Below are 55,688 nucleotides of genomic sequence, written 5' to 3' on the forward strand. Positions count from 1 at the left end.
AGCCAACTGATTTCTATCCATGTCTCCACTAACCCAGAGCTTCCTTCCTAGACTCTGTTCAGACCTACTGGCTGCTTCCTTTTTTCTGAGAACACATGGGGAACCCTAAAGTCACTTCTCTTGGCATCTCTCATAGGGGAATACAGGATTACTACCAGGGAATCACCTAGGCAAAAGGCAAAGGTGACCCAGGAAGATCGGGGGGCAGGGGGCATGGCCTCACCGAACACAGCTCAGCCAACACATAATGCTGAAGGTTACATTGAAGCCCTTCATAGAAAGAGGGAGCTAACAGACTTTTCAAGAACACACAGATTGCCTCTACCCCAACACCAAGGACATGAAACTCTTCACACAATGGCTCCTGGGACATTTTCCTGGATCAGGAAATTGACTGGTGACATTAGTGATACAGGATTGATATTCATCCCTAGTCATCACTTAGCTAGTCCCTTTGCAGTCCTCAAAGACTGTCCTTTTTCCTTCATGGTGTAAATCTTACGTTTTCAGAGCACTGAGGACACAGGCAGACTGGATGCTCAGCTGGGTCTCTGTGTCACAAAGACACATAGGCAGGATAGAGGCTCCTTCTTACGTGCAGACAGACCTAAGGCCAGATGTGTAGACAGAGCAGATGTCAGGCATGAGATGAGTGATTGTTCTCTGAGGGCATGGGGATGCTTATCAGCCTTGTTGCTCAATGTGCTGCTTGAAGTTGAAACATAAAGAGAGAACAGTTGAGAGGCATGTGAGACAGCACTGGGAGTGGAAAGGACAGAGCAGTGTCTTGGACACAGATCCAACAACCAACAGCCCATTGGATTGTGGGAAGTGCTCCTACCTGGAAGGACACTCAGCTCAGAGGGAGAAAGGACAGCAGGGGCTGGAGCTGTGTTGGAACTGAAGCTCTTCTCCTCAGAGGGAGGATAGCACAGTGGGAAGAGAGATGGAGGTGTCCTCTATGATTCCCTGCAAGGGCTGTACCTCCTGGCAGGGGCTCCTGCTCACAGGTAAAAGTACCCATTTTCTTTCTGTTGGGGTGGACAGGGACTCAGAAGCAGGCTGGAGTCTCCTAAAGGGGACAGGTACCTGAGAGGAGACTTGAGGTTTCTGTTTGCAGTCACGGGGCAGAAGGTACAGTGATGGACAGAGGCTCAGCATCCTGAAGCTCTCAGTGGACAGGAGGTGATGAGAGGAGGAGAGAAGCCCCAACCACTCCCTATTCAAATTGAGCCCCATTGGCTGCCATGTTCTGAAGCCTGATGTCCCCAGTCATGGCAGGGTGACTCCAAATATAAATCAACAGGGATGGGCCAGGGAGATGGCTCAGTGTGTGGAGACTTGACAACCTATATTCAGTCCTCTGCTCCCACAGGGTAGATGGAGAGAACAGGCCCCTGCAGCCACTTCTCTGCTTTCCACTTAAGGGCTCTGGCGTGAACCTGCCCATATGTACACTGAGACATGTGCCTTCAGAAATACACACAGATCATATAAATAAATCCAAAAAAGTAAATCAAACCTGAATATAATTAATGCCATTCATTTCAAACCTTGACCTATGTAGATAATACCATGAAGACACATTTACTTCATTCATTCCTTTTTTCCATCTTTCTCTCCTTTCTGTAAAGATGTCTGAATCTTTTCCAGGAACTGAATCTTCTTAAAAGGCCACACTAATCCCTGTCCTCAAAAGTCCTGCTTCTATCAGAATATAAGTCTGTGTATCCAGAAGTTGATGTCAGGGGTTGATACACAAAGGTAAAAGAGAAAAAATTCAGATAGTAAGGACCCTGTTGTGGGATATCTTTCTGTATAGTGTGACTAAGTGTAGCTCTAATTGTTTGATAAATAAACCTGCATTGGCCTACAGCAATGCAGCTTAGAGGCAGCCAGGTAATCCAAGCAGATATACCGAGAGAAGAAAGGAAAAGAGCGAGGAGATGCCAGCCACTGAGGAAAGAGCAGCAAGATGCCAACAGACTGGTAATGCTAAAGACACATGGCAACATATAGATTAATAGAAATGAGTGAAGTTAAAAGAACTAGCTTGCAAGAAGCCTGCCATAAGCCATACAATTGGTAATTAATTTTAAGCCTCTGAGTGATTATTTAATAAATCCATGGGGCTGGGCAGTATTCTAAAGACCTTCTAGCTACAGGACCCTTTAAAGGAGGATGACAGAATGGCTTCCTCACAACAAATACTCTTTATGTGTGGAGGAATATGGAAACACTTGGGGGGAGGCAGAGAGATAAGTGAGAAAATTATTTCATAGAGAGGAAAAGGCACCATCAGAGACTCAGAGGAAATGGAGGTCATGTTGTACACCCCCATCAAGGAGTGTGCTCACAGCCCTACTCACACACCTAAACTGGCTCATGATCACATCCGCTCAATATTGATGTTTTTCTCTCTTTCCTTCTAGCCTCCGTTTTAATTTACTGCCATTCCCCAACCAATGCTGAAGTCACCATTGAATCAGTGCCACTTGATGTGTTCGAAGGAGACAATGTCCTTCTACATGTCCACAATCTGCCAGAGAGTCTTCTATCCTTTGTTTGGTTCAAAGGGCTGACAAATATGAAGCACAGAATTGCGCTCTATGTACTGAACACCAATTTAATTGTGCCGGGGCCTGTACACAGTGGTAGAGAGACAATGTACCGCAATGGATCCCTGTGGATTCACAATGTCACCCATAAGGACACAGGATTCTACACCCTGCAGACCATAAATAGACATGGACGAACTGTATCAATAACAACTATGCACCTCCATGTGCACCGTAAGTGATTCTTATTGAACTCTAGGTGCTGGGTGGGGCTATTCCAGTGGATACACATGGAAGTGTCAGACAAAGCCTGAGTCTCCCTCCCCTCTTCATGCATTCCCATATTGGGGTTTGAGCATTTAGTTCAGGACACACATGGTGTAGAATAACTGCAGTAGATCAGAATCCATGCACAGAGGTGGATGCATGGTGGATAAGTCAGCCTAAGATATCATCCTATGTCTACACTCTTGGGATTCTTACCAGGAATGTGTCCTTGAGACAGACCATGAGGCAATCACCATTGTGCCTGATTGAGGAAAACTTTAGATCCTCAGGGAGAGGTGAGCATGCCCTGGTTCTAGACCTCTGTCTTAGACTCAACTCTAGGTGTCCACGAGAAGCATTTTCAAAGGTTGTAGTTTGACTTCTTATGGTCAGGAACAGTGTTTTCTACTAGTCAAAGTCTTTTGCTCTCTGGAAACAGCTAGTGCACTGTCAAGAGGGTCACTGTTAGGCTAGATCCCCTGGACATCTCCAGAGACTCAGCATGGGCAACAAAGCTTGACAGGTGCCTAGGCCATTAACTGTCCTGATGGGCTTATGGGACTTCAAAGGAAGGTCAATGTCACAAAGAAGGGACTGAGAACACAGGTACTCTTGACAATTTCTTGACCTATGGGGTCTACCTCAGGGAATTCTCTCCTGTAGGCAAATGTCTCCAGGCTCTGCTGAGATGGACAGCTCCCCAGATGTGAGCTGCAGTTCCTCCCAGTCATCACCAGGGGGACACACTATCAATACTCAGGGAAAATATTTACCTAACCAGGAACTTGTTTCCTGACTTTTAATCCTGTCCCTACTGACCTGGAAGTTGGTGTCACAACCTTCTCAGTCCTACTGGCTTTTTTTTAAATCTGATACCATGCCAGGGGTTCATGTTAAGTTCCTTTTTACGTATTTCTTTTGGGAAAGATAGGCTATCCCATGGTATTCACCTAGACAGAGGCCAAAGGCATCCAAAAGGTCAGGGAGCACATGGGCAGATTCATCACACAGTTCAGTCAGCAAAAGAACTGGGACCATTGTCATAAAATCCTTCATGAGGTGGTGAAGCCCAGAGCTCTCTTTATAGGATTCATGTCACCTCCTCCCACACAACCAGAATGTGAGGCTCCTGACACATCAGCTCTCGGGCCTTTGTCCTGGGTCAGCACCCTAACTAAGGACTGCTGTGATAACAAATCTATCTTCTTCTCCATGCATCACTCGAATAGTTCTTTGAAGATTCACACACATCCCCATCACTTTCTTGCTAAGGCCAAGTTCCATCTTTCCAGAGCATTGAGAACATAGGGCAAACTGGGTGCCCAGCTGGGTTTCTTTGTCACACAGGGAGTATAGAGGCCCTCTCTTGATTCTGATAGACCCAGGGCCAGGATATAGCCGAAGACAGCACGAGGGTGAGCTGCTGTTCTCTCAGGGCACAGAGATGCTCATTAGCCCCTTTGATCACTGTGGTGTTCAGGACTGAAGCATCAAGAGAGATGTGGATAGAGACAGCACTGAGATTGAAGGGGCAGAGCATGGTTTTGAGCAGAAAATCCCCACATCCAATGGGACTCTGGTAGGTGCTCCTTCCTGAGAGAAGGCTCAGCCAGAAGGGGAAAGGACCAAGATCTTGGGAGCTGTGCTGGAGCAGAGGTGACTCAGGAGGAGGACAGATCAGCCCATAGAAACAATCGAGGTACCTCCTGTACCCCTCTGCTAAGTGTTAGACTCTCAGCGGCTCCTGCTCACAGGGGAGAACATGAATTGACAGTATGTGGAGGAGAGGACTCACCTACTCTCTGGAGTCTCCTAAGGGGGAAAAGTAGCTGAGATGAGTCTTGGGGTTTGTATGGGAGAAGACACAGGTCCAGACAGAGGCTCATTTGCAGGAAACTCTCAGTGAACAAAAAATGTTTCCCAAAGAACAAGAAATGAATACTCAAATTTATTCACTATGACCACAATATTCTGAAGACTGATGTTCTTAATTGTGACTTCTTATGTAAAAAATCAAGCTGGTGTTGATCTGTGACATGGCTCAGTGGATATAGGCATTTGCCTCATTGTCTCTCAACCTGAGAAACAATGAACACAATTGTCCTCTAAAGTCCACCTATGTACCTGTCCCACATTCACCCACACAAGCTCTTGCACACAATCTCACACACAAATGTAAGTGACTGTGAAAAGTAAAAGCAAATGAAAAAATTCAACTAGTACCCCCAAACCTATGAATTTCTTAAATAACTCCCTAGGCATACAGGGTCCTGGGACATCATTCATTCATTCATTTTCCACAGGTATTTGAGATTTTATGGGTGGCACTTCTTTCAAAAGGTAAGAAAATCTCAGTTCTCATAAAACTGCAGTGCTTATTGACTGACAGACAGGCCAGTAAAGAAGCTAGAAAGTGAAGTCAGTTATTGACTGGAACCACAAGAGGAATAGAAAGTGGCAGGAAGGGTCAGAGAGTGAAGACACAGGGTCTGTAAGGACGAGGTTGGTCAGGCAGACAGGCCAACAGCACTCCACTGTAAATGTGAGCAGGGATCTGATGGCAGTGAGCTGGAGAAATGTTGACACCTGAGGAAATAGTGCCATATGGTGGGAATGACAAGTCAGGGACTCTGGGAATACAGAGGTCACCTGCTGAACTCCAGCAAGTAGGACAGGGAGACAACCACCCATGCACCTAGGCTGAGCAATGGACACACCTTCTCAGGGCCCCTTTTTGGCAAAATACAAAGGTCCTAATATTGTTGGATTTCTCTTTTTCCTCCTAGCCAAACTTTTCACCTGTGGGTGCCCTCACATCTCTGCCCGGCCCACTATCGAATCAGTGCCACCCAGGGTTGCACAAGGGTCAAGCGTTCTTCTACTTGTTCACAATCTCCCAGACAATCTTCGAGCCCTTTACTGGTACAAAGGTGTGATTTTGTTCAACAAGTTGGAAGTTGCCCGACACATAATAGAAAGTAATTCAAGTGTGCCAGGCCCTCTACACAGTGGTAGAGAGACAGTGTACAGCAATGGATCCATGCTTTTTCACAATGTCACATGTGAAGACATGGGATTCTACACCCTACGGATTGTGAGTAGAATCCTGGAAGTAGAATCAGCACATGTGCAACTCCAAGTGGACCGTAAGTGATTCTCTGTGGTCATTCTCTGTGTCAGGTGGGGATTAGACACACAGGATTGTCATGCCTGGCCTGTGACAACCTCCCCTGTGCACTGCATCCCCATGTAGGGGTTTGAGAATGTAGCGCAGGAAGCACATGGTGGAGACTAAAGACCATAGATCAGACTCCATTGTCTGACTCCCCCTTGTGTCAAGGAAGAACTTGGTGGAAAGTAACAGCCCAGAATGTAACAGTCAGCTCAGTCTCCTGGGGCTCTAGTCATGCTTGTGAGGAAACCATAGCAACCTCACAGAGATGTAAGACCAGGAAGACCTGGTTCCTGTCATCTCCTACTCAACTACATGTGAACATGGGGAACATTTATCTGGTATGGTATGTTACTTCCTCTCAGAGTTGACAGAGAATGATGGTTTTGGGCAGTGCATATCAAACTGTGGCATTTAGTAGCTCTGAACAGGAAAGTTTCTTAAATAAAAGCCAGGAATGGAAGCAGAGAGAATGGAGGTGTGTTGCTTACTGCTGTGCTCCTCATGGATTTTTCAGCATGCTGTCTTATGACATCTAAGACCACTAGCTCAGAAATGAAAATGGTCTCATTGGGTTGGCCCTTCCAGCGTCAATCAACAATAAAAAAATTCTACTGATTTTCCAACAGGCCAGTCTGTTGTTAGCACTTTTATTTGAGGCTTCCCCTATCTAATTGACTCTAGCTTGTGTCAAGTTGACATAAAGCCAGCCCGTCTAATCCTGAGCCTTTTCCAATACCTGAGCCTGCCAAGAAGACCATAATGCTCCTGCCTTCATCCAGTCCTACTCCTGGAGGCTTCAGGGCAGCACAGCAAGGACATCTAGAAGGTGATGTCAGAGGTTGACTGAAGCCACAAAGGAAACTAGGAAAAAGTCAGAAAGTAAAGATCCATGGTATGAAGAGAAAAACCTCAGTGTGCATGAGTGTGCACAATGTCTGACTGAGGGCATTGGGGGGCAGCCCTGTAGACACCTGAGGGGAAAGTTCCATGGAGAGAAATTATATATTTAGGATACTGAGGGAATGGAAGTCATGTTGCTGACCTCCTCCATAGGTCATCTTATTTCCACCAAACATGACGATCCCATAGAATGGCTTTTTCTCTTTTTCCTTCCAGCTTCCTCTTGTACTTGCTGCAACCCTCTCGCTTCTGCCCCACTCACCATAGAACCAGTGCCACGGAGTGCTGCTGAAGGGGAAAGCATTCTTCTCCAAGTCCATAATCTGCCAGAAGATCTGCAAGCCTTTTCCTGGTACAAAGGAGTGTATATCAGTCCTGTCTTTAAAATCACAGAATACAGCAGAACCATGAATTCCATCACCCAGGGGCTTGAACACAGTGGAAGAGAGACAGTGTACACCAATGGATCCCTGCTGCTCCAAGATGTCACTGAGAATGACTCAGGCTTGTACACACTTCAAATTTTAAACAGAGTTTCAGAAAATGTAACAGCACTTGTGCAATTCCATGTGAACAGTAAGTGACTCTCTATGGCCTGCAGCTGCTGGCTGTGTCTTATCCTACTTCATACACCGAACTGTCAGACTGGGCTGTTCTTCCTCTCCCCAACAGCATTGTGTCCTCACACTGGGGTTTGGACCCTACTCCAGGACATACATAGGGTAGATAAACTGCAATAGATCAGAACTCCTCACCTGTCTTCACCTGCACAGAGGATGTCCTGTGCTTTGTAAACTCACCCTCACTATGTCAGCTGCAGCCCCGAAATGTGGCTCTCTCACCAATGCAGGCATTCCTGGGAATGATAATCTCTGTTCTAGCTAGACTCCAGGTGACACTGGGGAGCTTTTTGTCATTTCTCCATTTTGACTTCCTGTTAGATATGCCAGGGAACAAGGCTTTTTTTGGTATGTGGAAGCAGCCAGTGTACTTCCAGGTAAGTCACAGTTGGGCTAGGCTACCTGGACATCTCCAGAGACTCAGAAGTGAGAGAATAGCTGGTCAGGTGCCTATGCCATTAACTGACTGTCCTGATGGACTATGTTACCTCACAGGAAGCTCAGAGTTCCCAGAAGAGGAGCAGAGAACACATGTCCTCCTTGGACGTTCTTGTCTTCTGAGGTTCATACTGGAGACTTTCTCTCCTGTACGCAAATGGTGACAGAGTTGCTGAATTGGACAGCACCCAGACATGAGCTGCAGGTCCCTTAGTAACCACCAGACAACAGGAGAAGTCCACACAACACCCTGAAATGTGTTTCCGGGAGATAGGAGCTTAACTTGTAGCCTAGCTTCCACCTGTGTCCCTATACACCTGGAGCCACTGACCACATTCTCAGACCTACTGCCTGCTTCCTGTGTTGCTAAGCACACTACTCTACCAGAGGATCCTGTGTTACCACCCCATCCTTCTGGCACCCCACTTCCCATGGGACACCTACAAAGGATACCTACATAGGACAGATGCATCCCAGGAAGGACATAGAGAGACCATACACACAGCTTGACCATCACAGGAGGATAGAAGGTCCCTCTGAAACTCTCCCTTGGATGTAGGAGCCACAGACCTCTCTCCAGGACTCAGGTCACCTCCTGCTTCACACCCATATGAATCTCCTTACATAACCCCTCCTAGGCTTCATGACAGTGCACTGGTGACTTCAGTGAGAATGAGTCTGTCCCTTTTTCCAGGCCTCACTCAGCTGATCCCTTTCCATCCTTCACAGACATCCATGTCACATTCCTGTGGGGAGCCAATATCACCTTCTCAGAGCATTGAAAACACAGGGCAGACTAGGTGCTCATTTAGGATTCTGTATTATAGAGGACATGTTGGGCAAACACAGCAGAGGACAGCCCTGGGGTGAGTTGTTGTCCTAAGGCACAGATATGATCACCAGCCTTGTTGCTCACTGTGTAGTCTAGAGGACTGAAACTCACATACAGAGAAGACACAGGCAGTCTAAGTGTGTAAGGGACAGAGCAGGTCATTGGACACTATTCATGATAACATTCAGCATTACCCTGGGAAAGGCTCCTGCCTGATAGATAGCTGAGCTCAGAAAGACAAAGGCTGCAGAGCTTGGAGACAAGTACTGGAGCAAAAGGTGTTCTCCACAGAGGGAGGACAGAGCAGGCTGTAGCCAGCATAGTGGCTTACTGTGTGCTTCCCTGCAAATGGTGCAGCCTTGGTAATGGCTCCTGCTCACAGGTGAGGAGAACACTCCCTGATAGTGTGTGGGAGGAGGGAGCTCAGAGACTGGCTGGAATCTCCTAAGGTGAAAGATAGGAAAGGCTCCCTCAAGTTGTTTCTTGACTTCAGTGTAGGTGCTGTGACCTGCACCCACCCATACAATTAAGATGGCATACATCTGCACAAATACCCACACCCATAAGCATCCATTCCCACTCCCCACACATGCATAGCAATGTAAGCTAGAGACTGAAGTAGTGTCGGTAGCTCCAAATAGAAGAATTTCATAAACACCTGGATATTCAAGGTCCTGGGACATTCGTTATTTTATCCTCCCACATATATCTGAGCCTTTCCAGGCACTGGACTTTCAAGAATGATCAAACTAGTTTTTCCTAACTAAGCCCCATCTCTAGTGGATTGGAAGACAGACCAGGAGGCCCATCTCTAAGTGAAGTCAGGGATTGACTGCATCCAGAGAGGAAAGAGATCAAAGAGGTCAGAAGGTGAAGACTCAGGGTCTGTAGAGGAAGAAGTGAGAGAAAGCACTCCCATCACACACATATTCTGTGTGTGAGCAGGCATGTGAGGACAGTGAGCATGAAGACATTTGGGGAGAGAGTTCTACACAGAGGATGTGACTCATTCAGGTGCACTGAGGTCATGGAGGTCATTTTCTTATTTCATCTGAGTTGTGCAGACACTGGTACCCACATCACTGAGTGATGCACCTAAGCTTCTCAGTATGCAGGGCTCTACCTTTTTACCAAAGACAATTATATGTCTCCATATTTGTAAATTTGTCTCTTTTCCTTTCTACCCTTTTTTTTAGTCTGTAGATACCCACTCACCACTGCCCAGCTTACTATACAGCCAGTGAAGAAGCACTGGCTCCAGACTTCTGTCATAGACTCAAATTTAGTTGACCCTAGAGAGCATCTCTTCAAGGCTAGAATTTGACTTCCTGTCAGAGCTGAGAAGGAACAAGGCTTTACTGACTATCCAAGTCCTATAGAGCATGGAGCCAGCTGTGCACTGCTGTGACAGCTGCAGGTCATAGGTCAACAGGCATCTTTTCCTGAGTCTCAGTGGATAGAAACCAGGACATAAGCCAACTCTTCTGATGGTCTTAGGAGACTTCAGAGGAATGTCAGGTCCTCAGGAGAAGGCACAGAAGGGACATTTCTCCAGGCAGCTCCCTATCCTAAGAGGTTGAGTCTAAGGAATTCTCTTCCATAGGAAAAGAGTAACAGATGCTGCACATATGAGCAGCTCACTCAGATCCCAAGGTTAGGCCATTGCTCATATCTAACCTTAACTGATATACACAGCAATAATCATGTACTGTGTGTCATATTGTAGGGAAACTGAGGCACATGTAACAGTGCCTGAATCAGGGTCACACAAGCCATGGGTGGCAGGACCAAAGCACAAATATGACTGTAGTCACAGTTCTAACTTATCAACCATGGAGACTTTATTAAGTGTGAACTATAGGGGGGCTGGTTGAGATCTCTGAAAGACTAATGTCATTTTGTCCACTCCTCTGTTTCTTTGCAGAGCTTGTGAAAAAGCCCTTCCTTGAAGTATCTGACACCACAGTCACAGTACAGAGCTCTGTGCTCTTCAGTTGCCTCTCAGCTGATATTGGAATCTCCATCTGTTGGATCTTCAATAATCAGAGTCTGCAGCTCACAGAGAGGATGTCCCTGTCCCCCATGAATTGTGGACTCAGCATATTTCCTGTCAGGAGCGAGGATGCTGGAGAATATAAGTGTGAAGTCTTCAACTCTGTCAGTTCGAAGACCAGTCTCCCTGTCAGCCTGGTCGTGATGAATGAGTGACCTCTTCTCTCATCCTACAGCAGAGTGAGGGCATTTCTTTATCAATGGGGTACAAAAGGGAGAAAAAGTTATGTGGTAAAAAAAGGTATGTGGGGAGAAAAATTATGTGGTCAAAATTGTCAGTTATTACTCAGGTACAGCCAGCATGGTGACTCAAGCCTATAATCCTTGGGTAAATGTGTGCACAATGAAAAGCCAGCATTTAAAGTGAGACTTAGTCTCCAAAGGAAAGTAAAGATATCAATATGGTAATCAATATTGCAAAGGGATTAAGAGCTTAGGTGTGGATCAAATATGTAGCCCACCCTCAGAATGTGTGGGAATTAATTTCAGGAACTGCCCAAACTTCTGTATCTGTGAGTCCCCTGTTAAATGGTGCACTGTTTGCATAGAGATTACCATCCTCTCATATGTTCCAATAGTTTTACCTAACATCAATGCTCTCTAGACAACAGTCATCCATGTGAAGGAAGGAAGAGTGACAGAATGGTCTGTCCATGTTTCTCTGTGACATAACTGATTCCTAAGTAGTTTTGATCCAGAGTTTGATGCACAGATATAAAATCCTTCACTTAATGACACACTGAACTGTTTCATCCTGAGAGTGGCATATACAATGTGGTCTTGCACTGGGTCATTTTTCCTGGATACACACACACACACACACACACACACACACACACACACACACACACACACACACACACACACATTTTACATCAATTCATTGGCCACCTTTCTTTTCTATGTCTTGCCTACTTGTTCTGTCTAGGACTCCTAAGGGAATACAGAACAGAATTGGCCACAGCAGCATCTTGGTGTTTATCCTGGTCCTCAAGAGAAAGTTTTCAGTGTTCCCACCTAATACTGAGTGGACTGTGGGCTTCCACATGGCTCCTCGTGCATGGGCCTACCCTCTACACCTACTTTGGCTTGTTTCATCATTAAAAACTGTTTACTTTGTCACATGTGTCTTTATTGACTCAGGTATGTGTTATACATGGAATCAGTTTTGTGTCTCTTCAGGCTTCCATCTTATTAGGTCATGGGCTTCCAGGAATTTGTCTGCTTCATCTAGCTCACTCAACAGTTTGCACATAGCTATTGAATACTAATGGAATTCTTAATATTCTGAAGAATAGACAGTGAGGTCTCAAATTTCACTTCAAGTATTATTATTGTTAATCTTTCTGTTTTTTTTTTTGAGACAAGGTTTTCTGTGTAGGTCTAGCTTTCCTGGATCTGGCTCTGTATACTTGGCTGTCCTTGAACTCAGAGATTCACCTACTTATGCCTCCTAAGTGCTGGGGTTAAAGGTGTTTGTGACCACCACATAGCCAATAATGTTAATCTTTGAAAAGCAAAGTTAATCTAATTAAAAGTCATCAATGCCATTAAAAACTTGGAAGAATAATCCTTTGATTTATTAATTTTCTCTACTGTTATTCTTTATTTGTATCATTTTTTTACCAACTGGGAATTTAGGGAGAGACAACAGAGGAACAATGCTTCTTGGCTTGTTATCAATCATTTGCTCAGTTACTTTTTCCTTGTATATCCCAGTATGACCTGCTTAGGAATGGTATTACTCACAGTGAGAGGTGACCCCATACATCAATCAATAATTAAGTTAATGCTGTATAGATGTACCTACAAAGCATGCTGATGGAGGATCTTCCTTGAGGCTGCTCAGATGTCTCTAGCTTGTGTCAGGTGACACACACTAACCAGCACACCTGCCATACAACCTGGGCCATCAGGTCATTTTTAGGAAGTTCTTGCTTCTAGCTTGTATAGGTCAGGTAATCAGTTTCCACCTGAACCTCAAGATAGCTGTCTACATGGTCAATATCTCTAATGGAAGGGGTGTTAACATCCAAGGTCAAAGGTAGTTTTGTTGCAAACCCTGCCTTGTTCCTTCACAATCCTAAATCATTTCTATATTTAGTCTTCATCCTTAGGGAACCAATGGCTCATGTCAGTCATATGAAATATCTGAGCAGCATGGCTCATGTTGTGGTCCTGCTGGACCACTGAGCTGAAAGGAAGCCTGTTCCTGGTATCTTGTCTGAGGTGTCTATTTACATGTCAAGTCCTTAGGACAGACTGTGAGGCTTCCCAGCAAAGTGCAATGGAATTCATTACCAACTATCTGTAGCAAAGTGCAATGGAACTCTCATTACCAACTATCTGTAGGACAGCCTTAGACAGCAAAGCCTTGAAGAGCTTTGGTCCAAGCTGAGCAGTTGAGGACAGTGCATCTAGAGGGACACACCACTTCATCCTACAAGTCAGTCTTTGCTCTGTCTACCATCAAGCTCTGTAGCTCAGCTCACACATTAAAAGTCTGTGTTTGTCCCACACTGCAAGGAGTCCCCACTATCTCTGACCTCTCATGTCTCCTTGCATCTGACTGTGATTCATTTCTTATATATTTTCTTCTTATTTTGGTTGCCAGGGAGGTTAGTGACTAACACCCATGGAAACATGCCTTTGCAAGGATCAGAGGTCCCACACAGGGCTATCTCTTCTCTGTTGTCTGCACAGCACTGTTACACCTAACTACAAGCATCAGCTCCAGCCCAGTGGAGGGAAAGAACATGGTAGCTTTAACACCTGGATCTGAGATTCAGGATATATCCCACCCTGTGGTGGATAAACCCATAGACAAGTGTTTCTTTCATCCTCCAAGAAGCTTCTTTTTGCACTGATGGAGGCCACTATTGAAACCAAAACCTCATTTAAATGTGGAGAACAATGAAACACCACAGGGTCCTCAGCCCAAATTGATCTATGTATATAATGTAATTCCCTTGTTTTTGGCTCAGGGAGTATCTCAGAAGAGGAGGTAGAAAAATTCAAGAGCCAGAGAACCATGGCATCTCATGTGTGATTGTGTCTTCCATACTTGTCATGGAAGCTGCATCCTAGAAATGTTATTTATATGTCCATCTAAACAGATCTGAAAATGACAACACCAATTGACATGGCAGCATGGATGGAGATGGTCCCTCCCCTAAATGAAGAGCTGTAGGCAATTAATGAGTATTGAGAGAGGGAGATTAAGTATTTCCAGGGATGAGCCACTAGTGGGTCATCCAATCCCAATTGGTCTGATGTAAACACATATAGAGATGAACAATACTAAGTGCCCAGATGGTATTCTTTACATATATATATATATATATATATATATATATATATATATATATAATTGCTGTGGGATGTCTTTCTATGCTCTGTGAATATGTGTTTGTAATTGATATTAAGCCTCTGAGTGATTATTTTAAAAGTGGCTGTAGGACTCGGTGGGACAGAAATCTTATGTTTAAAAATGGCACCCCACGTGGGGCAGGAATTTCCACATAAGACCTGAGAAAGCTTAAAAACAGTGTTCTAGAACACATACATTGAGCCAAAAAAACAGCTTTCTAGTCTCTTATGCAGGCCATAGGACAGAGATGCTGCAGCATTTCAGCTTCAGCATAACATGGCGGATTCCCATTATTGTACACAGGTGTCTCTAAGCTGTGCAGCATGCTGCATGGTGGATTTAGTTTTTACTCATACAGACAAATAGGTTTTGTGGGCTAGCTGCATGCTACCTGATGGCAGCATGGACTCCAGATTGGGCAGGGTTAAGTGTGACTCTCCTGGATACCTCTGCCATGTTGGGAAGCCAAACAGGGTGGAACCAACAGCCAAAGCCACCACTTTGGTCCTTGCCAGGCCTGCTTAGCAGTTTAAAGTAGTGATGAGAAAAAAAGGTTACACATACAAAATAAAACAGATTCAGATGGAAAAAACCTCTACTGGGTCACATTATGTTTAAAAAATGTGCTCAGACTTGAGAGAAAAAAGAGAAAGTATAGAAAGTCATAAAAAAGCCGGGCGGTGGTGGCTCACGCCTTTAAACCCAGCACTCGGGAGGCAGAACCAGGCAGATCTCTGTGAGTTTGAGGCCAGCCTGGGCTACCAAGTGAGCTCCAGGAAAGGCACAAAGCTACGCAGAAAAACCCTGTCTCGAAAAACCAAAGGAAAAAAAAAAAGAAAGTCATAAAAAAGATATATAGTTTTAAAATAATAGAATGAATTCCTTAAAAGGAAATAAAGTAATATAAAAAAGCCACATAAAGGTGGAAAATACACAGAGAGTTTGGATACTATGTCATCTTTGGGATTTTAACTGGTATGAGGCATTTAGTTGTAGAAGCTGCTATGTTAAACCAACCTGTATATTTTGATAAAATTTTGTTTCCAAAGTTTAAGTCAGAAGTTGTGTTACTTTGAAAAAGAGGTTCTGCTTTTGTTTACACAGGAAATGAGAGACTATGAATTCATTCTAGATTAAGAAAAATCAGACTTTATTGGGGAAGATCTCCTGAAATCTTTAATACAGACATGAGAAAATAAGCCTAAAGTAACTACAAGACACATAATATATTTTTCCCTGCCCAAACATAAAACAGAAAATTATCTTTGATTGGCTTATATACAATACAGTTTATATTTATATTGATGCAGATATGTATGTTACCTTAGAAGTTTCTATATTTTCAGAAAAAAAAGGGACCAGACATCAATAAAAACAGATGGCCCAGATGATCCAACATTTCAATACACCTCTTTTACAATTTCCTCTGAGTTCTGCATCCAAAATAGTTTGTCTTATCTGGGGTTATCCTTGTGGATTCCTGGGTATTTCCCTAGCATCAGATTTCTCCCTAACCCCAAAATGGCTCCCTCTATCAAGATATCTCTTTCTGATTTACCCTGTCCTTTGCCTGACAGAAGCTTCTCAGTTTCAGGAGGTCTCATTTATTAATTGTTGCTCTCAGTGTCTGTGCTACTTGTGTTACATTTAGGAAGTGGTCTCCTGTGCCAATTTATTCAAGGCTACTTCTTACTTTCTCATTTATTAGCATCAGTGTAGCTGGATTTATGTTGAGGTCTTTGATCCACTTGGGCTTGAGTTTTGTGCACGGCAATAGATATGGGTATATCTGTAATCTCTACATGTTGATATGCAGTTATGCCAGTACCATTTGTTGAAGATGCTTTCTTTTTTCCACTGTATAATTTTGGCTTCTTTGTCAAAAAATCAGGTGTTCATAAGTGTATGTGTCAATGTCAGGGTCTTCAATTTGATTCCATTGGTTCACATGTTGGATTTTATGCTAATATCACCTCTGTTTTTATTACTATAGCTCCATAGTAGAGCTTTAGTTCAGGGATGGTGATACCTACAGAACTTGCTTTGTCATAAAGGATTGTTTTGGTGATACCTCCAGAACTTGCTTTTTTTTTTTTTTAGCTATTCTGGATTTTTCCCTATTGAGTATTGTTCTCTTGAGGTCTGTGAGAACTGCATTGGAATTTTAATGGGGATTGCCTTGAATTTGTAGATTGCTTTTGGTGAGATTGCCATTTTATTATGTTGGTTTTCCCTACCCAAGAGCATGGGAGATCTTTCCATTTTCTGATATCTTCTTCAATTTCTAAGAGACAAGGAGGACCCTAAGAGGGATACATGAATCTTTATGGGAAGGGGAAGTAGATGAAATCTCCATGAGTAAACTGAGGATGGGGACAATAGAGGGGAGAGGATGGGAGATAAGAAAATAAGGGAATGAGATGGTCAAGCTGGGAGAGGGATGAAGTTGGAGAGCTATGAAAGAGATACCTTGATTGAGGGAGACATTACAGAGTTAGGGAGAAACCTGGTGCTACGAAAATTCCCAGGAATCAACAAGGATGACCCTATATTAGACTCCTAGCAATAGTGGAGTCTATTCTAGTGAAGATACCTGATCTGGCCTACCCACTAATCAGATTGGTGAATACCTTGACTCTCATCCTAGAACCTTCATCCAGTAACTGTTTGAAGCAGATGTAGAGTTCCGCAGCCAAGAACCAGACTGAGCCCCAGGAGTTCCATCAAAGATAGGTAAGAGGGATTATATGTGCAGGGGTGGGGGCCAAGATCATGATAGGAAAATCTACAGAGACAACTGAACCAAGCTCATAGGAACTCCCAAATTTTAGACTGACTGTGATGAACATGCATGGGACCAGACTAATTCCTCTGCATATTGGAGACAGTTGTGTAGCTTGGTATGTTTGAGGGGCCTCTAGCAGTGTGATCAGGATCTATCCTTGGTGCATGGGCTGTCTTTCTGGAGCCCATTACCTATGGTGGGATGCCTTTCTCAGCCTTGATGCAGCAGAGGAGTTGTTTGGTCTTGCCTCTACTGAATGTACCAGGCTTTGCATATGTTCCCATGGGAGCCCCTACCTTTTTGGAGGAGGGGTTAAGGATAGGGCTGGAGGAAAGACTGGGGGGAGTGGAAGGAGGGATGAGAGGGGGATCTGTGGTTGGTATGTAACATGAACAAAAAGTTTTTTAACATTAATTAAATAAAATAAAGAAGAGTAGTAAAGCAAACAAAAATGGTATCTCTTTTGTTGCTCTCCCTCCCTGTCCCTCTCCCAATCTGGTCATCCTGATCCTTTATCTTCCCACCCCCAATTCCCCTGGCTCCGCTCTCCCGCCTCCTCCACTTGCCCAGGAGATCTTAACTATTTCTCCTTCCTGGGGCAATCCATGCATGTCTGTCTTAGGATTCTCCTTTTTTGTTGTTGTAGATTTGTTCTTTCATTTGCTTATTTATTACTTGGTTTTGAATTTGTTAAAGAGCCTGGGTCTTGCTCTGAACCTAAGGTTTTTTTGGAGCTCTAACTCCTAGGAATCCTCCTGCCTCAGCATCCTTCTTGCTTGGATTACTGTTAGGAATCACAGTAAGTTGCTGAACGTGATTCATGTGACAAAGGCAGTTGGAGTTTGAGTCCATATGTGATTTAATCTGTTGCTGGTAATAGGCATAAGAATAATAAATATTTTTTGTCAATGGACCCTGGGAAAAAAACCTAGTCAGCCCAGAATATGTTCTGAATCTCAAGGCCTGAACTAGACGCTCTGTCAGTAAACTGAAGTAGCAGCTACTCAAATGCGTGAGGCAGGAGGATGGCTTGCATCCATTAATATTTTGGAAAGCATTTTTGTACCTGAAAATCAGGTAGTAAAGTCCTTGCTTGGCATTTACAAAACCATAAGTCTGGTGATCTTAAAGACTTCTTTTATAATAAATGTCCTGTACACATGTGTACTGTGTCTTCTTAATTCATTTAAAGAGCTATTTTTAATTTTTGTGTTTCTTTTTGAGATAATGTCTTGCTGTGTAGCCCTGGCTGGCCCAGAACACTATGTGAAAGAGGCTGGCCTTAAATTTATGGAGACCTACCAGCCTCTGGCTCTTGAGGACTGGGATTAAAGGTGGGTACCACAAAAAAAAGAAGAGTTCCTGGTATTCTCCATTCCCTCTGGCTTTATACTCTTTCTGCTTCTTCTTCCACAGGATTCCCTGAGCCCTGACAGGAGAGAGTTGATGGAGACATTCCATTTAAGACTTAGTGTTCCAAGGTCTCTTACTCTCTAACCAGCCTCATTATCTATCATCTATCTATCTATCTATCTATCTATCTATCTATCTATCTATCTATCTATCTATCTATCTATCTATCATCTATCATCTATCTGTGGGTATATGTCTGTGTATGCACATGAGCATTTTGCCATGAAGTCCAAGAGAGGGCAGAGGATTTCCTAGCCATCACTATTCCTGCTGAGCATTGAACTTGTGTATTCTATAAGAGCAGGGCATACTCCTCTGAGCTTCCCTCCATCCCTGTAATCCTTCCTTTCTAAAAACCCCTTACAGATTCCTGAGAACCAACTGTGACATTGCCCTCCCTGACACATTTTTAAAATTGTTTTGAGAAATGGTTTAGTGAAGCCCACACTGGCCTCAAACTTTCTATATAGCCAAAGATGATCTTGAATTTCTGAGCCTTTCACTCAAACCCTCACAGTATGGGAAGGCAGGCATGTCCCAACATGTCTAGATCACAAAACCTATGGTTTTATAAATGCCAAGCAAGTGTTCTCCTTTTTACATAGCTTCTCTAAGTTTGTGGAATGTAGCCTGGTTATCCTTTGCTTTGTGTCTAATATCTACTTATGAGTGAGTACATACCATGTTTGTCTTTCTAGGACTGGGTTACCTCTCTCAGGATGATTATTTTCTAGTTCCATCCATTTGCCTACAGATTTTATGATGTCATTTTTTTAATCACTGAGTAATACTGCATTGTATAAATGTACCACATTTCTTTTTTATCATTATCCAATCACATTTATTTACTTTTATGATTGTTGAAGAGGGAGATAGAAGGAGATAATGTATTTTTCAATTAACAATAAACAAATTACACATTCCGATGTTGATGTGCTGAAAATAAATAGTAACAGCTCAGTTTTTTATAGCTTTTGGAAATGTCTCTAGCTTCTGTTCCTTCCTTCTTTCCTTCCTTCCTTCTTTCTTTTTCTTCTTTCTTTCTTTCTTTCTTTCTTTCTTTCTTTCTTTCTTTCTTTCTTTCTTTCTTTCTTTCTTTCTTTCTTTCCTTCCTTCTTTCTTTCTCTCTCTCTCTCTTTCTTTCTTTTAGCTACATGTAGAGTTTACTTTAGGAACTTTTCACTGAACAAATTAAACCCTTGAAGGATCTAAAATACATATCAAAGCATAGAAATGGAAATATTTATCCTGTAGCATGAACCATTGTTGGTGAATCTTAGGACTTTACTCTTGTGTCTGCATTCATGAATCATTTAATTTATGATTACTTTCTTATTTTGGAGTTTGGCAGTGTGCAAATTCATACTGACAGATAAATGACTTGCTTTCTGTCTAGATGTTTGGGTCACTTCTTCTCCTACCTTGGGGAAACTTTTTGAAATTGCAATCTTACATGGGGCTTTGTATAAGGATCCACTTCTAAAACAAACAGATTTCCTGGACCCAGAAAAAAGCTGTCAAATAATTGAACACGCTTGATGGAGGATAGGATTCAAGGTGAATCACTGAAAAACTGAGAAAAGAATATGATGTAATCTTCACCTGGGAGAAGATTGGGTTGTTATGAAGAGTGGTATGAGCACTGCCAGAATGTGTGAGATTTTCTGAGAAAATTTTGTCTGATTTGCTTTTATGCTTTTTCTGGTTAACTTTTAGTGCAGTTACCACAATTTCTGTATAAATTCTTCAGTTGAGGGGCATCTAGGTTGTTTCCAGTTTGGGCAATTATGAATAATGCTGTTATGAACATAGTTGAGCAAGTGTTCTTGTGGTATGACTCAACATCTTTTGTGTGTATGGGCCAGAATGGTATTGCTGTGTATTGAGTTATGTTGATTTCCAATTTTCTGAGAAACCACCATACTGATTTCTAAAGTGGCTGTATGAGTTTGCACTCCCATATGCAGTGGAGGAGTGTTCCCCTTACTCAACATCCTCTCCAACATAAGCTATCATCAGTGCTTTTGATCTTAGCTATTCTGACAGGTGTAAGATGGTATCTGAGTTCTTACAATTTGCATTTCCCTGATAGCTAAGGGTGCTGAGCAGTTCTTTAAATGTCTTTTGGTCATTTCAGATTCTTCCATTGAGAATTCTCTGTTTAGATATGTACCTCATTTTTTTACACATTTAGGACATTTTATTCAAGCTGGGTATTCATTGTCTTCTATACATCATTACCTTTTAGTATGTCTAGAATATTTCAGTGGGAACCACACTCAGTGAAAAACAAGAAACCTGATGTTGTATACAAAAGTGGAACAGAAGGAATCAAAGATCCCATTATTAAATCAAGGAATTATCTCACATGACAATTAGCTAAAAGGAAAGGCTGGGGGCCTTCAAGGCTCTTCACACTTGGACCATTTCCCCTCCTTGCTCACCACCCATTGCTACTTACATCTGCTCCAGCTAAAAGTGATACCTAAGGTTTCTAAACATACTTACCGTCTGTTCCTTCTCTTGGTTTATTTCCTCTTCTCTGTCTCAACCTGACAAACTCCACCAACATTTCAGAGTTTGATTCAGTCCTTCCAAAACAGACCCTTCCAAAATAGTGCCGTCAAGTGGCACCATCCATGTAAAAATTGGATTATTTTTTTTTTAATGTCTAGTTTCTTGAGTTATATTTTGGAGATCAGCCCTCTACCAGATGTGGGATCTTTTTCCATTCTGTAGGATGTCATTTTGTTTTTTTTACTGTGTCTTTTACCGTACAGAAGGCTCTCAGTTTCAGGAGGTCCCATTTATTAATTTTTGCTCTCAGTATCTGTGCTACTGGTATTATACTTAGGAATTGGTCTTCTGTGCCAATATGTTCAAAGCTACTTCTCACTTTCTCTTTTATCAGGTTTAGTGTAGCTGGACAGTTGAGATCTTTGATCCACTTGGACTTGAGTTTTGTTCATGGTGACAGATATGGGTCTATTTGTAATCTTCTGCATGTTGACATCCAGTTATGCCTGTACAATTTGTTAAAGATGCTTTCTTTTTTTCCATTGTACAGTTTTGGCTTCTTTGTCGAAAATCAGGTGTTCATAGGTGTGTAGATTAATGTCAGGGTCTTCAATTCAATTCCATTGATCCATGTGTGTGTTTTTATTCCAACACCAAGCTGTTTTTATTACTAAAGCTTTACAGTAGAGCATAAATTCAGTGATGGTGATGTCTTCAGAAGTTCCTTTATTATATAGGATTGTTTTGGCTATCCTGAGTTACTTGTCAAAATATTTTAAACCCCAAACCAAAACTTATCACTTTGCTAGCTTGGGCAAATATCAAGCCAGGTACATCCTGTCTTTACAAAACTAAAAGTTGATTGACATAGGCACACATTTTGAAGAACAACAATTGAAAGGTAAATCTAATTAACCTTATAAATAAAAAACAGGAGTCAGATATCGGGTAAAACCTGAAAGATCAGAGAATCAGGAGAGCAGTCACAGTAGCTTCCTTCCTCTTCTGTTCTTCCAGTCCAAAAGCGCTGAGGTCCTGTCTCTGCTCCACTTTATCGCTTCCTGTTCTTCTCTGTACAGAACTCCTGACTATTGGTAACTAGTGGCTAACTCTGCCCTCTGACTTCAAGCAAGGTTTATTTGTCAGAACACAAACAATATATCATACAACATTTCCACCTTTTTGTCTAAACAAAAAGCAAAGGTTTTTAACTAACATGGAAAAATTATATACAATAAAAACAGTAAGTATATACAAATATATACAGGCAATAATGACATTAACAATGTCTTGTCTGTAGCATTTGACAAATTCAGAGAAAATATCCCATTTTCTATCCTATTTTTGTGAATTCAAAGTGTTGCTTTATATCCTAACTTGTATTATTAACCTAAATCTATCTTTTTATGTCTCTCAATCTTTTACACTTCATTCCTCTTTTGTGAGTGTCTTTTCTGAATTTGTTAAAAAAAAAAAACTATAAATATAACTACTCCACCATAGACCTGAGAAGGATATAATATTACCTGAGTAAACAGGATGTACAGAGTAAACAACTTCCAAAATTAAGAAATGGCAGAAACATCTGGCTGCCTAAACAGTTACCCAAGGTTCCTCTGTAACTTTGGGGCATCCACATTCAACCTACAGGCCTACAATATCTGACAGACTTTCCGTGAAGCAGGATTTTTGAAGGACTGTCCCAACTTGTCTTGGCAAGGTTTGACAGTCACTTTCTTTTGTGTCCTACTTGTTCAAATTGGACAGCATACTGACATCAGTCAATGAAATGGCAGTGTCTTACCCAGTGGCTAACTTTTGTAAAAAAGAAGGTAAATTCCCCATGGAGTTTGTTCAATGCCCATCATCTTCTCTGAAGTATATTGGTGCTGCCAGGAGCAGACATGTCTCGTTTTTATAAAAAGAAAGAACTTTTTGTTATTAAAACATCTTAAATGCCATATTCTGTAGATCTCTGAAGTGTTTGAAGACCACCTGTCTATCTAAAATATATCTCTACTTGACCTTGAAAACTTAGCATACATGGATTGTAATAGGTGACTAACTACTGACCTATATTTCTTTATTATTTTAAATAGTTTATAAAAATAACTTTCATGGACTAGAAATTTACATTACATTGTTAAATGAGCTGTATAGGTACAATAGCTTGAATAAAAGTAGACACATATGTATAGTATGTTCTAACCAAAATAACCTTAAATTTGTATCAATATACAAAAACATCTTAAAAAAGAGTAAATATATATGTATATATACAAAATATAACAAAAATATCCTCAAATTTGTATCAGTATACAAAAATCTGTATCAATTTAAAACATTTAAGACTAACGGTTACTCCTTTAGCTTAAAAGTAGATTTAATAATCTATCCATGTATTCTATTATCAATCTACAAAAAATTCATATCAATGTAAAATATTTAAGACTAGTGGTTGCTTTTTTGGGTTAAAAGTAGATTCAACAATCTACTCTTTCATCCTATTTGCATGTCCATTTTTCTTTTTAGAACAAGATCCATGAATCTAGTCTTCTTTGTTTAGCTTTTTTTCTTACCATTATTGATACCAACTTGTAACCACCCCCCCCCCAACAATGACAAATATCCACAATCATCTGAATGACCAAAACCCACAAACTCACCTTTTGGGACTATGGACACCATGTTTTTAAAATTACTGATGTCTGGGGGTGATGGCATCTTTAGGGAACACTAAAAAATTAATTGCCAAGTCCTGGGAGAATTAGCTTTTTCATTTGTTATCTAGTATCTGTGTAATGGGAAAGTGCAAGACTTGTCTCAAGTCCTGGCTAGAGTACTCTGTGAGGCTGGTCTATCTCAGCTAGCCTTCTTGAAATTGTTCTGAGCAGGTTGTAGTTCAAAGCCAATCTTTAGGTGCTGTTTGTCAGCTTAGTAGCATTACCACAGTCTAGGTGGAATCATTGTTGTGGAGCATCATCCTCCTTTTGGAGACTTCAAATATCACTGCAGAAAACTTAAACATTTAAATGTCATATTCAGCAGATCACAAAGATGTTAAAGGATCATAATTTGTTATGTGTATCCAGAGTACAAAAACTTAATTCCTAGTTATCTTATAGAGACTCAAATCCAGAATCTTGTACAGAAGGTTTTTTGATGTCCATTTCTAGCATTACTTAGTACTCTATATGACCATTGGCATCATGACAAATGTTTAATATATGCATATATATATAAATTTTATAGATTTTAAGATATATTTATACCTTTAGAAAAGTTTTAAAGAGTCAAAATAAAACCAAAGAATTATGAGATTAGTGGCAATAAAATAGTTCATTAATTTTGTTTTTTCTTCCGTTTCATATCAGGTGGCTCTTATGATATGAGAGATTTGAATATTCCTTTTAACAAGCATGCTTGGGTTTTGAGAAGGAGAGAGCCATGCTCCAACTCTAAGCCAGCTTCAGTTTTTAATTGAATCGGGACTACAAAAGACTATTTGTATTATGTGTCTGTAGAGAACATCCTCTGGAAATGTGATATACTAATAGGATAATTTACTCTTTTTCCTGGGATATTTTCTTTGGCTGATTCATCCTTTTTCTTCAGATGTCTCATCTATCCAGTGTTCTTCAGATTCCTTACCTAGATGCCTTCATTCTCCTGGAGACAAAAAAACAAAACCTGACCCAACCCTAACATTGGGGAGTTTCCCTTTTGGCAAGTTATATCTGATCAAATGAAAAGCATTTGTTAATCTTATAAGTTAGTTTAGATTGAATGGCCATGCTATTTGATGAACTATCAACTCTTCTAATCAAGAGGTCTCTCTCATTCGAATCTAATCTTTATCAATATTGATGGTATCCATAGCTGTTTTTCCCTGTGGAAACAAAAGCACAAACTCTTCCCCAATATAACACACATCCTGGTTTCCATTCTGAGGTCATCACATCTTTAAAGTACAAAGGCTGATTTAATTCAGTAGTTTTTTTTATTGTTCAATGTCTCTCCACAACTGTTGTTCCTTTCTCATCAGTATTTAGAAAATTTAAAGTTAATAAAGCATTGTGCAATCTATCTCTGGGGGTGTTTATCATCCCTTTCTTTTTATTAAGCATATATTTTATAGTTTGATTAGATTTTTCTATAATTACTTGTCCTGTAGGATTGTGTGGTATACCTGTAACAAGCTTTATGTTGTAATATGTAAAAAACTGTTTTGTTTTACCATGTTCATCTGCATTCAGTAGTCCAGTGTCAGCCTTTGCCACTCTTTCTGCATGCTTCAGAAGGCAGGGACCTTCTTTTTAAGTTGTCTCTAGAAAAAAGCTTTGTTTCTAGGAACACTTTGGCTACAATACCTATTGAAATGACCTTGCTTGCCACAGCCAAGATATTTGACACTTTGTATTTTCTTAAAACCTTTAGAAATTACTTCTCCTATTTAAGTTGCATTGTAAGTATGAGATTCAAATATAAGCTGTATTCCTAATCCATTCAACTATTGCTGCTGATCTTGCCTTTGAGGCCTGATCATCTTTTTTCATTCAGAATTAGCATTTTCAGGAGCCAAAGATTCAATTACTATTTATCTGACTTCTGGGTCTGATGCTATTCTATTTACAGTTAGGGTCAATCTTTGCAAAAAATCAGTGAAGACTTCTTATGGGCCTGTATAATTTTAGTAAATTACTCAGAACTCTTTTCTGGTTCTTTAACCTTGTCCCAAGCATTTAAGGCTGCTAACTGACATAGTACCAAGGTGTGGTTATCAAATTCAAATTGCTTTTGCAATTCAGTATACTTGCCTTCACCTAGCAATCGATCTTGGGAAATATTAATACCTCTAGCCCTGTTTTGTTCTTCTGTAGCCCTAGCGTTCTCTTTTCATCATATTTGCCATTGCAACTGAGGACCAGCTTCCAGTGTTAGTGATGCCAAGTCTTTCCAGTCTTGAGGCATAATTCTGTTCTGATTTGCCCATGAGTTTAATATCCATTTCACAAATATGAATACATACCACATGAGACTATCACTTCCTTAAATCTCCTCAAATTTAACATTTCTACAGGAATCCAGTCAGTTCTTACATAGCTTTGGGATACCTGTCATTTGGCAGTAGTTCCCATAAGGAGACTAGATAAATTAAGCTTGGTTGTTTGATAACCTTGGGCTGTTGTTTCTAATTTTATAACATAATGATGAGATTGGTTCTCTTTCAAATTCCTGTCTGTGCCTGAATATCTCTATTATCTTTTTAAATAAGTTTCTCTAAGGCTTGTAACTAATCAATCATAATTGCATTGTTTTCTTTAGTAGTAACTTGTAGAGATTGCATAATATAAATAGTAACCTTTTCTAAGGCCTATATCTTATGAATAACAAGTTTTTCTAAGGTTTGTATCTTATCAGTCAATTTCTCATATTTTCCACTGATATCAAACATATTTTAGAGAGAAAACAAGAATTACCAAACTGATAATGATTATAATTGACATCATGTAAATCTCAGCTAAGTTAATTATTCCCTCATTTTATTGTTCTATTTTCAAACCATCTATTGTGTAATCATACAGAGACCTAACTCTCTCCATTGTAATAGTGTTTCCCATTTTTTAACATTGGAAAATGTAATCGAAGGCTTTTCTTTATCCCAACCCATCCTGAAGACACTACCAAATAATCACTCTGAGGCTTATATTAATTATAAATGTTTGGCTGATAGCTCAGGCTTATTACTAGCTACCTCTCACATTCAAATTAATCCATTTCTATTAATCTATGTATCACTATGTGGCCTGTGGCTTATTGGTCCTTTCACATCTTGTTTCTTGGGTGGCTAGCAGGGTCTCCTTGACTCCACCGTTCTTCTCCCTGTATCACCATATAGTTTTTCTGCCTAGCCTTATTCTGCCAGGCTATTAGCCAAACCAGCTTTATTTATCAGCCAATGAGAGCAATCCATATTCACAGCATACAGAAAGACATCCCATAGCATTTCCTCATTTCTGTTTAATCAAAAATGAAGGTAAAATTACATATAACAAAACAGTTATTAAGTAAGAATTACAGTTGTAATGTCTAGTCTAGTTGTGTTTGGCAGAATTAAAGAAATTACTCTATCATCTATCCTATCTTTGTGAGTCTGAAGTTTCATCTCTAACTTACCTTTTATCATAATTAAGGAAAATTATAATTTTAGCTATCTAGTCTTTAACTCCATCAAAGACACCAGAAGGATATAATATTACCTGAGTAAACAAAAAGTGCATTGCAAGCAACTTCCAAAACTCTAGAAATGATGGAGACATCTTGCTGCCTAGAGAGTCACCCAAAGTTCTTCTGAAGGTGCGGCATCCATCATCAGCCTATAGGTCCAGAGTCTCTGGTAGACTTTCTATTTTATTTTATTTTTTTATTAAGAAAAAAATTTTCATTCATTTTACACACCAATAAAAGATCCCTCTTCTCTACTACCACACCCAGCTTCCCGCTCCCAACCCACCCCCATTCTTCTCCACAAGAAGACAAGGCCTCCCATGATGAGGCACATCCAGTAGAGGCAAGTCCAAGCCCTCTCCCCTGCTCCCCTGCCTCAAGGCTGCATGAAGTGTCCTCTCATTGGTAGTGGCTCCAAAAAGCCTGCTCATGCACCAGGGATGGATTCTGATACTACTGCCAGGCTCCCCTACTCCTGCCCAGCAGATCAAGCTACACAACTGTCTTGCAATGCAGAGGGCCTAGTCCAGTCCCATGCTGTCTCCACAGCCATTGATCCAACTTTCATAAGTTCCCACTAGTTGAGCAAATGCCCTTGTGGTGTGGTTGGGCATCTTTTGGGTATATGCCCAAGTGGTATTTCTGAGTCTTCAGGTAGGTTGATTCTCAGTTTTCTGAGATACCACCATACTGATTTACAGAGTGACTGTACAAGATTGCATTCCCACCAGCAGTGGAGGAGTGTTCCCCTTTCTCCACATCCTCTCCAACATAAGCTTTCATCTGTGGTTTTGATCTTAGCCATTCTGACAGGTGTAAGATGGTATCTCAGAGTCATTTTGATTTGCATTTCCTTGATGGCTAAGAATATTTAGCATTTCCTTAACTGTCCTTTGCGCATTCTTCCATTGAGAATTCTCTGTTTAGATCTGTACCCCATTTTAAAGTTGGATTATTTGATATTTTGCTGTCTAGTTTCTTGAGTTTTTTAAAAATATATTTTAGAGAGCAGCCCTCTATCAGATGTGGGGTTGGTAAAGATCTTTTCTCATTCTGTAGGCTGCCTTTTTTCTTATTGACAGTATCCTTTGCCTAACAGAAGCTTCTCAGTTTCAAGAAGTTCCATTTATTAATTGATGTTCTCAGTGTCTGTGCTATTGGTGTTATATTTAGAAGTGATCTCCTGTGTCAACATGTTCATGGCTACTTCCCATTTTCTCTTTTTTTTTTTTTTTTGGTTTTTCAAGACAGGGTTTCTCTGTGTAGCTTTGTGCCTTTCCTGGAACTCACTTGGTAGCCCAGGCTGGCCTCGAACTCACAGAGATCCGCCTGCCTCTGCCTCCCAAGTGCTGGGATTAAAGGCTTGCGCCACCACCGCCCGGCTCCCATTTTCTCTTTTATGAGGTTCAATGTAATTGGATTTATGTTGAGGTCTTTGATCCACTTGGACTTGAGTTTTGTGCATGGCAGTAGATATGGGCCTATTCGCATTCTTCTACATGTACACAGTTATGTCAGTACCATTTGTTGAAGGTGCTTTCTTTTTTCCATTGCATAATTTTTGCTTTTTTATCAAAAATCAGGTGTTCATAGGTACGTGGATTATTGTCAGGGTCTTTGATTTCATTACATTGATCCACACATCTGTTTTTATGCCAGTACTAAGATGTTTTTATTATTATAGCTTTATAGTAGAGATTTAAGTCATGGATGGTGATGCCTCCAGAAGTTCCTTTATTGTATAGGATTGTTTTTGCTACCTGGATTTTTTTCTTTCATATGAAGTTGAATATTGTTTTTCTTAGGTCTTTGAAAAATTGCATTGTGATTTTGATGGGGATTGCACTGAATCTGTAGATTACCATTTTTACTATGTTGATAATCCTATCCAAGAACATGTGGGATCTTTCCATTTTCAGATATCTTCTTCAATTTCTTTCTTCAAAGATTTAATGTTTTTGTCATATAAGTTTTTCACTTGTTTGGTTAGAGTTATCCCAAGATATTTTATGTTATTTGTGGCTATTGTAAAGGGTCATGTTTCTCTAATTTCTTTCTTACCCCATTTATCATTTGTATATAGGAAGGCTCCTGATTTTCTTTTTGAGTTAATCTTGTATCTTGACACATTAATGAATGTGTTTATCAACCATAGGAGTTCCTTGGTAGAATTTTTGGGGTCATATATATATATATACTGTCATATCACCTGTAAATGGTGAAAGTTTGACTTCTTTCTTCACAATTTGTATCCCCTTGATCTCCTTTTGTTGTCTTATTGTTTTAGCTAGAACTTTGAGTATTATATTGAATAGATATGGAGAGAATGGACAGCCTTGTCTTGTTCCTCATTTTAGTGGAATTGCTTTGAGTTTCTGTCCATTCAGTTTGATGTTGACTCCTGGCTTGCTGTATATTGCCTTTATTATGTTCTTTGTATCTCCAATCTCTCCAAGACCTTTATCATGAAGAAGTGTTAGATTTTATTAAAGGCTTTTTCAGCATCTAATGCGATGATCATTTGTTTTTTCTTTCAGTTTTTTTATATGGTGTATTACATTGACAGATTTTCATATGTTTTCCCATCCTGTGTATCTGGGATGAAGCCTACTTCTTGCTGGAGGGCTTCTCTCCAGGTTCCACCAAGCCCTGCAATCCCATAATTTATGTATAAAATAATCACTCAGATGCTTATATTATTTATAAACTGTATGGCCGTGGCAGGCTTCTTGCTAACTGTTCTTATATCTTAAATTAACCCATTTTTATAAATCTATACCTTGCCATGTGGCTGGTGGCTTACAAGCATCTTTACATGCTGCTTGTCCTGGTGGTGGCTGCAGTGTCTCTCCCCTTCTTCCTGTTTCCCAAATTTTCCTCTCTCCTTGTCCCACCTATACTTCCTGTTTGGTCACTGGCCATTAGTGTTTTATTTATATAGATTGATATCCACAGCACCTACTTGATCATGGTGGATAATTTTTTTGATGTGTTCTTGGATTTGATTTGCTAGCATTTTATTGAGAAATTCTCCATCAATGTTCATAATGGAGATTGGTATGTAAGTCTCTTTCCTAGTTGTGCCTTTCTGTGGTTTGGGTATCAGGGTAACTGCAGCCTTGTAAAAGAGTTTTGCAATATTCCTTCTGTTTCTATTGTTCAGAACAATTTCAGGAGTGTTAATATTAGCTCTTCTTTGAAATTCTGGTGGAATCCTGCACTGAAGGTATCTGGCCCTGGGCTTTCTTTTAGTTGGGAGACTTTTTATGACTATTTCTATTTCTTTAGGGGTTCTAGGCCTATTTAAATTGTTTATCCAATCTTGATTCAATTTTGGTATGTTGTACCTATCCAAAAAATTGTCCATTTCTTTTTCATTTTCCAATTTTGTGGTACAGGTTTTCAAAGTATGATCTAATGATTCTCTAGATTTCTTCAGTGTCTGTTATTATATCCCCCTTTTAATTTCTGAATTTGTTAATTTGGATATTCTCTCTGCTTTTTGGTTAATTTCTATAAGCATTTGTCTATCTTGTTGATTTTCTCAAAGAACCAACTCTGTTTCACTGATTCTTTGCATTGTTCTCTTTGTTTCTATTTTATTGATTTCAGCCCCCAATTTGATTATTTTTTGTCATGTACTCCTCCTGGATGAATTTGTTACTTTTTGTTCTAGAGCTTTCAGGTGTGCTATTAAGTGGCTAATATGAGATTTCTCCAACTTTTTTATGTGTGCTTTTAGAGCTATGAACTTTTCTCTTAGCAATGCTTTCATAGTGTCCCATAAGTTTGAGTATCTTGTGTCTTCTTTTTCATTGAATTCTAGGAAGTCTTTAATTTCTTTCTTATTTCTTCCTTGACTGAGTGGTGATTCAGTTGAGCATTGTTCAGTTTCCATGAGATTGTAGGCTTTCTGCATTTTGTGTTGTTTTGAATTCTAGCTTTAAACCATGATGGTCTGATAAGATATAGGCGGTTATTCCATTTTTTCTATCTGTTGGGATTTGTTTTGTTAACAACTATGGGGTCAATTTTGAAGAAGGTTCTATAGGGGAGTGAAAAGAATATTGTGATGGTATCATGTTCCCCAAAACATTGTGCACCCTAATAAACTTATCTTGGGTCAAAGACAGAACAGCCACTAGATAGAAAGGCTACAAAATGGTAGCATTCACACCTTTAATCCTAGCATTCCAGAGGTAGAAATCTCTCTGGATCTCTGTGAGTTCAAGGCCATATTGGAAGTAGCCAGTCATGGTGACACATGCCTTTAGTCTCAAGATGTAAGCTTTTAATCACAGTGAGTGATGGGATTAAACAGAAAGATATATAAGGCATGAAGACCAGAATCTAGAAACTTTTAGCTGGTTAAGCTTTCAGGCTTTGGAGCAGCAGTTCAGCTGAGATTTATTCTGGATGAGGACTCAGAGGCATCCAGTCTGAGGAAACAGGATCAGCTAAGGATCTGGCAAGGTGAGGTAACTGTGGCTTCTTCTGCTTCTGTGATCTTTCAGTATTCACCCCAATACCTGGCCTCGGGTTTGATTTTATTAATAAAAACTTTTACGATTCCTGCTACAGAATATAGATATTTTGTGTTTGGGTGAAGTGTTTTATACATGTCTGTTAGGTCCATTTGACTCATGACATCTGTTAGTCCCCTTATTTCTTTGTTAAGTTTCTGGCTGGCTGACCTGTCCAGTGGTCAGAGAGGAGTGTTGAAGTTTCCTACTATTAGTGTGTGGGGTTTGGTGTGTCATTTGAGCTTTAGTAATGTTTCTTTTACAAATGCACGAGCCCTTGTATTTGGGGCATATGTTAAGAATTGAGACTTCATCTTGACGAAAATTTCCTGTGATGGATATAAAATGCCCTTCTTCATCTCTTTTGATTGATTTTAGTTTGAACTCTATTTTGTTAGGTATTAGGATAGCTACACTTGCTTGTCTGAAGTTACAACTGACATTCCAAGACAAGAAACTTGAGAAGCATCAGCTCCCAAGGAATTTTAGGAGAAGATATTCAATAAAATGATGGTGTTTCCAGGAATGGTCATATCAGTCCTATGCATGACAAAATGACATGAAAACTGTCAAGAGAATCATTGAAGAAAGCATGCAGACTGTGCTGTCCCAGCAACATTCTGGGCTGTCCCCAAAGTCCACTGGTCCTTGCTGGGTCAGACTGTGTCCCCATGGGCTTTTGCATCATCTGGAGATCCATTGGACGAGCATTCATGTACTGGCCTGAAACTAGTCCACATGGCTCCCAATAGCTGGTCACCTAGGTTGGTGTCTGAGGACTGTATTATGCCTGTGGCCATTCTGATCTGGGTGGCCAGTGCTGTCACCTGGAAACATGGAGACATCTGGGCATGGCCCACTGCTTAGAGCCATGTCTGGATCCATGGCCCTGTGGAGGCCAGGGTCTAGGCTGGTGTCTGACTCTAGTGGCCTCCAAGGGCTCTGTGCATTGCCAGGGTCTGGTCAGCCACCCAGGACCATGTTGATACCTGAAGGCTATATTGCCAATGGGACTGTGCTGATCTGATTGGCATGGGCTGCCACTGGGGCTGTGCTGGCACCAGGCCCAAGCTGCTACTGAGAGCAGTCTGGGTCTGTGGTCCTGCTATAGTTGGCATCTGAGGTCATGCCCATGGCCCATGTTTGCACAGGCATCATTGGAACCTTGCTGTGCTGTGCCAGCCCTGTCTTTCACTGGCCCTGAGATGGTAAGCCCTATCTGTTTCTGGACACTGCAGCAGGAGAGCTGGCTGTACTCCTCAGGGGAGAGCTTGCCCCACACTCAGAAAAGATGGCCCCACCCCTCCCCATAGACATGCAACACTTCTGGAAAGCACAGGAAAGCTGACTCTGTGGTCAGAGACACAGGTGAACTGACCCTGAAGGCATGAGAGCAGAGGAACTGACCCCTCCTCATCTGTCATGTGCTGGTATGGGTGAGGGAAAGATGCCCTCCCTCCTCTGTCCCTTTCTACCTGTGGCAGGCAAGAAAGCTGGCTTCAGGGTCATAAGAGTGAGAGACCTTGCCTTGCCCCACACCAGTTGCAGCACACAGTTGAGCAGACCCTGCACCACACCTGGGCAGCACATCAGAGCTGACCTTGTTGTTGGGGGCACAGGAAAGCCAGTCCCAAGTGCATGAGAACATGGGAGCTGACCCTGCCACTTCCTCATGTTCCCCCTACAGCAATCAAGAGAGTGGGGCCTGTACCTTGCCTGGACAAAACAAGAGATTTGGCCCTGGTGATGTGAGTGAGGGGGGCCAGTGTGCAAGAGAACAGGCCCCACTCCTTGCTTGTAGCCTGCATTGGATGGGCTGTTTGAAGCAGTGCTGGAATTCTCACCTGCGTAAGGGAAAGCTAGTGAGCTCATCAACCCAGCTACCACCCAGGCCCAGAACCAGGGTTATAAAAGCTGTCCCCTTGCCATATCCCACTGTGCCCTGCCCTCCACCCTCCAACTCACACTCCAGGGGCTGCCACTGCACTCTTTCAGCTGTCTCCCAGCACAGATTTCTCCAAGCTGCCTGCATGTGTCACAGCGCCAGGACAACAAATGAAACAGTCTAGTCTTCCTGGGCTTACACTGCATTCCAGGTTATAAGCCCAACATGCTTTGCTTCCATGTCAGCAGGGAGCAACCATGAGTGATTTCTACACCCCTTGTCACTCACACTTTTTTTTTAAATACTGAACTCTCCAGCTCATGGGCTGGATTGCCCTTAAAAATGTTTTATTACTAATTGTATACATTCTGCCCATGATCCTGATATGTATATTTTAACAGACAATTTCCATGTGTACTTCTGACAATTGTTCTCATATGTAAATCTTGCTATGTGTGTATTGAGACAAATTGGTACTGCCCTCTCATAGCTAAATGGTTTATTAATTGCTTTGATTGCAAGTTTACAGATATAGGTCAACTTCAGCCACAGCCTTGGTTCAACAGATGCACACCACTAATTCAGGTAAACTCTATATCTAAAAATATTTCATTGCCATCATTTATTTAAAAATATATTGATTAAAGATTAATACATAAAATTATTGTTCTAGAGAAGGCTATACTTTTATGATACTCAGATTCATAATATTTAGACACACCTAATCACATCATATCATGCTATTATAAATTTTTATATTACCCCTCCGCCCTTTTTTGTTTGTTTTTTGTTTTTCAAGACAGGGTTTCTCTGTGTAGCTTTGTGCCTTTCCTGGAACTCGTTTTGTAGACCAGGCTGGACTCAAACTCACAGAGATCTGCCTGCCTCTACCTCCCGAGTGCTGGGATTAAAGGCGTGTGCCACCACCGCCCGGCCTCCTTTGCCCTTTTGCGAATAGAGATGTTCTGGGATCATACACAACTACACCTACAAAGGTGTTTAAACTAGTTCTCATCTTATCATCAATATAGATTATTGATTTATGATTAATTGTAAATATAGATTATTGATTATTAATGATAAATATAGATTATTGATATAAACATTGATTAAATATCAATGCAGACTATTGATTCTTATTTGTAGCAGGAATCTTAAAAGTTCTTATTAATAAAATCAAACCTGAGGCGAGTTATTGGGGTCCATGCTGGTAGATCAGAGAGACAGAACAAGCCACAGCTATCTCACCTTGCCAGTTCCTCAGCTGGTCTTGTTTCCTTAGACTGGAAGCCTCTGAGTCCTCAACCAGAATGAATCTCAGCTGAACTGTGTTGCTCCAAAGCCTGAAAGCTTAACCAGCCAAATGCTTAACCAGCCAAAGTCTTCTAGTTTCTGGTCCTCACACCTTATATATGTTTCTACTTTCTACCACCACTCCCTGGGATTAAAGGCTGGCTTTCTGGGATTAATGCTTGGCTATTTCCAATGTGGCCTTGAACTCAGAGAGATCCAGAGGGATTTCTATCTCTGGAATGCTAGGATTAAAGGTGTGAGTGCCACCATTTTCTAGCCTTTGTATCTAGTGGCTGTCTGTTCTCTGACCCCAGATAAATTTATTAGAGTATACAATATTTTGGGGAACACAACACCACCACATTTCCTCTCTTGTTGTCTAAAATTAAAAAAGCTTATAACTAATACAAGAAAAACTATCCAATAAGTATATACAATATATACAACCAAAAATTACATTAATGATATCTAGTCCATTAACATTTGACAGATTCAGATAAAAACTCCATTATATATATTAACAATGTCCAGTCCAGTAACATCTGAAAAACTCAGACCAAAAAATTTTCATTACTTATTTAAAACAAGTAGTTCCTTTTTAAAAGTAGATTCCATAATCTCCCTTTTTATCTTATCATATCCATATTCTCTTTTTTCTTTTCATAATACATTCAGTAGTCTACCTTTTGTCATTTTTATATCTTCCCCTTTTTTCTTCAGTGTAGATTCAATGATCTACCTATTTATCCTATTATTTCTTTATCTTTTTTCTCAGAGTAGATTCGATGATCTATCTCATATCTATATTCTCTTTTTCTTTTTGCTTTCTAGGGGTGAAGATATCTTTAGGGAATCTTGAAAAGAAAATTTTGGGGTTAATCATCAAGTCCTGTATCGTTTTTCCCGTCTCTGGATAATAGGAAAGTTCAGGGCTTGTTTCAAGTCTTTGTTCAAGTAGTCTGTCAAGCTGGATCATCTCAGCTAGTCATCTCGAAACTGTCCTGACCAGTTTGTAGTCCAAAGTTGATTTTTTCCATGGTGTTAATTGGCTTAATGGCTTTATCATAGTCCATGTGGAATCATCATTGTAGGATCCTGTCATATTTTTGAAGATTTCAAAATCACTGTTAGGCATGGTCATGGTTTCCTGCAGTTTTTTTTTTTTTTTGCCTCCTCTGTGGTTTGGAGCAATCATAGTCTGATAAATGTCTGTCTCTCGGAACCATGAACATTCTTCCCTAGAACAGAAAATCTTCACAACAATTTCTCCCCACCATTTGTCTTGCCAAACTTTTCCAAACTGACCTTTGCCGATGCATTCTTGTAACACGATGGTCCTGGCAATTCTTCTCTGAACCAGCAGCAGTAAACCCTTCGTCCCAGGTAGCAGCATCACCAACATGATGAGAAGGAGCTGGCAACGTGGAGTAGTAGCCACTGCTTCCATGGTCCCACCACTGTTTGTGGCTCAGTCTGGGCCAAAGCTTCTCCCAAGCCTCCTAGGCCGGCCTCAAACTCGGGATCCTCCTGCCTCTGTCTCCTTCAGCAAATCCAACCGGCGTGTGCCATCACAACTGGCTGAGTGTAGCTTGGGCCCGAGCTGGGGCTCACAAAGCCACAGGCAAACAGCTTTTTCATGAATTCGTAACACGAACATTGGGTACCAGATGTAGCAGGAATCTTAAAAGTTCTTATTAATAAAATCAAACTTGAGGCGAGTTATTGGGGTCCATGCTGGTAGATCAGAGAGACAGAACAAGCCACAGCTATCTCACCTTGCCAGTTCCTCAGCTGGTCCTGTTTCCTTAGACTGGAAGCCTCTGAGTCCTCATCCAGAATGAATCTCAGCTGAACTGTGTTGCTCCAAAGCCTGAAAGCTTAACCAGCCAAATGCTTAACCAGCCAAAATCTTCTAGTTTCTGGTCCTCACACCTTATATATGTTTCTACTTTCTGGAATGCTAGGATTAAAGGTGCGAGTGCCACCATTTTCTAGCCTTTGTATCTAGTGGCTGTCTGTTCTCTGACCCCAGATAAATTTATTAGAGTACACAATATTTTGGGGAACACAATACCACCACACTTATTAATTTCAGAATCATTACAATATTACTTATCATTCTTCTAGTCATCTTCAGACTTTTAATTATTCACCTTATTTACTGCCCTAAGAGAGATTTATATGCTTCTTTTGATTAAATGAAAAAGGAGGAGTTGTCAGAGGCCATAGAATATACAGTAGTTGACAACTAATATTCAACTGGTTGCCCCACCAGATGAATAACTCTCTGATGGGGAGCCTCACTAGGCAAAGACTGTGGAGCTACTATTTGTGGATACCATTTGTTTCTGTCTGTATTTTCTCATGTGCTCCCACAATTCCTCCCTAAAAAGAACAGCTGTGGGATTCTTTCCACAGCCCATTGGTAGTGTGTTTTATACGTTTTGGGCAAATTTATCTGTGTATGGTCAGGAAGATGATTTCTTCTTAAGTTGTACAATTTTGATGAATAGAAATAATACTAGGATATTTTTCATAGCTCAGGCTGACATAGGAAAGTAACAGTATTCTCAGCTACAAAGACAACTTTTTATAGATAGTAGATAATTTATAACCTCAAAACAAATTCAAAGCAGACTGGTTGTCCCTGCAAATATATTGCACAAGGACAGATTCCTCATGTCTGGTTATTGAACCAAGGTCAGGCATGAAGCATCTTTAGTGCCAGTTCTTCACTTGCAAAATCAGGCTAATAACATTTAGCATACAACTCCCTGCTGCAATTGACTTGCTGTACAAAGTAACCTTAGTTTTATGATACAAGACTCAAGGTTCAGTCAAGTAACTGTTTATTGTTTAGGTCCTGAATTTCATTGTCACTTTCTGTCAAGAAATGCTGAGCACCATGCTCCCACCTTTACAGCCTGCACACTAGGGAACCTGGCTGACAGCCAAGAGTTGCCATGTTTATTCACTCACTGGCCAGTCAGCATGACATTCCAAGCCCAAGAGATACTGTGTGATTTCTCGTGTGTTATCAGAATGTTTCTGACCCTCAAAATGTAACTCATATATTGTCCAGAGTTTTTCTGTTGTGAGAAATGTGTAGAGAAATATGTAGCTGTATGGAAAAATATGTAGTTGTGTGGTGACAGAGATATTTTTAGAAAGAGATTTTTCAAGATGAAGTAAAAGAGAAAGCTATCATTAGGAAGTATGTGTTTCTTTTCTAATTCCCATCAGATAGAAAAGTTTAGCCCTTGCCACATTCTTGGAATTTTTTGCAAACCCTGGGGGTTGTCTTGGAGCAGGATATCCTAAAGACTACAATAGGGGATGTGTTTATGTGTTGTGCTGGTGATGAATCAGGGGCTTGTGCATGCTACATGAGTATTCTTCTACTAATCTGCACCACAGCTCTGGTTGGCACCCTTTAACTAAGGTTATAGCACAGCTCAGAGAGATACTATGGCCTTCTACAGACAATGATTTCCCCTTTCCTCTGCTGACGTCACATGTAGCTTTATACTGTTTGCTCCACATCTTCCTGATGTCCCAATCATATCTCCCTCTGCTATTAATTTCCATCTAGGGTCAACCTTCAACATCTCCTTCCATACAACTTCTTTCCCCCCTGCACAGTACTCTTGGCTCACCAATTGGAAGCCACAGTCATCCTATCACAAGTGCTTTATCTCCAACTCACTACTAATAATAGTGGACCCTATATCTCCCATGTCCAGAACTCTGTCATTGGCCTCAATTGTAGCACAGTGAAGAAAAATACAGGTCTTGGTAAATGATCCCTGAAATGTCAGCACTGAGTCTTGGAGTGAAACCTTGTTTTTATGAATAGACACAGAATTTAATTTCTGGCCTGTGACCATTCCAATTTTCTCACAAGATTCTAGCTTTATGTCTTCTTCCTCATCTTGCATCTCTGATTTCTTCTGAGTGACCCTGGATTGGTTTTAGAATATGAAAAGGGATTTCTCCTTGAATGTAGGAACTTCCCAGGGAAAGGGACTGTACTGAAGGTCAAGTAGATTTTTTTCTGTCATTAACTCATTCCTTTCATTCCCCTCCATTTGCTTTCATGATATCTATAACCCAGAAAGGGCATCCACTTCTTTGAGCCATGTTCATGTTCCTTTACCCCAAATGCTCCCAGCTCCTGTCTTGTCTAAGCTGCTGATTGGCTTCTGCTCTGATTCTAATGGAGCCAGAAGAGGCTGGTTATGGACATGCTTGGGAGGCCTGTTCTGAGTCATAATGTAACTGATGTGCATTTATTTATTCATTCATTCATTCATTCATCTATCTATCTATCTATCTATCTATCTATCTATCTATCTATCTATCTATCATCTATCTACCCATTTATCTATCTATCTATCTATCTATCTATCTATCTATCTATCTATCTATCTATCTACTGTCCTGGCTGTTGTTTCTCCTCCCTCCTCTCCTCAGAGTCCCCTCCTTCATCCCCACTCTCAAATCTCTTCTCCTCCATTTCTGTTCAGGAAAGGACAGGCCTCCCATGGATATAAACAAAACATGGCAGATCAAGTTGCAGTTAGACTAAGTACCTCCTTATGTATTAAGGTTGGGCAAGGCTACCCAGTATAAGGAATAGGGTCCCAAAAGCCAGCAAAAGAGTCAGAGACAGTCCTTGTTTCCACTGTTAGGAGTCCCACAAGGAGACTGAGTTCAACAATTATAACATATATGTAGAGTGCCTCAGTCAGTCCCATTCAGGCTCCCTGGTTGTTGATTCAATCTCCATGAGCCCCTGTAAGCCCAGGTTAGTTGATTCTGTGGCTTTTCTTGTGGTGTCTCTGAACTCCCTGGCTCCTACAATCCTTTCTCCCCCTCTTCTGCAAGATTCCCCAGGCTCTGCCTAATGTCTGACTGTGGGTCCGCATCTGTTTCCATAAGTTGCTGGATGAAGCCTTTCTGATGACAGTTGGACTAGCAACCAATCTATGAGAATAGCAGGATATCGCTAAGCATCATTGAACTATTTTTTCTTTTTCTTTTTCTTTTTTTTATTCAAAGTGATTTTATTGCTGTGTACACAAGAGAACTTATGCCACTAGAGGAGAGGCTATGGATGACTCATATTTCCAATTGGGCGGGAGGACCCGATTAGTCTTATGGTAATGAGCCAGCTGGTGAATTCTGCTCTCTATCAGAATCAGGCAGAATTTAGCATCCTTATCCTTTCTGTTCCTCTCAAGATGCTTTTGGACAGCCACCATTTTCTTAATCAAATGGTACAGATCCTCAGGGAGGTCGGGGGAAGGCCTTTTGACTTAGGGATTTTCAGGATTTTATTACCAGTCACAAAATGGACCTGTGCCACACCATGCAAGTTCCTCAGGATCACACCTATCTGGGAGGGAGTCAGACCTTTCTTGGCCAGTTTGTTAACTTGTTCCTTCAAGTCATCAGGTGTCAGCTTCAACCATGTGGGGACACTATGATGGTAGGGCAGAGCAGACGGGGACAGGCCTTCCCAAGAGTGTGCATGCGACCCATGATGGCGGAGATCTGGCAGCAAAGAGCTTGTTTTTGTTTTTCAAGACAGGGTTTCTCTGTGTAATTTTGGTTCTTGTCCTGGATCTCACTCTGTAGACCAGGGTGGCCTTGAACTCACAGAGATCTGCCTGGCTCTGCCTCCCAAGTGCTGGGATTAAAGGTGTGTGCCATAACCGCCGGGCACATTAACCTATTTTTTTGTCCAGTCATGTTTGGTTCTATCATAGGTCTCTGGGTCATCCAGCCTGTGGGTCCTGGTGGCCCAGTCAGTATCAGGGGTGAGCTTACTCTCCTGACATGGGTTTTAGTCTAGATCAGTCATTGCTTGGACACTCCCTCAATTTCTAGGCCACACTTACCCCAGCATGTCCCACAGGCAGGACATACTATAGGTGAAAGGTTATGTGGCTGAGTTGGTGTCCCAATCCCTCTACTTGAAGTCTTGCCTGGTCACAGGGGATGACAAGTTCAGGCTACATATGCACTATTTTTGGGAGTCTTAGCTGGGGCCTTGTAGATTCTTGCGTGATTCCCATGTGCTTTTTCCTGACTTGGAATACCCTCCCCCTGTCCAGTAACCTCTTTCAGTACTCTTCCCCTTCATCCTTCACCAACCTGATCACTCACGTTCCCATCCCTACTTGACCACAGTCCAGAAACCAATTTTTTGATGATGCTGTTTCACTAAGTCTTCACCATGTCAGTGGTACACATCCGAGGTTCCCTGGACTCAGGTCCTGGGTTGTGTAAAAAGTGAAATCAGGGCAGATACCCCAGAGCTGTGCTCAGGTACTCAAGGTCCAGCTTTGAGGGGCTATAGACACCAGCACATGTGGTAACCACAGAAAACAGAAACCGACTCTCACTTGGAGAAGGGGTAACTTCTTGTGGAGTCTCCCTGAAGACTTAGCAGTCTGAAATAGTGTCCTAGTTAGACCCAGCGCAAAGTCACTTGGGGGAAAAGAATTTTAACTGCATAACTGTCTTTATCAAGTCTGGCTGTGGACATATCTGTGAGGGATTGCTTTAATTGATGCAGGAGGGCCCAGGCTGCTATGGGCAGCACCATCTCTAGGCAGATGGTCCTTGACTGATTAAGAAAGCCAGTTAAGTGTAAGACAGAGAGTGATTTTGCTGCCTTGACTTCCTTCAGTGCTACCCAAACCTGGAAGAGAAGTGGATCCTTTGTTTTCTGTGGTGGCTATTCTTGGTTGTCAAACTTGACTACGTCTGGAATGAACTACAATCTAGAAATGGAGGGTACACTTGCAATCTGGACGTCGAGGCAGGAAGACAATGTGCCTTTGATCTGAATCTCGAGGCAGGGCGACACGCCCTAAATCCAGATCTTGAAGTGGGAAGGCACACATTTAATCTTGGCCACATCTTCCCTGGAAGCCTATCTAAAGACAATTGAGGAAGGGTTCATTTGTTCTTTGCCTGCTTGCTCTCATCTTGTTAGCACATGCATTCATTCACTGGCACTGGAGCCAATTTCTTTGGATTCCAGCACATACAGAAGCCTAGTTGAGATACCCAGCCTCATGGGACTGAGAAACTACTAGATTCTTGGACTTTCCATTCACAGCCAGCCATTGTTGGACTGCAGTCTGTAAGTCCAAATATTCCCATATAGAAACAGACATAAGTATGTGTGTGTGTGTGTGTGTGTGTGTGTTAGAGTTTTCATTGCTGTGAAGAGACACCATGACTATGGCAATTCTTATAAAGAAAACATTTAATTGGGGTGCCCTGCTTATAGTTTCAGAGGTGTAGGCTATTATCATATTGATGGAGAGCATGATGGTATGCAAGCTGAGATGCTGCTGGAGCTGAGAGGGTTACATCTTGTAGGCAACAAGAAGTCAATTGACTCAATGGGAAGCATCCTTAGCATAGGAAACCTCAAATCCTACCCAGACAGTGACATACTTTTTTCTACAAGGCCATACCCTCTCTAAGAAAAGAATAATTCTCAGTAGTGCCACTCGCTATGACATTATTTGGGGTGAATTACATTCAAACTACCACTATATATATATTCTCTAAGTTTTGTGACTCTAGAGAACCCCGACTAATACACTTTCCTAAACTGTTTTTTCTCAAGGTGTTTTTTTTTTTAATCACAGTGGGAGAAACAGCATATAGAGAACAACAGCTATCACATCCTTTTGAATCAATTTTCTATGTATATAAGAACCAAACCCCTTACTTCCCTGTGGCCAAAACAAAGGAAAGATTTAGATGCCAGAGACTTGGCAGTGAGTGCAGGTGCAGCCCTACATTGGTGTCCTCTCCTTTGAGTCTCAAGATAAGTATCCCAGGACTTTATTTTGAAAATTTGGAGGTACAAGGCTCCTACCAAGGATCTCCATCCTCTGGATGTACACTATTTTTAAATGTAGTCCAGGTCTTCCCAGGAAAGATCTGGAACCCTGCCTAGACCCACCCTATACTAGATGGAATTAGGAGTTCTAGAGAGTACAGTGAACAGGATGATAGGCCCTCTATCCCACCTGTGCTCAGGGTATCAGGGCAGGTCACAGTTGACGTGTTAACCCTCTTTCCTGAAGTCCTAGATATGAGACTTCAGTTTTCCAAGTGATCACCAGGACACATACTCAACAATTAGACAACTCTTTCCTTGAGTCATGACCTTAAGTAGGAGACTCATTTCCATGACTGTTCCTCAGCCCTGCTCTGACCTACTGGCTGCTTCATGTGTCTGAGAATATCTTTATGCATGGGGAACGTGAAAGTCCCCTCGCTTCAGGCATCCTTCATAGACAGGATTTCTACCAGGGAATCACCTAGGCAAAGGACAAAGATGACCCAGGAAAATAGGGAGGACATGGGCTCACCCAACACACAGATCATCCAACACAGGAGTCCAGAATATTGTCTTGAATTCCTCCATAGGAAGAGGGAGCTTTTCCAGGACACAGAGGTCATGTCTTTCCCAATACTGAGGACATGAAACTCCTCACACAATGGCTCTTGGGCCTCTCTCCAGGATCATAACTTTGACTGGTGACACTAGTGAAAAAGAATTGATCTCCATCCCTATTGATCATTCAGCTGGCCCCTTTCTAGCTTTAACTGGCATCTGCCACCTTCTGCTTGGTGTAAATCCCACCTCCCCAGAGCATTGAGAACACAGGGCAGACCAGATGCTCAGCTGGGTCTCTGTGTCACAAGGACACATAAGCAGGATGGGACTCCCTCTGGTGCTGACAGACCCAAGGCCAGGACAGAGCAGCAGATGTCAGTCCTGGGATGAGCCATTGTTCTCTGAGGGCATGGGGATGCTTATCAGCCTTGTTGCTCAATGTGCTGCTTGGAGGAGAAATGTAAAGGGAAGTAGATATGGATGCCGGAAGCACTGGGAGTGGAGGGGACAAAATACCGCCACCCAGAGCCCACTGGATTCTGGGAAGTGCTCCTGCCTGGGAGGACACTCAGCTCATAGGGAGGAAGAACAGAAGAGACTGAGCACCTTGCTGGAGCTGAAGCTTTCCTCCTCAGAGGGCAGACAGTGAGAAGAGAGATGGAGGTGTCCTTTATGATTTCTTGCAAGGGATGCACCCCCTGGCAGGGGCTCTTGCTCACAGGTAAGTGTACCCACTCTCTAGCCATGTGGGGGAGGGGAACTCAGAAGCAAGCTGGAGTTTCGTAAAGAGGACAGGATCTTGAGAGAAGACTTGAGGTTTTTGTCTGTAGTCACAGGGCAGAAGGTAGAGTGAGGGACAGAGGCTCAGCAATCTGAAGATCTCAGTGGACAGGAGGTGATGAGGGGAAGTTAAAAGCCCCAAACACTTCCTATTCATAGTCAATTGCATTGGCTCAAATGTTCTGAAGTCTGATGGCAGCAATGACAGTGTGACTCTCAGTGGAACTGAAACGGGGTAGGGCAGAGAGATGGCTCAGTGTGTGGAGACATGGCAACCTGCATTCAGTCCTCAGCTCTCACAGGGTAGATAGAGGGAACAGACTCCCACAGGCCCTTCTCTGCCCTCAACACAGCTGCTGTGGCACGGACCTGCTCATATGTACACTGAGACATGTGCCTTTAGAAATATATACTTAGAGTATATAAGTGAATGTAAAAAAATTTAAATCACTCTTGAGTATAATTATTGCCCTTAGCTACAAATGGGAATTATGTAGATAAATCCATGGACACACTTTCCTAACTTCCTTCCTTGCTTCCTTCCATCCATCCTTCCTTCCTTTCTTCATTTCTTCCTTCCTTTCTCCCTCCCTCCATCCCTCCCTCCCTCCCTCCCTCCCCCTTTCTCCCTCCCTCCCTCTTTTGCTCCCTTCACTACTTCCTTCCTTCTACTTTTCCTTCCTTCCTTTTTTCTTTTTTCACCCACCCCAACACAGTGTTTCTCTGTATATTCCTGACTATCCTAGAACTCACTGTGTAGACCAGGCTGGCCTCATACTCAGAGAACTGCCTGCTTTGACTTTTGAATTGCTGTGATTTAGGATGTGCATCACCACCTCCCAGCTTCTTTCAATTTTTATTTCTTCATTGATGTTTGAGACTATTTTAGGAACTGAACCTTCCTAAAAGGTCACACCAATCCCTATCCTTACACAGCCCTGGATCTATCAGATTCAAAGTCAGTGTATCCAGAGGTGGATACCAGGAGATGACTGATAACACAAAGAGAACAGAGGAAGAAAATGTCAGAACATAAGGACCCCCTAGAGGAGGAGGTCAGAGTGGCTTCCTCACAAGAAATACTCTTTATGTGAGGAGGGTATGGGGACACTGAAGGGGAGAGCCAGGCAGACAAGTGAGAAGGTTTTTCCCTATAGAGGAAAAGACACAGTCAGAGGCTCTGAGGAAATGGAGGTCATGTTGCTCCCTTCCATCAAGCATGGTTAGCACATTTCTAGTCAAACACCTAAGCTGAGTCATGATCACATCTGCTCAATATTGATGCTTTCCCCCTTTCTCCTTGTAGCCTCCCTTTTAAGCTGCTGGTATCAACCCACCACTGCCCAAATCACCATTGAACTGCCGCCCAATGTGTTCGAAGGAGACAATGTCCTTCTACAGGTCCACAATCTGCCAGATAATCTGCTAGCCTTTGCTTGGTACAAAGGCGTGACAAATTTGAAACGTGGAATTGCCATCTATTCACTGAAATACAATTTAAGTGTAACAGGGCCTGTACACAGCGGAAGAGAGACAGTGTACAGCAATGGATCCCTGCTGCTCCAGAGTGTCACCCACAAGGACACAGGATTCTACACCTTTCGAACCATAAGTAGACAAGCAGAAATTGTATCAGTGACATCCATGTACCTCCACGTGCACAGTAAGTGATTCTTCTTGAACTCTGGGTGCTGGGTGGGGTTCTTTCCACTGGACACACAGAGAAATGCCAAATCCAGCCTGTGCCTACTTCCCCTCTGCATGTGTCTGCATGTCGGGGTTTGAGCATTTGGTGTGGGACACATATGGTAGAGAATAACTGCAGTAGTTCAGAATCCTTCATTTGATCTCACTTTGCACACAAGTGGATGCATGGTAGGTAACTCAGCCTAGGATATCAACCTCTGTCTAGACTGTTGGTGTTCTCCCCAGGATGTGTCCTTGAGAAAGACCATGAGTGATGAATGTAGTGAGTGGTTGAGGAAAAATGGGATTCACAAAGGGAAGTGAGGGACATCTGGAGCCCTGGATCCAGACCTCTGTCCCAGACTCAACTTCTGATGGTCCTGAGTAGCATTTGTAATGGTTGGATTTTGACTTCCCTATGGTTGGGAACAGGGAGAACATAGCTAGGCAGATATCCAGGCCATTAACTAACTGTCCTGATGGGCTTATGAGACTTCACAAGAAGGCCAGGGTCTCTGAAAAGAGGGACTGAATGCACAGGTCCTCCTGACAGGTTCTTGTCCCCTGTGGTACAACTCATGGAATTCTTCCCTTCAGGGAAATGGCTGCAGGCTCTGCTAATCTGGATAGCTCCCAGAAGTGAACTGCAGTTCCTGCAGTGATCACCAGGGGGAGGATCACACGTAGTCAACACTCAAGACTATTTGCCTGAGCCAGGAATTTACCTTGTATCCTGCCTCCCACTCTTATCCCTACAGACCTGGAGGTCACTGACACAGCCTTCTCCAAACTACTGGCTTCTTCCTGAATCTGATATACTTCCAGGGGTTCATGCTCATTTCCCCTTTATGTATTTCCTTTGGAAAGATAACGGTAGCCAGGGGAATTAGCTAGACAGAGGTCCAAGGCATCTATAAATGCCAGAGAGCACAGAGGTAGACCCATTAACACAGTCAGCAAACAGGAAGTGTGCGCATTCTCTTAAAATCATGCATGAGGTGGTGGAGCCCTGAGTCCTCTTTATAGGACTTAGGTCACCTCCTCCCACACACTCAGAATTGGAAACTCATGACAAACTGTTTCTGAGCCTTTGTCCAGGGCCAGATCCCTCACTAGTGACTGCAGTGAGAATAGATGTCCCCTGCCTGCACATCACTGAGCTTGTGCTTTTGGAGTCCCCACAGATCCTTTTGACACTTCGCTGAGAGCAACTTCCATGTTTCTAGAGTATTGAGAACACAGAACAGTCTCGGCACCCAGCTGGGTTTCCATGTCTCAGCAAAGTGCAGAGGTTCCCTCTTTGCTCACAGAACAAGGCCAGGACACAGCAGAGGGCAGCTCCAGGGTGAGCTGTGTTTTCTCAGGGCACAGGGATGCTCAGTTTGTTGCTCACTGTGTGGTCTGGAGGACTAAGACATAAAGAGAGAAGGGGAGAGGGACATGGGAAAGCACTGAGAGTGAGGGGCCAGAGCAGGGTTTGGAAGACAGAACCATCCCCTGCCTGTGGAAGTCCTGGAGATGCTCCTGCCTAGGAGGAGGCTCAGCTCAGATGGGGGAATGAGAGTACAGGCTGGGAGCAGAAGTGCCACAGGGGAAGGACAGATCAAGCCACAGAGACCATGGAGACACTCGTTTCCCCCTATGTAAAGGATATATTACCCATCCGGGGCTCCTGCTCACAGGTGAGGAGACTACAGTTTGACAGCATGTGAGAGCACAGGACTGATCTACTGTCTGACGTCTCCTAAGGGGGACAAGGACCTGAGAGGAGTCTTGGGGTTTGTAGGGAGAAGACAAAGGGAAGCAGCAGGAAATATTTGGCTAATAAGAAAAAGTAAGGGTGAGACTGTTTTTATCCAAGCTTTATCACTGTGGCCACAACCATCTGAAGACTGATGTTAGGAGCTATGACTTCATAAATAGAAAAACAAGCTATTGTTGCTCAATGACATGGCTCAGGGGATATAAGCATTTGTCTCATTGTCTGACTACCTGAGAACCAAGGATCACAAGTTGTAACCTGACCTCCATCTAGGTAGTGTGTCCTGCATCCACCCATACACCCTGAGACATGGTCCTACACACAAACTCACACACAGATATAATAAGTAAAAGTGTAAAAAAATCAAAGCAAATGGAGGCATTCATCACTGTATTCCCAAACCTATGAATTTCTGAAATAAATCCATGGGCATACAGGGTCCGGGGACATCATCCATTCTTTCATTCTCCACAGGTAAGTAGTTTTTTTCTAGGCAGACTTTAAAAAAGGGAAGACCAATCCTGTTTGTCACATTCCTCAGTCCTACTTGACTGGAAGACAGAGCAGGAAAAAAAAGCTAGAAGGTGAAGTCAGGTGTTGATTGGAACCATAAGAGGTGGAGGACAACAACAAAGAGTCAGAGAGTGAAGACAAGATGTGTAGAGGAAGAGGTCAGAGAGGCATTTCCTCAGTATCTACACCGGATGTGAGCAGGGGTCTCAGGGTAGTGAGCTGGGGCCATGTTGACAATTGAGGAGGGAGCCCCATACAGAAGAAATGACATACACAGGGACTCAGAGTGAACAGAGGTCACGTGCTGACCTCCACCAAGTAGGACAGGGAGACACTCACCCATACCCCTAGGCTGAGCAATGGACACATCCACGTAGGACATGGCCCCATTTTAGCCAAATACACAGGTCCCTAAATTGATGGTTATCTCTCTCTTCCCTTCTAGCCTCCATTTTAACCTATGCACACCCTCCCACCTCTGTTCAGCCCACTATTGAATCAGTGCCACCCAGAGTTGCAGAAGGAGCAAGCGTTCTTCTACTTGTTCACAATCTCCAGGAGAATCTTCTAGGCCTTTTCTGGTACAAAGGTGTGATTGTGTTCAAGAACCATGAAGTTGCCCGACACATGGTAGGCAAGAATTCAAGTGTGCCGGGCCCTGCACACAGTGGCAGAGAGACCATGTACAGCAATGGATCCCTACTGCTCCACAACATCACCCTGAATGATATCGGATTCTACACCCTACGAACTCTGAGTAGAGACCTGAAAATGAAATTAACACATGTGCAACTCCAGGTGGACAGTAAGTGATTGTGATCACTCTGTGCCGGGTGGGATTAAGACACACAGGACTGTCATGCCTAGCCAGTGCCTACCTTCCCTCTCCATTTCATGCCCATATTGGAGTTTGAGCATTTAGTACAGGACACACATGGTGGAGACAAATGGCCATAGATCAGACCCCATCTCATGATTCCCCTTGTATCAAGGGAGAACTTGATGGAAAGTAACTCAGTTTAAGATGTCTGAGTTGACCCATTCTCCGGAGGCTCTAGCCATGCATGTGAAGAACCCATGACAACCTCACAGACTGGTGATCACTAGGAAGCCCTGGTCCTAGTCATTTGCTACTCAACTACACATGACCCTGGGGAGTATTTTGCCCAGACTGGTATCTTATTTCCTTTGAGATGACAGGAAAAAATGTTTTGGCCATCCATGTCAAACTGTGGCATTTCATAGCTCTAAACATGAGAGTTTCATATATAAAAGTCCAGGATTGATGCAGAGAGAATGGAGGAGTGATGCTTACTGGCTTGCTCCTCACAGCTTGCTCAGCCTGCTTCTTCTTTCTTTTTTTTCTTGTTTTTTTCTGGGACAGGATTTCTCTGTGTAGCTTTGCTCCTTTCCTGGAACTCACTTGGTAGCCCAGACTGGCCTCGAACTCACAGAGATCTGCCTGGCTCTGCCTCCCAAGTGCTGGGATTAAAGGCATGCACCATCACCACCCGGCCTCTTTTTTTCTTTTTTGGTTTTTCGAGACAGGGTTTCTCTGTGTAGCTTTGCGCCTTTCCTGGAACTCACTTGGTAGCCCAGGCTGGCCTTGAACTCACAGAAATCCGCCTGGCTCTGCCTCCCGAGTGCTGGGATTAAAGGCGTGCGCCACCACCGCCCGGCTCAGCCTGCTTCTTATAGCAGATAGGACCACTAGCCCAGACCTGGATGTATTCTCATTGGGTTTCACCTTTCTATGTCAATCACCAATTTAAAAAAGAAATGTCCTACAGGTTTCCCAACACTTCACTTTGTTGATGGCATTTTCATTTGATGCTTCCTCTGTCAAATTGATTCTAGCTTGTGTCAAGTTGACAAAAGTTATTCTGCCTAGTTCCTGAGTGTTTTCTGATACCTAAGTCTGCCGAGAAGACCACAGTGCTCCCGCCTTCATCCAGCACTAGCCCCGGGGGCTACAGTGCAGAGCATCAAGGACATCTAGAAGGTGAAGTCAGAGGTTGACTGAAGCCACAAAGAAAAACTGAGAAAAAGTCAGAAAGTGAGGATCCAGGGTATATAGAGAAAAAGGTCAGAGGAGACATCATCACAAACCTCAGTGTGTGTGAGTGTGAGCAGTGTCTGACTGAGGGCAGTGAGGGTCAGCTATGTAGACATCCTGGGAGAGAGTTCCATGGAGAGAAATGACACATTCAGTGGACTAAGGGAATGGAGGACATCACGTTTCTGAACTCTCCCCAGGTGGGATATGCATACCCACACCTACATCTCTAGGTTCAACCATGAATCCATCTCCTCAGGACAGAGGTCATCATCTATCCACCAAGCACAATGACCCCATGAAATGACTATTTCTCTTCTTATTTCCAGCCTCCCTTTCTGCTTGCTGCAACCCTCTCACTTCTGCTCCACTCACCATAGAACCAGTGCCACAGAATGCTGCTGAAGGGGAAAGCGTTCTTCTCCTTGTTCATAATCTGCCAGAAGATCTGCGAACCTTTTCCTGGTACAAAGGGGTGCATAGCATGCAGAACCTTAAAATTGCAGACTATAGCAGAGCCATAAATTACATCATCAGGGGACCTGCCTACAGAGGAAGAGAGATGGTGTACACCAACGGTTCTCTGCTGCTCCAGGGCATCACTGAGAAAGATGCAGGATTCTACACACTTCAAACTTCAAACAGAGATTTCATAATTGAAAAAGCATATGTGCAACTCCATGTGAAGAGTAAGTGACTCTCTATGGCCTCAGGCTGATGACTGTGGCTTATCCTACTTCATACACTGAACTGTCAGGACTGGGCTGTGCCTTCTCTCTCTCCCACTCACTGTGCCCCCACACTGGGGTTTGGACTCTTACTGCAGGATACACATAGTGTAGACAAACTGCAATAGGTCAGACCTACTCACCTGTCTCCACCTGCAGAGAAGAGGACATGCTCTGGGTAAACTAAACCCCAGGATGTCAGCTTCATCCCAGACACTTTGGGCTTTCACCATGCACATGATCACAGAAAGACTCTGTGGGAGTCAGGCAGGCCCTGGCTGATGAAGCCATGGGGTTCTCACAGAGAATACCAGGAAACCCTGGCTCCAAATCTCTGTTCCTGATTAGACTCCAGATGACACTAGGGAGCTTTTTGTCACTGTTTGCTTTTGACTTCCTGTTAGAGCTGACAGGGAACAAGGCTTTATGGACTGTCCAAGACCCATAGAGTATGGAGTTAGCTGCCATGACAGCTGCAGTTCATAGGTCACCGGGCATCTCCTTCTCCTGAGTCTCAGTGGACAGGTGCCAGGATGTAAGCCAACTCTTCTCATGGGCTTAGGATATTTCACAGGATAGTCAGGATCCCTGAAGGGAGTGACAGTTCTCCAGGAAGCTACTTGTCCTCAAGGGCCCAGTCAAAGGAATTCTTTTCTTCGGGAAAAGAGAAACAGATGCCGCTGAGATGAGCAGCTTACCCAGATCCCAAGGTCAGGCCTTTACTTATACCTTAACCTTAACTCATAGACATGGCAATGATCATGCACTGTGTGTCCTATTATAAGGAAACTGAGGCACAGGTAACAGTGCCTGAATCAGGATCACACAGTCCATGGGTGGCAGATCCAAAGTGCAAGATATTATCTTCACAGTTCTAACTTATCTACCATGGAGGTTTGATTAAGTGTGAACTATAGGGGGGCTGGTTGAGATCTCTGAAGGACTAGTGTTATTTGTTCTCCTCCTCTGTTTCTTTGCAGAGCCTGTGTCAGAGCCCTTTTTGCGAGTCACTGACACCACAGTCCCAGTACAGGGCTCTGTGGTTTTCACTTGCCTCTCAGCCAACACTGGAATCTCCATCCGCTGGGTCTTCAATAATCAGAGCCTGCAGCTCACAGAGAGGATGACCCTGTCCCCAACAAAGTGTGGACTCAGCATAGATCCTGTCAGGAGGGAGGATGCTGGACAGTATAAGTGTGAGGTCTCCAACACAGTCAGTTCAAAGACCAGTCTCCCAGTCAGGCTGGCTGTGGTGAATTAGTGACCTGTCTTCTCATCTTACAGAAAGGTGAGGGCATTTCTTTATCAATGAGGTACAAAAAGGAGTAAAGTCAAATGGTAAAAATTATCAGTTACCACTCGGGTAGCGCCAGCATGGTAACTCATGCCTGTAATCCTGGGATAAATGTGTGCACAAGGAAAGGACAGGATTCAAAGTGAGATTTGATCTTCAAAAGAAAACGAAGACATCAACATGGTAATCAATACCGCAAAGGGGTTAAGACTTAGGTTTCAGATCAAATCCATAGCCAGCACTCAGAATCAATGGGAATTAACTACAAGAACCCCCCAAAATGTCATATTCTCTGAGTCCCCTGTTAAATGGTACAGTGTTTGCATGGAGATTACCATCCTCTCATATGCTCCAATAGTTTTGCTTAACATCAATGCTCTCTAGACAACAGTCATCCATGTGTAGTGAGGAAGAGTGACAGGAAAAGGTATTGTCCATGTTTCACTGTGGACATAACTGTTTCCTGAATAGTGTTGATGTACAGTTTGATATATAGGTGGAAATCCTTCACTTAAGGTCACACTGTACTGTTTCATCCTGAGAGTGGCATTAACATTGTGATGACCGTGTACATGGTTTTTTTTCCTGGATGTATATATATATTATACATTATACATAATATATGGAAGATATAATATATCGAATCTGCATAGTATATATACACGTGTGTGTGTGTGTGTGTATGTGTGTGTGTGTGTGTGTGTGTGTGTGTGTGTGTGTGTGTGTGTGTAATTTCTTCCTTTAGCAATTTTGAAGCATACAGCATAGTGGCATGAAGCACATTTATATTGTCATGTGATCATCACCATTGTCCATTTCCAAATCTCATCATGCTACCTCAAGCCCTGTATAACTCCATCTACTGCTATCTCTGTGCATGTGACAAAACAAGACATTAAATTTTGTGGTCAATATTAATTTACCAAAGTACAGTTCAGGTGGGTGTGTTTGTTCACCAATTTCAGAAATTTCTGTAGACGTTTTAGGATTTTCTACAGATAAGTTCATGTCATCTTCAGACATATTTTACAGCTGAATAACTGGTCACTTTTCATTTCTTTGTGTTGCCTAATTGTTCTGTCTAGGACTCCTAAGGGAATACTGAACAGAAGTGGCCACAGCAGCATCCTGGTGTTGATCCTGGTCTTAGAGGAAAAGCTGTCAGTGTCTCCACTGAATGCTGAGGTGGCTGTGATTTTTTTCATGTGTGCCCCTGCTACACTGGCCTATCCTCTACCTAGTTTGTCTGTTTTCATCATTAAAAACTGTTCACTTTTGTCAAGTGTCTTTATTGATTCAGGTATGTGTTATTCATGAAGTCAGTTTTGTGTCTCTTCAGGCTTCTATCTCAGTAGGTTCCGGGCTTCTAGGAATTTGTCTGCTTCATCTAGCCCACCCAATGGTTAGCACACAACTATAAAGTACTCATGGAATTCTTAGTGTTCTAAGAATGGACAGTAAGGCCTCATATTTTACTTCTAGTATTAGTAACATTAATCTTTTTTTTTGAAACAAGGTTTTTCTTTGTAGCTCTGGCTGTCCTTCAATTAGCTCTGTAGATGGACTGACCCAGAACTCAGAAATCTGCCTCTCTTTGCCTCCCAAGGACAGGGGATAACAACATATGTGACCATCACACAGCCAATAATGTTAAGCTTTAAAAAACAAAATTAATAAATTAAAATTTGTCAATACTATTAATAACTGTGAATCATAATATTTTGACTCATTGAGTTTCTCTACTCTTATTATTTATTTGTATCATATTCTAATTCATGGGAACAGAGGCAGAGACAATGGAGGAACAGTGCTTCCTGGCTTGCTGTCCATCATTTGCTCAGTTAACTTGTTTTTGTAAAGTCCAGGATGACCTGCCTAGGGATGGCACCATCCTCAGTGGGCTGTGCCCTCACAAATCAAGCAATAATTATGTTAATGCTGTGCTGTATAGATGTACCTACAAAGCAAGATGATGTAGGAAATTCATTGAGGTTCCCCAGGTGTCTCTAGTTTGTGTCAGGTAACACAAACTAACCAGCACACCTCTTGCACAATGTGGATCATCAGGTCATTTTTCAACAAGTTATTGCTTCTAGTTTCTATAGGTCAGATAATCAGTATCTACCTAAACCTCAAGAGAGCTGTCTATATGGTCCATGTGTGTGAGCAGAGGAATGTTAACACCCAAGGTCAAAGGTTGCAAATCCTGCCCTGCCCATTCACATTCCTAAATCATTCCTAGATTTATGCTTCATCCTTATAAGCCAATGGCTCATGTCAGTCATCATGAAATATCTGTGCAACATGGGTAAGGTTGTGTTCCAGCTGGACCACTGACCTGAAAGCCAGGCCTGCTTCTAGTTTCCTGGGTGAGGTTTCTGTTCACATGTCAAGTCCTTAGGACATGCTCTGAGGAAGCGCAATAGAACTCTCATCATTAACTTTTAATAGTATTGCCTTAGACAGCAAAGCCTTAGAGGGCTTTAGCCCATGTTGAGCAGAAGAGTTCAGTGCATCTGGAGGAACACAGAACTTCATCTTAAAAGGCAGCCTTTCATCTGTCTATCATCAAGCTCTGTAACTCAGCTCACACATGAAAAATTCTATGTTTGTCCCACACTGCAAGGAGTCCCCACTTCTCTGACCTCTTGGGTCTTCTTGCATCTGACTGTGATTCATTTTCTCATTCATTTTCTTCTGATTCTGGTTATCAGGGAGGTTAGTGACAAACACTCGTGGAAACAGGCAAGGGTCAGAGGTCCCACACAGGGCAATTTCCTCTCTGTTGTCTGCACAGTACTGATACATAGAACCACAAGCATCAACTCCACCAGCCCAGTGGAGGGCTAGAACATGGTAGCATTAACATCTGGACCTGAGACTCATGATATAACCCATCCTGTGGTGGATAAACCCACAGACAATTGTTTCTTTCAGCATCCTCCAAGAAGCTTCTTTTTGCACTGATGGAGGCCGCCACTGAAACTCAAAACTTGTTCACATGCAATGAACAATGAAACACAACAGGGTGCCTAGCTTGAATTGTTTTATGTATAACACAATCCCTTTGTTTGAGGTGCAGGGCATATCTCAGAAGAGGAGGTAGAAAGACTGCAAGAGCCAAAGAACCATGCCATCTCATGTGAGAGCGTGTCTACTAAATATGACTGGGAAGTTGCATTCAAGAAATGTTAACCATATGGCCATCTAAACAGAACTGAAATTGACATGGCAGCATGGATGGGGAAGTCTCATGGGGCTCTATCCACAAATGAAGAACTACAGGCAATTAATGAGTGCTGAGAGAGAGAAAAAGAATCACTATTCTCTAGGGATGAGCCCCCAGTAGGTCATCTAATCCCAAATGGTCAGACATAAAAAGATATACAGATGAGCTACAGTAAATGGGCCCAGCAGATGGTATTTACATGTTTATCAACTTATGTATAAACATATATATAATAGTAATAAAGAAGTTATGAAGTTAAGAGGGAATAGAAGGAAAAGAAGGCATGGGAAGAGATATTGGGGGTTGATATAAATAAAATAAGCATGTAGAAAATTCTTAAAAAATTCTTT

The 55,688-nt window shown here is 42.2% G+C and overlaps 2 protein-coding genes and 1 pseudogene across 3 annotated transcripts; 2 read left to right on the forward strand and 1 right to left on the reverse strand.

The window, feature by feature from the left end:
- Positions 1-737: 737 nt before the first annotated feature.
- LOC102914515 (pregnancy-specific glycoprotein 22-like) lies at positions 738-11,961 on the forward strand. Of its 2 annotated transcripts, XM_076569384.1 has the most exons (6): positions 738-1,010; positions 2,433-2,792; positions 5,612-5,971; positions 7,117-7,476; positions 10,715-11,022; positions 11,771-11,961. In XM_076569384.1, exons 1-5 carry the CDS (start codon positions 947-949, stop codon positions 10,996-10,998), a joined length of 1,428 nt encoding a protein of 475 aa, XP_076425499.1. In that variant the 5' UTR covers positions 738-946; the 3' UTR covers positions 10,999-11,022; positions 11,771-11,961. The 2 variants fall into 2 exon arrangements, with proteins under 2 accessions (XP_076425499.1, XP_042128588.2); XM_042272654.2 differs by having other exon boundaries at positions 739-1,010; positions 10,715-11,961.
- A 27,985-nt stretch (positions 11,962-39,946) lies between these two features.
- On the reverse strand, positions 39,947-40,400 carry LOC102906599 (small ribosomal subunit protein uS15 pseudogene; annotated as a pseudogene).
- A 3,405-nt stretch (positions 40,401-43,805) lies between these two features.
- LOC102906908 (pregnancy-specific glycoprotein 22-like) lies at positions 43,806-53,386 on the forward strand. The gene is made up of 6 exons (XM_006997650.3): positions 43,806-44,011; positions 45,377-45,733; positions 48,477-48,836; positions 50,417-50,776; positions 51,796-52,103; positions 53,195-53,386. The coding sequence occupies exons 1-5, from the start codon at positions 43,948-43,950 to the stop codon at positions 52,074-52,076; spliced, it is 1,422 nt and encodes a 473-aa protein (XP_006997712.2). The 5' UTR covers positions 43,806-43,947; the 3' UTR covers positions 52,077-52,103; positions 53,195-53,386.
- Positions 53,387-55,688: the final 2,302 nt, after the last annotated feature.

This window comes from Peromyscus maniculatus, chromosome 1 (assembly GCF_049852395.1).
Source record: "Peromyscus maniculatus bairdii isolate BWxNUB_F1_BW_parent chromosome 1, HU_Pman_BW_mat_3.1, whole genome shotgun sequence".
Classification (NCBI taxonomy): Eukaryota; Metazoa; Chordata; class Mammalia; order Rodentia; family Cricetidae; genus Peromyscus; species Peromyscus maniculatus.

What these genes read in the sequence shown, in the direction of transcription:
- LOC102914515 (XM_076569384.1), top strand. Translation starts at nt 947, where the DNA reads ATGGAGGTGTCCTCTATGATTCCCTGCAAGGGCTGTACCTCCTGGCAG. An exon ending in TATGCACCTCCATGTGCACC is followed by an intron (nt 2,793 to 5,611) that starts GTAAGTGATTCT and finishes TTTTCCTCCTAG; the next exon opens with CCAAACTTTTCACCTGTGGG. An exon ending in TGTGCAACTCCAAGTGGACC is followed by an intron (nt 5,972 to 7,116) that starts GTAAGTGATTCT and finishes TTTTCCTTCCAG; the next exon opens with CTTCCTCTTGTACTTGCTGC.
- LOC102906908 (XM_006997650.3), top strand. Translation starts at nt 43,948, where the DNA reads ATGGAGGTGTCCTTTATGATTTCTTGCAAGGGATGCACCCCCTGGCAG. An exon ending in CATGTACCTCCACGTGCACA is followed by an intron (nt 45,734 to 48,476) that starts GTAAGTGATTCT and finishes CTTCCCTTCTAG; the next exon opens with CCTCCATTTTAACCTATGCA. An exon ending in TGTGCAACTCCAGGTGGACA is followed by an intron (nt 48,837 to 50,416) that starts GTAAGTGATTGT and finishes TCTTATTTCCAG; the next exon opens with CCTCCCTTTCTGCTTGCTGC.